Source organism: Saccostrea echinata, unplaced genomic scaffold (genome assembly GCF_033153115.1).
Source record: "Saccostrea echinata isolate AGI-Se365-2 ecotype Australia unplaced genomic scaffold, CSIRO_AGI_Sech_v1 ptg000023l, whole genome shotgun sequence".
NCBI classification, from domain to species: Eukaryota; Metazoa; Mollusca; class Bivalvia; order Ostreida; family Ostreidae; genus Saccostrea; species Saccostrea echinata.
Window position 1 is genome coordinate 12955819 of NW_026889772.1, and position 72089 is coordinate 13027907.

The following is a 72089-nucleotide window of genomic DNA, read 5'->3' on the forward strand; positions in this document are numbered from 1 at the left end:
CTAGACTCTCAAGAATATATGTACAACGTATATTATACATGTAGATAAATTGACAGGCACACAGTCTTAAACTTGTAGTATATGAACAACCCCGAATAAAAAAAAAAAACATTCTTCACAGAATACTTGTATAGATAACGTAAAAAAGGGGGATGCATATTACCAGTTGTGTGTTTAATTGTTGGATTTTTGAAAGTATGTCATTCCTCTATATAGCAATTTTTTTTGAAAGTTTAAAACAATGACATATAGGCCTAAATAAAAATAAATAAAAACATGTGATATAATACAGGAGAGTTAACAACAACAAATCAAACTCTTCTCCTCCACCACCTACTGTGTGTACTTTTGGTAATAATCAAGGATGTGCATGCGTGACCTTTTCATACAGAGATCCTTCCCTGCTGGTTCTGGAACGAAAGACACATGTACGCTAATCGATTTATAGCTACATTGTATTTGACACACCAATAATACCTTTTGATTAAAGATTATATTACTAGCAATTCATAATTTTTTTGAAGCAATGTTGCGATCATCTGGGTTGTGGAATTTGACCGAAAACTTTTTGGAAGTCAACAGTAAAGAAAATCGAGCAAATATTAATTGTGCAACTTAAATTTTAATATTGAAACGCATATCTCACTTTTTGATATATGTATGTAACAAAGTACATGTATTACATGTAGTCTTAACTTTTGTGCAACGTGTGGTGATTTCATAAAAACTCCAAGAAAATGTAGAAAAAATATACAGTCGTTTTACTTATGTAAATTAAAGTTTAATTTATGTTGTTTTTGATGTATCGGCGGTAGTCTATTTTGAATAGTTAAAATGCATATAAAGGAGTTAAGAAAATTTAAAATTATAAAATACAGGCAAGTAGTATCGTTTTTGAAAGCGGGGGAGGGGGGGGGGTCAGATTTTTTTTTTTTTTTTTTTTTTTTTTGACAACCTACCTGAAAAAACACAATATTTTCGAAACACATTATAATACCAAATTATTTTGATTTAAACTATCCTACAACAAAGGGAGGGGGCAACCAGCTTTTCAGTGGAAATTTACAACAGAAGTAGGTTATGTTTGGAAAAAAAATGGGGGGAGGGCAGACCCCTCCTGATGCTACGTGCCTGAAATATTTTCTAAGAATTTAAGGGTACATAAAATAGTCTATCGAAATCAGGATTGCAATTCAACTGAACTGTACCAAATTCAAGAAGACATACAAGATGAACTTCATTAGCTGGGACTTGGCCACACATGCACATTTATTTTCAATGTGCAGATTTTGACAATAATAAACACACGGTAATAAAACAAAGATTTCTTGAGGTCATCATATGTTTTCCTATATTTATTCGTAGTCATGCTCGAAGTAAAACAAGACCAGGTTGATGCCATTGATACACATGTACAATATTGCTATAAAGCAAACTTTTTAATTATTTGTACATGTATTCGTACAAAATACAAATTGCATAGATTAGGCTTTTTAACTCATAATCTGATTTTTCAAAAACGTTAGATATGCACATGAATAGTCTTTTAAAAAGTGAATCTTGTATCAAATATGTTCCTTGAATGTTATTGAAGATTATTTTCATTTTATAATTATACAGTCATGTTATTTTTATAATGACTATAGATTTGGGTAAAAAAGTGTTAGCCTATTACAAAAACTTAGTGTTCGGAAAATAATTAAAATTTTATGCATACGAATTCGAAATGTAAAGAGAAATTGTTGTCTTGGAAAATATTTGTCAAACCTCGAGCTCCATAAAGAACATAATTTATTTGCATTACTTAAGAGTGATACAACACATTCTTTGTTCTTTCTATTTATTATAATATCCATTCCCATTTTCTTATTTGTAACATTGTACGTAGATGTATTTAGTAATTCACATGTTTTAAAATTTCTGATGTGTCATTATGGTCCAACGATTTGAAACTTTAATAAATACATAGATTCAGATGTTGCTACTCTATCAATCCACGAACCAGATCCGCCACTGATGATATGTTTTACCGGTGCCAGGATCATTTGAGTAGAGTTTTGTTATTTCATTTGGACAAATTTTAAGTAACAAAACACAAAACCGCATGTACTAAAGCACACAGAGTATATATATTTTCCCTTTATCTGGTCCTATTTATTAAAAGTGAAAACATTTATCAAGTAATCGCCATTACGAATGTCTTGTTTTTTATTGAGTAGTTTATGACTGAAAATATGTGATATCATGGAAGGAATTCATAACAGTGCAGGCTACAGATGTCCAACCAAAATTGATATTCTCATATTTTATAAGTAAAGATACATGTATAATTAGAAAAAAAAATATTTTTTATGTTTGACTTTAAAAACATACTGTATATATCTAAGGTCAGGTAATTCCCACTTTTTAATCTATGAAAAAAAATCTGCCCAAATGAATTCATAATTAGTACAAATGAGAAGTACCAAAATGAATTCTACAATTTAATGATTATAATCAGCAATAATTCTGCCATCATTTTCATGAAGAATGCACTTATTAATTGTTTTATTACGCATGTGTTAATTTTATTTTATACATTGGCAAGTACTTTCCGTTAAAGTTGTATCTATAAGTTAGAGAATTTTAAAAGACCATAGAGCGTATTACTTTTAGTTCGGAGTCGAGTGCATCATATGCAATGGTACTTTTTTCCCCGCATTATAACACAAACATGCAATTCCTTTCTTGTCACAATTTATGTCCGGCATCATATAAAACCTCCATATTTTGGCTAGGATCTCGGTCAATATAAGAAAAGTATAATATCTCCGAACAACTTTTAAATTTTTTCACACAGTTCACAAGAAAACATTTCATTCGTTCGATTGGCATTAGCTAGAACTCGGATCGAGTTTTAGCAAAGAAATAAAGAAGCAAACAAACATGCATATCATCGTCAACGCCATTTTCTCTCGATTACACCCAGCATTCAAGAAGAGATAAAGAGTACAGAAAACCAAGAACGCAATGAATATTCTACATGCATAATAATGATATGCGCAGTAAAATTGTTTGTGTAATTTTTAGTTTCCTCTGCTCGTGCAGTTTTTGATTTTACGTTTTTGCATTTTATACCCCTAAATCGTCTAAAAAATTTCGGATTCGTGTATTTTTCGTTATGTTTGTGTTAAAATCTTTCACACTATGTGCAATTTTTACCGATACGTGCATTTTTATTTTACTCGTGTATATTTTTCATCAAGCTCGTGTATAAAATCGTGATCGTTGTGCAGAAAATAATTTTGAAGCAATCGGCGTGCCATAGTATACCGTTACGACTATCTTGCCTTTGGAAAGACGACTGGTTCCTCAGTTGTAGCTACTATATATACACGTTTCATTTGTTGAAATTATACCTTTCTACATTTAAATCAATTGTTTATTTCAAACATTGACAAACATCAAATGGAATTTTATTGTACACCTACAAAAGTCTTCATACAATTTTACTTCCAATATAACTATACCTACGCTAAACCTTTCATGAAAGTAGGATGATGCATATTTAAAATAAAACAGATTTTATTTTTTTTAATCGAATATTCGAATATATTCGAATACTTTCATTGAATATTCGAATATGAATTATTGACAAAATTGACATCCCTAATATATATATATATATATATATATATATATATATATATATATATATATATATATATATATATATATATATATATATATATATATATATATATATATATTATTATACCTCTGTGAATTTTCGCTACATAAAAGTATGACAAATAAACCTTTTATTTTTTCTAAACAGCCCCTATTATTACCTAACCTACTATATAAATTGTAATTGGGCATTTTGAACTGTTTTCTGATTCTTTTTAATGTTTTTGCAAATCATGAAACAGTCAAAACTGTTTACCCGGTCACAGAATTAACTGTTGCATGGCTGAACTGTTCCATTATGACGTCACAATTAATTCCCCGTACTTTACAGCTATAATATTGAATTATGTATTAATTGAAGCATATTCATTCAATTTGAAATTATCATCTGAAACGTAATCCTGATACCAATATAAATATATATTCAGTTTAATATCATTTCAAAGAAGAGGCCATGAACACATTTTCTGAGGGTAATTTTGGCAAAATGTAGGCCCCTTTCACTCAGTTTAGATCTTTGCTATTTATAAACGTGTAATATTCAAATCTTCAAGACATCATTATGTTGTTTACTACTTTTTTTCAATTAATTAGTGCATGATAATATCACACCCATTAATTTTTCTGAACACCAATCGGTGTGAGAATTTGATTAATATTCGTCTTGTTAGTTTGGTTTTAAAAATAATACAAACTTTTGTCGATGTATTTTAAAAGCCATTGATTATTATGTTGATATCATTACTTTGAGAAATTATACAGTAGGTTAGGTAATAAAACACTTATTTCATGACAACTCGGGAAACAGTCAGACTGTTGTCCCTCGATAATGGGGAAGACCTGGGAAACTGTTGCCCTCGGCCTTCGGCCTTGGGTAACAGTTTCCCAGGTCTTCCCCATTACCTCGGGACAACAGTTTGACTGTTCCCCTCGTAGTCATGAAATAAGTGTATACTGTGGAATAGTTTTTTGTGCTATTTGCCCATGGTGAAATAGTCATTAAACTATTCACCGGCAGCACTACATTTCCCTCATTTTTCATCTCAAAACCATCTGGTTTGTGGTATTGTGACGTATCCGGTTTATGACGTAACAAAAGTAAAGTCGGTTTCGGTATAATAAAACACCTATTTACTGGCTATGAGGACAATAGCAAGTTTACCGTCCCCCTCGACAGCAAACTATTTCCCTCGGCTGCGCCTCGGGAAATAGTTGCTGTATTGGGGGACGATAAACTTGCTATTGTCCTCATAGCCAGTAAATAGGTATATATATATATATATATATATATATATATATATATATATATATATATATATATATATATATATATATATATATATATATATATATATATATATATATATACACCAGAGTACACCCAACAGACCGGACGTATTTCATAGCTGTCCGGATTTCTTTTTTTACAACTGGTTGAAAACTTCAAATTAAACATGCAACATTGTAAAAACATAGTGTTTGGTATTGTTTAGTAGTAGTGCTAGTTTTTTTATGTTTTTTTTTTGGGTTTTTTTTTTGTTTCTATGTTTCCTTTGTTTTTACGACTTAACTTTTTTCTTTGTCCTGAGGAAGAAGCAGGGCGTCCCGAAAATTTGACAACTTCTATCGTTAAATCTTGTCGTTGGTCATTTTTAGTGCTCTCTCTCTCTCTCTCTCTCTACATGTATATATATATATATATAATGACGACTTCCTTTCGTTGACAATTCAAATGACAACGAGTCGCAATAATTTTTTTGCTAAATACCCAGCGGTAAAGAAGATTTTCAAAATTAAAAAACAAAAACAAAAAACAAAAAACAAAAAAACAAAAACAAAAAAAACAAAACATGTAATGCATTTTCATTTCATATTCAATAGACCCCACACACATAAACCCCTGACCCTGGGGCCACAAATGTTAAAATTTTGGGAAAGGCACCCATGCTCATCATAATCATACACTTAGTTTATCTGCTAAATACCCAGGATCAGAGAGGAAGATTTTCAAAGAATTAATGCAATTCCACTATATTATCAACAGAGCCCAACCATAACCCCGACCAAGGGGCCATTAAATTCACAATTTTGAAAGAGGCACCCTTGCTCATCATTACTATATACTTGGTTTATCTGCTAAATGCCTAGAAGCAGAGAAGAGATTTTCAAATGAATAATACATTTTCACTATCTATTCAATGGACCACCCCCCTCCCCTGACCCAATTTTGGAATAGGCACCCTTGATCAACATAACCATGCACTAAGTTTATCTACTAAATACCCAAGAGCAGAGAAGATTTTCAAACAATTAATGCATTTTCACTGTATAGTCAATAGAGCCCATCCCTAAAATCAAAACCCCTGACCCAGAAGCCATGAAATTCACAATATTGGAAGAGGCACTATTGCTCATCATAACTATGCATTTAGTTTATCTGCAAAATACCCAGTAGCAGAGAAGATTTTCAAAGGAATAATGCATTTTTTTTCTATACATGTATATTCATCAGAACCCAACCCCGGAACCCCTGACACAACGGCCATGAAAATTACATTTTCGGAAATGGCGCCCTTGCTCATCATAACAATGCACTTAGTGTTTTCCTAAAACCCAGAAGCAGAGAAAATTTTCATAGAAATAAATGTACTTTCGCTATATAATCAATGGAGTCCCCCCTCCGCCTTCAGTAGAGCTCCTGACCCTGGGGCCAAAAATTTCACAATTTTTGAAGAGGCACTCTTGCTATCATAATCATGCACTTTGTTTATCTGCTTAGTACCTTGGAACAGAGAAGAAGATTTTCAAATAATTCATTTTCACTATATAATGAAGAGCCCCACCCTAACACCAGAACCAATTGCACAATAGCCATTAAATTCATAATTTTGGAGGAGGCAACCTTGCTCATCATAACTGTATACTTGATTTATCTGCTATATACATGTACTTAGAAGCAGAGGAGATTTTTAGAGAAATAATTCCCTTTCTCTATATAATCAAGACCCCCCTCCTACAGAACCCCTCACTCTGGGGCCACAAATTTCATAATTTTGAAAGAGGCACCTTTGATCATCATTACCATGCACCTAATTTATCTGCTTTATATACAGTGATAAAGAATATTTTTAAAAATTTATGCATTTTCATTATATGATCATTAGAGCCCACCCTAACTCCAGAACCCCTGACCTTTGGGCCAAGAATTTTACAATTTTGGTAGTTACAATCATGCCAACAGTTTGACTGCTTGATGTTCAAGAGGAAAGAAGAAGATTTTGAAGGATAGCACTAATTTTTAGCCCCAACCTGAGACCCCCCCCCCCTCCGGGGGGGGGGGGACTAGGGCTGGGTGGCTGGATGTCGACTGGAAATTTCGTATTGCGATATTTTTACTGTATTGCGATATGTATTGCAATATTTTCAATGACAGTTAAAATGCTCTTTTTCCAATTGTATTAACCTCCATCTATAAGCAACGGTTGTAAAACTGTTATGAATACATTGTTACAAAAATATTTTTGTTGATTTCACTACAGTTTTGGAACGAAATACAACCATACACAGCAACCTTACTGTTTGGTTACCGTTTAGTACTGTGTGGCAGGACTGAAAACGTTCTGACATAAATTTCATATTTTTACCTAAGAAATTTAAAGCCCAAGCAGTTTGCCGGTACATCGGTACTTGAAAAACGTATCTCAGTACGATATTTTTTGTTAATGAATTGCAATATACCGGAATATTGATTATTGCGCAGCCCTAGCAGGGACCATGAAATTTACAATTTTTGTTCCCCAACACTCATAGATATTCTATGCCAAAATTGATTAAAATTGGTTCAGCGATTGCAGAGAAGAAGCTGCAAACGTTCGACGCACGGTGATGGATGAAAACAGATAGCAATAGGTCACCTGAGTCACTCAGGTGACCTAAAAAAAAGTCAAAGAACCAATGGGGTGGGGTCGGGGGGTTGGGTCCATCCCCAAGCACCTGTGAAGAAAACGATGAAAAATCTATTCTATTTCCATAAAAAAATATTTCTCGACGGAATTTTATGAAAAAAAAAAAAATCAAAAACAAATTTATTTTGCATTATATTCATTCAATGAATCATACAATTTGTTGAAATTCAATTTCCAGCGGATCATTATGTTTATGTCGCATTTAAAACTTTTTATTTGACTATTAAATTCTGGATTAAATTTAGTTCAGATAATTTTTTTATGCAGGTATTTTCATTTAATTCCATTTCTTTCAAATGCATGTATTTTGATCCATGACAGTAACAGCCTCTCTGGTATGCTTCAGTTTGTAAAGTTATAAAGACTTACTATAGTGATATGAATGTGCATGATGAATTCTCTATCCGAACACCCATACCAAAGACCTTCCAACTCAATAAACATTACATAAGATATTCCATTAACCATCATTTTGGTCTTTCCCCAGAGACTGATATATTTTTATTCTCCAACACCACAAGATGCTAAAAATGATCTTTTAATGCATAAAATATATTTTCATTAGGTCAGCCAAATATTTAGAAATAAACATTGTAAAGGTACACAACATGGAAAAACTAACTATTCCTTAGATGCACCATCAAAGTTAATAATCTGGTCTCAATTTATACATCACCTTGGACATTTCAAGGTCTTTAAACACTCAATGTCTAGTAGAAACATGACACATTGTACATATTTTAAATAACCACTATTTTATTTCCTTTTAAGGGCATCAGTCTGTTTTTACAATTCTTAAGAAAAAATATAAAGAAATAGGATTTCATTGTTTTATTATTGATTAAAAATGACAAGTTTGTTGACATTTCCACTATAATTAATTGCACTTGTTCATGGCAAAGAGATGATAAAAAAAGACTTAAATTATAACTGCTACAATGTGTTCATTACAGCATTCCAAATATATACAGTATTTACACTATAAATATAACATCAATGAATTTAAATGAATTCAATAATGAAAGTAAAGTACAATTACCATGGAAACCTAAGGAATGTTTCCTTCTAGTTGGTGAAACTCTGGAACTCTCACATGACCATCACAAACTTAACTGTACACAAAGAATAATCTCCCTTGAAAGTTCTATACTTTGTAGAAACTTTCTTCCATCATTCAATGAAAACATTACATATACACAGTAAATGTTGAAATAACTATTAGAAGCACATATTAAAACATAATGATGCCATTTCTTTCTTGCACAACAAAAAAATATAAAAACAAAAGCACATATTAAAATGTTTGAACAAATCAGCACTCCACAATGAGGACAGGCCAGTCACAATGAGGACTTTTAAACTCAGGCCACTTAGCACCAATCTGCCACAACTAAAACATTTAGCACAAATCTACATTTTGTGTTCAATTAACTGAGATCTACCATAATTTTGTTACATTCCTTGCTAAACGAAACAAAAAGTCTTATCACAAACAAAGTATTAGCTTGTTTGCCTCATATTCAAATAAAAATAGTTTAAAGCTTTTATTCCAGTGTAATTGCATAATTGATGAATGTTGTTTGTCCTGATACAGAATTGACCTCCTACAGAGCTGTTTCCTCTGCTCGCCTCTCTCCCTGATCCATTAGGCTGGATCGACTTCCGTGTGTGTTTTCGTAACGAGCCTGTTCTGTGCACTCATCTCTTACTCTGGTCAGCAGCCTCTGAAGCTCGCGATTATTTGGAGCTAACTTCAATGCTTCCTTTAGATCCTCCACTGCAGACGAAAACTGTCTGCAAAAAAGAGACAAATATTTCTTTCCTTTCTCCTTTTTATTATGACTAAGGAGTGTGGTTAAAGATAAACAAATGAGAATGTTGATAGTCTGGGCACTTAGCAAATATATATCAAAGAGTATAATATTAAGCAAATAGATATTCCTACCTGTCATCTCTCTTGGCTCGAGCTCGAGCATAGTATCCCTCAAAACATTTATTTTTGATCTGCAATGCCTGTGTGGCCAGTTCTATGGCTGACTGACAGTCCTGGAAAGTAAAAATTGATACAGAGTGAATAGGTAAGTACTGAATACAATCCTCTGTACACTGCTATGAGTTGTATACAAGTTACAATAAGTGAACTGTCTCTTACATTGAGTTTGCGTTTACATCTGGAGAGGTTGAGAAGGAGATTCAGCTTCAGGTCTTTGAAAGTGCGTGAGTCCTCTACTATTCTGTCCTCGGGGAATTTCTTCAGGGCGTACTGGTATCTCTGTGCTGCCTCCCTGATACGATTTTTCTGCATTCACAAATAAAAATCAAATTTAACATTAACTTACATACAGTTTTACATCATACACGCTAAATACTCAGAAACATTCGAAACTCCACAGCTTTGCTGCTAAAAATACTGATTGAAAAAAAAAAAAAAATGTTCAAGTTAAGAAACCTTTTCAGTTGTTAAATAAACAAACAATTATTTTGTATACAAAATGTTCAACATATGCATAATTTTATATTTGCAAGGTAAAATGAGTAAGAGTGATGTCCCCTACTTTATACAATACATTCCCGTCCTCCATCAGTTTATTTAACAGCAGTAAGAGAACATCAGGCTTTCCTGCTGCCACGGCCCACGTCGTCTGACCCAGCTTAGCCCCCTTCTTCAGGAAACACACCACCACTGCCGTGTTCCTCCTGTCAATAGCTCGGTCCAAAGCTCTCATTCCATTCTGGTCAGCATGCTCTATTTGCCCTCCTCTCTCTATCAGGGCTTGTACCTTAAATTTAGTTTGCACTTATTTAAATGCAATTTTTATCTTAAGAGTTTCAAAAGAGTGCAACAATTCTTCTACAGTTTATAACAATATCTGATTTTACATCTACACTCTATACATACTACTTGAGCATCCCCATGGAATGCTGCCAATTGAAGAGGAGTTCTCCCCCTTCTGTCCACATGATGGAGGTTAGCTCCCTTGTCTAGGAGGGTTTGTATAATATGATGGTGTCCCTTCAGACAGGCCCAACAGAGGGCAGTCAGTCCCTCCTTATCCACTTGGTGCAAGGAACTTCCTGAAATCAAAGAAGGAAGTTTGAATGTACCTTGAAATTCAGTGAAACAAAAATTCCTTAATATTTATTATTGATATTTAGACACCACAAACGTTTAGTTACTCATTTTCATCATAAGGCAGTTCAGGCTTGCATAACCAGAATAATAGGTAATTACTCGTACCTCTGGCTAGCAGCATCTCCAGTACACCAATATGGCCTTTGTAGGCTGCTATCATCAGAGGTGTTCTACCATGTTTGTCTGTCTGTTCCAAGGAGGATCCCATTCCTAAAAGTAGGTCAGCCACATCCCAGTGACCAGCATCCACGGCACAAAGAAGGGGGGTCAGACTTTTATTGTTAGGTTGATGCAGACTAGCTCCCTGATCTATGAGGAACAATACCACATCTTTGTGGCCATGTCCACAGGCTGCAGTCAAGGCTACAATACCAAAGATAGGTTAAAATTCATTCTGTTTTATATCTTTGTATACAGTTTTGCATCTTATCAGTAGAATTTTTCTTCAGTTTCTGAATACTTCCTCAAAGGTTTTTGGTTAAGAATTCTGATTTTTAAACTCTCCTGATTATTTGGACATATTTCATACCTGTTTCACCAAGTAAAGTATCACAGTAGTTAATTCCAAACCCATCTGCAGTAGCAGAGTAGTTATGTAACAGGAAGTCAATTATCTGCAAGATCACAATAGGTAAATTCAGTACAAAAACACAACTGTTGTACAATATCACTTCAAGAACACAGTAGATCTATATAAACTTTCTAACAATTGCTGGAGATACTGCACAAGACCCTTACATTGGCGTGTCCAGTAGCGGCTGATGCCACCATAGCTTGCTGCAGGGCTTCCACTTTAGTTAGTTGACCATCATATTCTGACCAATCACATTGCAGAAGATAGATGAGGGCATCCAAGTGACCATGCATGGCAGCATGGACGGCCGGACACTGACCGCTCTTATCCACATGAGACAGCTACAAAAATATTTAAAAAAGTTGTAAAATACATCAGCTGTGCATGTTTTGAAACACAACTAATCATTCACTGATTACAGTAGCATATTCAGGGAAAAGATATTCAAGTAATTCTCTATCAGCCAGAAAAAAATGTGTACATATATTGTATAACTTGTTATTTTAGCAACCAGTAAATTTAGCAATTTTATTTTCAAATTTGGCATTTATCATTAGTGTGATTAATTTTTAGAGATTTTTGGGATCTCTATTTGTTCTCTATGACAACAGATCAAATCTTTAGTGACATTCATATTTAGCAATGCCAAAATAAGATGGTCGCTAAAACTTTCCGTTATATGGTACAATATATAACATATCTAGCTGTCTCTTTACCCTCGCATTCCTCTGACACAGCATACGTAAGATTTCTGTATGTCCAGCGCTGGCCGCGTAACACAATGCTGACATACCACTGTCCGACACTGCATCGACACTGGCGCTGAATTCCAGGAGGAGGGACACCATGTCCGTGAATCCCTCCTTAGCTGCAACACACATGATAGGGGAGTTGTTCTGGTATGGGGTCCTTGTGTTGGGGTTAGCTCCAGACAGAAGAATCAGCCTACTCACCTACAGCACATAATAACCTCATGTTTTACAAGTTCAAATACTGCTTATAATTATAACTGTCATATAAGTTACATGTACACTGAAAATATTAATCAGTCTAGTGACCATGACTTAAACTTTTTAGTCTACATTTACAAATACTTGATTGTTTATTGATTGTTGCCAATAATAAAAGCTAACCTTGACATTTGGAGAGAAGAGGTTCCGATGTGAGGCCAGGGCAGCATTAAGACTCTCCGAACTGAGGGCCATCCAATACGCCTGCATATCACGTGAGGAGTAGCCACGCTGCTTACTGACCGTTTTGTAGATGTGGGCTTTTAAAATGTGGTGCCCTAACTCTATGGTCTTATCTGCATTGAGTGGTGCCATAATCCTAGACAACTTGAAAGATACCAGAGCATGGCCATGTCTGAAATGAAAATATACACATTAACTCATACAATTATTGCATATTATTCATAAACATGAAAGATGTGTGAAAATTATAAAGATCTCAATATTTAAGCAACTTTTAAGATTTCAAAAATTGAAAATATTTGATATTTTTCTAGTCCCAGATTCCACCTATAATGTCTACCTCTAAACCCACAATAAATTTTATTTTTGATACACAATATAAATAAACATGTACACTACTCTAAATTACAACATTTAAATCTGTTTTTGATTTGCTTTTCATCCATAGATCTGTTACTCCTTTGATAGTATTTTTTTCTCTGTTTGTGAAGCAAGCACAATAGCATTGAGGAGATCTAGTTTGCACAGATTCACACTATGAAGAAATACAACATCCTAACAGCAATGCTGTATATGATTAGGCAAAAAATCACAACGGTGACTCCAAAAAATAATGTCTCCATTATACAATGATCATCATCTTTTTTACATATATTTGTTATTTTGTGCAAAATATATACGGTAGTACATGTTGTGATTTGTTGAACTAATGTTTACGTAAATATGTACCGATATATAAAATTATAAATATATAAATGTAATTTGTGACATGATGATGACTGTGACAAAATGAAACCATTAAGCAAACAGAATCAACAAAGGGAAAAGTGCATTCTGGGTAAAATGCAGACATCTATGAATAAGGCTGGTATCATGCAGTTTAGTGGTCATTATATTCAGCAGATTTTAGCAAATAATAAATCAAAAAGACTGACTACAAAATCAATTCAAAGTACTAGTAAAAGTTTCAAATTAATCGCGTAGCCAGTTTAGTATCCATGGTAACCACAAATGAAAGGAAGAACCCAAAAACGTAGATATACATGTATATAGCTATGTGTTCACCTTGGGTCAAATTCTGCACCACTGGAGGAACCAAAAACAAAAACAGGACCAATAAGAATACAACAGCATCATATATTAGTATAAACACATGTAGTATTTCATATTACAGCATTAAGATAAATAAGAAAACAGCCATGGGTTGAATGTAAATATAATAACTGAAGCGTACATAAGGTAGGAGTAAGGTGTTTTATGTTTTACCAAATATAACAACAGCTGATGTGTGAGTGGGAGATAAATTTCGTTATTAATGTGATGAAAAAAATATCAACTTGATAAGGACACATGCTCTGTTTCTATTTTGTGTATCAGCAGAAAAAAATTTGAAAGGAAAATATGGATGGGATGAAAAACGAAAGTAAATTAAAATCTCACCGAAGATCACAGAGAAATTTAGGATTATCCACTTCGTCACGGCGAATTAGCCACTCCCTGAAGGCGGGGTGGAAGAACATGTAGGTGGAGTCTTTACGCAGAAATAAAAATCCCTGGAGCATGCTCATTCTCTGGGTGAATTCTTCCCAGGGCAGGAAGTGCTCCGTATAACCCGAGTTTATGGTGTCATAAATCTCCTCCAAGTTCATGGGGTACAGAGTGGACAAACACACAGCCAAAATGGGAGAAACTTTCTCAAAGGATCTCACACTTTGGAATTTCAAGTTGAAATGTAATAGGAACACCTCTGAGATGTTCATGGGTAAAATCCTATAGTTTGAACTTTTAAGCACTAGGTGTCCTCGCTCTATCAGGTCCAAGGTCATCTTACAGAACAGGAAGGAACCCTTACTCAGTGTCTGTAGATGATGACAGAACTTGACTTGTGTAGACTGTTCTAATTTACCATTCAAAGAAATATTGTTTACAATACTGGGGCTGGTTTCAATCCTGTGGTTCACATAATCTATAAGGTCCTTGCCTATTAGGTCATTGCTTTGGTCACGGTCAATACAAACAGTGGTAAAACAAAGGTCTTTGGTGATATCTACCAAAGAAGAATGCACAGTTAAAACTAACTTCAGCCACGGAGGGAACTGTTCTACATGCCGACATAAAAATGAGGCTATAGTATCACCATAATCAGGCTTATGAAACTCAGCCTCATTCAAAGAGTCTATCACAATCAAACAACTGTCTGATGTTATTTTGCCATCTGCTTTTAACAACTCTAAAGGATCAAGGATTCCTTTAATGAAAGCACTGGATGGGTTCTGTACACACTCCTTCAGACTCAGTACATGTTGTAGCTGTGGATCTTGTAGAAGCAGCTCATGAAAGGAGGAGAGTTGTGGTGCCTGTGTCAAACGTGCCGCCAGACTGTGGACAAACTCCGGGACCAAACATGTGATGTTGTTGTCTGCCTGACAGAAATGGAAAGCTACCACCTGGGATCCCAGACTTCTCAGACAGTCGTAGGTGAGGTCAGAGGAGGAGGCACTAAGGCCGTGGGACAGAGTGGATTTCGGACTGTAATTCGTCAAACCATTGTACACCATTTTATCTCGATTTATTTTGTGTTCATTTCCTGAAAATACAGAAAATTACCTTTGATAAAACACATCATCAGCAATAAACTTTAAATATGGTCTCATTGATAGTATAATGATGTAGAACAAATTATAAAATCCAAGGTAATTTTTTCCTTTCTTTTCAATATCTTGCCGAGTACTATATTGACCTTCTACAAGTCCACTCCTGCCATCAGTGAACACACTGCAGTCCACTAACTGTTCTATAATGGCTGTTTTTCCTGCACCTATACCCCCAGTCAGGACCACTCCTCTTACCCTGTCTATGGTGGGCTCGCTGTTCAGAGCCTGAAGTAACAACACAAACAAAGGTCACAGAAAACCCACAGTATAAATAAGACAACAATTACAACTGTTCTAGTCTTATAGCCTGTTTTTCATAAAAAGAGTAGAAAGGATATTTATTGAGATTTTTATCAAGTTTTATATCAAATTTCATACAATATTCTATGTGTAAAAAAGTTAATACCATTTCTATGTCCTTGAACAGCCATTCCCTCCCTACAAATAAGGCTTTCCCCTCATTATGGGGCACCTCAAAAGGTAAGGCTTTGAGTCTAATTTGTGGTGGTTTGATTGGTGTAATGTTGATACGACGTTCACTTGAGTGACCTATTGTAGCACGAGCAGAGGACCTGCGGAAGTTTCCTCTCTTGCCAAACAAATCCTCTATTTGTCCTGGTGTTGAGGCTGCAAAGTGAATTAATGATAAGCAATGGACTATGGTGTTTATATGAAATATATTTCCTTTTTCTTGTACCTATATCACTTACTTTTCAATAACTACAAAATCAAAACTATTTCAATCATAAATGCTTTGATCACACCAATAAGATCTGTCATTGTTTAGCTTTAGAATCTTTCTTAGGACTTCCTTACTTGTGATGGAGTGAGGCCGCTGTGTTGTGGTGTGGGGACTCATACTGTTCCCAGTACTAGTAGACATGAATGAGTGCATACTTTCTGCACTGGGGTCCCTGCTTGTAAAGAGGGACTCGGTACCCATCCTAATTCCAGCATAGTGGCCCCTCTCACTACCAGAGGAAGCTGAATTTTATAACACATTTATTAGTATTAGTAATTGTACCCATTGATAAATATAGTAATGTATAATAATCTGTACAAACTGTGAATCCATTACTAGTATCAAGTACCACGGTGTTAGATTATCAAAAGCAGTGACATATTTGGCAATAACACATTGTGACAATGTTATAAGTTACTAGTTCATGATTACCAGTGAGAGTTGACAGAGGGCTGGTGTCAGAGATCCCCCGGTCTGGGGTGGAGATTCCTCTCTCAGGGGTTGCCTCATTACTGCCTAAAGATGACACGCTGGTAAATGTTTCCTCTGTCACCTGATGTCCTTGTTTACCTTTACGAGTCAACATAGGTGACATCTGACCTGGGTCATTGGAAGTTCGACCTTTGTCTGAGAGTAACAAACCCAGTCTGACCATAAGGTCATTCTGTGCAACATCTGGAGAGGGAGGAGGGGGATCTGTAGAAAATTAACATACTCTTGATTAAAGCAGCCCATAAATTCAGTTTCCCTACTGAGAAATGTTATTTCTTTATCTGACTTCAAATTTAAACAGTATGAGTTTATCTGCAATTATTTTACATATGAATAGTTTTCACTGAACCATATGAACATGTATTGGAGAAAAAAAAAATCTAAAAAGCTCCTACCTAGATGATCATTTAAATCCAGAGCAGGTCCCTCCCTATCTAACCTTGACAACTCATCAAGGTCATCATAAGGTGTTAGACTAGGGTCTGCACTGGGATCTGATGGAGCAATGGCTGCTGAATCTGACATGTTACTCTTCTGTGATGAAGGTACAGATGGTGGTGGGTTGGGGCCAGTTGGAGACAGTGATATAGGTTTGAAGAATCTAGGTTTGGATGCAGGAACTTGTGGCTCAGGTATCTGTTTTCCACCTACAATTAATTTTTTTTATCAGGTATAGCTGAGATTAATTAGTTGTACCATAAATTTTGAGCTGCAAGTTGCTTACATCTGATTTGACTTGATTCCAAGTAATCTAACTTTATCAAGAGCGCACCAGTGTATGTTTCAAATGTGCAATTCACCATTTAAAAAAAAAAGTAGTCAAAAACCTGGCAATTAAAACATTATCATGAACAAGCATGTAATCACAGCAAAAATGGTAGGCTTTACAGATAGTTAAGCTTTGGAAAAGTTCCTGTCTAATACACATCTGGTATGAATGAGATTCTCAGTGATGAACAATTACAAAACCTACATGTCAATTCAAACTCCAACTGCGCAAATTGAACCTACATTTTGTAGCAATTACTGTATTTTTACATTAAAAACAAAGTCTAACAAAATTTTCTGGTTTCTTGGCTTCCTATCCCATTGAAAACAAGCCATGCTTTAGTTTACTATTATACCAAAGCTATATGAATGAAAAATAGAGGATCCATTAATAAAAAAGAAGCCCAAAACTTGCTCATATTACATGCCTGATTACCTTTCTCATTAGATACAGATGAAGACACCTTTGATCCCTCAGTTTCATTTTCTACACAATCCATCATGTGATTAGTTTTCTCCATTGAACAGTTTTTATCATCCAAGAGTCACTAATCTAAAGCATTAGAGTCACTGACTCCTCAAGGGTAGCAAAACACAGGCAGATTCTTAACAATACTTACACATCGTTTTTTGTGAAAAATTAACACAGGAGGCTTATCAATACACTGATGAGAAATCCACACATTTAATTAATGTTTCTACCAAGTACATGCTTGTAAAGTCTGCATGCATCTCTTGCATTTGAATCTCCTGTAACAAGTACCTGTATTGCTTATAGAACACTCCCAGAACAATCCACTGTTTGGAAAAATACAAATTTCATAAGAAAATGCTTGTCTCCAGAGAAAGACAAACTTGAAGAAATCAATGCATTTTACGTAGTGTCTGAATGTCACACTGGGTTTGTCTTTGGAGCACAGTCTGAGAACATTTGGCAATGATGTGCATTACAAGTGACAAAGGCCATCAATTCCAAAGACTACATATAGCCTCCAGCAAATCATCCACAAGCCCTCCAATTTCATTTAATTTTAGACCTCTCCACTAAATCTTGTAGCCACTTTTTTGAAGTATTGATTTTTTTTCTTTGAATAAAAAAAAAAGATTTTTTTTTTGTGTTTAGTTTGTAATCAATAACCATCTTGGCAAGCATGTGTCATGCAATTACAAAGAAGGTCTTATCAAAAACAGATGCTTTGTCATGTTTTCTCATTTCTATGGAAATGACTGCTTTTACTGTCTCTCCATACAAACTCATCTATATTACTGTCATCTAGGATCCAGGTCTGGGGGGCAAACCTAGCATTAACTGCCTAGTGGGGGGCAACCTTCACTATCAGTGACCTGATCGATCCCTTATCTCAGTCCGAAGGTCACAGTGAGTCGACAGAACCACACTCACTAAATATACATTTATTTTGGTGTCTGTTAAAATTATTTCATCAAAATATGTATTCAAAATGACAAAAATAGAAGATGAAAAAAATATTTTAAAAAATTGGTTTGATTCATGTAATACAAGGGATATATATACATGTATATACTAATGAGTAAGCAACTCATAAGTAACTATAAGTTCGTTTACTTGCCCAAAATGTTACACACAACCTTGCATGTTTTTTTCAAACTACATTTTAATCTCAGTAAAATTTTTGATTTTAGATAAATGTAATCTTTTCTTTTTGTTGATAGGGATGGATATTTAATAAATTTTGAAACATACATCGTAAGAAAAAAATTAAAATATAAGTAAACAACCACTAAAATTTGGTGAAATTTCGGAAATATGGCCGATCTAAGCTTATTGTATTGATTTTGAAATTAAAATGTAATTATACTAAGATAAGGAGAATAAAACAGTACAAACGACATATTTTTAATAATATTTGATGGATAATTAAAGGTTTTGTTCTGATATAATATTTGATAACATTACAGATATATTTAATTAAATTGACTGTATGACATATGAAATCCTGTAATTTGCTAGATATCACAAGGGTTGCCTATTCCGTTGGTATAAAGGTGCCTGGTAATACTCAAGTTCTCAAAGTCTTAAAATTGTGATCCAGTGATGTTGGTTTTTTTCTGACAAAATTGTGATCTAGTGATGTTGGTTTTCCGACAATCTCGTATATATAATAAGAAAATTGTGGAAAATGCAATAAAAATCTCAAAGGCTAACACTTATGTGTTCACACACAAAATATCTTCACAACCAAATCTAAGTAAATATAGAGACTTTTTATATGTCACTATAATATGTCAAGTGTTTGGAAATTTTCAATTTTTATGCAGAGATGAAAGGGGTGTGGCACATGTACTAAAAACAATGTTTTTTTTATGGTAGATTCCCTATTTCATTAAGATTTCAAAAATTAGTTGGTAACTTACCATGGTAGACATTTGAGAGGGACAGAGATGTGGGTGTTGATTTGGAGGGTGTGGTTTGGGTGGAAATCTCCGTTCTCATCTGAGGGGTAAAATGACCATTGGTCTTCATCCTGGGACGATTACTGTATGGAGAGATATCACTGCTTTGTCTAATGTGATGGCCTGCTCCTGTGGGATCTAAAAACATTTTACAAAATTTTCATAGTAGACAAAATTTACCATCTAAACAAGACAGCTGAAATACAATATGTGAAGTATTTACCATGTATTTTCATGATGTACATATTAAAAATCAAAATACTGTAAACCACCTATTATTTGCGTCATCTTTTATCCGCGATTCGTCAGTTTGAAATCAATCAGCGACAATTAATTTTCGCGACTGAGGAATTATTCTATACAAATACAAAGCAAAATAAATGGTTCGTGGCCATTAATATTTGCGAGTTAAAATAGATCACGAAACTTACCAATATTTCTCGCACGCGAATAGAAGTTGGTTTACAGTATTTTCTTTTTCCCTAAGAGGGTGCCTTAACTAACAATTTATTTGACAAAGCATTCCACATTTTTTTGATGAACTGAAATATGTGTGCTTCGCAAATATTTTATTTCACCATACAAGGTGCAGAAACAACACTGTTTTATATCAAGGTAGAATCTATATGACATTTCAACTAAATTAATTACTAAAGCTTGAATTTTTCTGTATACTTTTTCAAAAATTTTAAAACTGTCTGAATATTTTAATATATCTGTTGGAATTCAGAAACAGGTAAGTTACCTAGAACACCTTGATTTGCTAGTTTAGCTTTTGTACTCACTGTTTTCACAGATTCGACAGGTATCGTAGGTGAACATGCAGCTGTAACATTTGGCGTGTCCACAGGTGTCAATCAGTCGACGCTTCTTCCCTTTGTCAAAGGGCATGTGACACAGGGGACAGCAGTCCACGGCTTGTTGATCCATAGTCAGGTCACGCAAAATGTCAACGTCTGAAAATATAAAAACCACGAATATAGTGCTCTTTCTGAGTGTCCTCCTTCATTCCACGACACACCTATTACTAGTGTCCTCTTTCCTTACAGTCAAAACTTCTAGATAATATTGTATCCTAAACTTTTAAGTATGCAAGACTGAACATGATGAAAAAGATCCACACACTCAAAAAAAAAAACAAAACAATTTTTTTTCCGTATTCGTTTTCCACTGTATCACAACTAACTGAATACAAAACAGACAAGAGGACTTTTCACCCTGAGAGCACAAACTTGTCATTTGGCTCTTCAAATGTTCAAAGTCTCAATTTCAATTCTTATAATTGTTTAAGTTGTTCTTTCCTTTTCACAAACTAAAGAGAACCACTTGTTCCTAGCCTTGTGAAGAGAACAAGACACAACATAAACTTGATGTTGTTTTACAACAAATCAGAACTCTTAAATAAAGGTGGTTACAATATTGGCAAGAGTTTTTGAATAAAAACAGATGTTTGGAGTAATTAAACAAAGGATCTAATAATACAGTTAACTTTGGCATGGTTTTCTTTTTATGTTGTAATGTTTCAAATGTGTTCTTATTTATCAAAACAGACATGCAGTTAATTAGTGTATAGCAAATCTTGTTATTTTTTGACAGTTGTAAACAAAAAAACTTATTTCTGGTTGAAATTTCAGTTTACATTTATCATTTCCTAACTATTTTTTTTTTACTTAGCATATGAAGAATTACAACATAGTTTGCTTTTCAGTCATAAAAACAACTACAAGGAATAAAAGACACACAGCACCCAAAAAGCCAATTTATCGTTCAATGATGTACAAGATTTCTGCCCACTCGTCAGCTAATCAGTCTGTGCAATATTTGCTGCACATTAATCCTACGCCCAATGCTCCAATACTTCTAAAACCACAAAGTGACACAGACCAGCCCTAATCTAACTGTATCAAGCTCTGGCATCACATCAAGGAATGAATTAGCCACTGACAGAAGAATATAGAGAAAGGACGGTGTTTATCTAACAAAATTAATTAGCTGAGGAAGCAGGCAGTCTTGTGTCACTGCATTAAGCTTTACCAGATTTTCCCCCCTTTCTTTTAAACAGATTAAATCAACTTTTTTTCCAAGTTGACTTGAAATAAATTCAGCAACATTCATTATAAACTAAAGGAATTAAGTACACGCATGTCAAAATAAAAGATTTTCAATAGGGAAAAAAAATCCTAAAGAAATAATTTGATTTAGTGATTAACTGTAAATATTTCAATAAAACTTTGATTTCAGTGTTTGAAACATTTTTCAAAAAGAAATTGTGGCAGTCAGGTGTGTTCGATGGCTGGTGGCCAGAAAGTTCAGTTGGTAGAGCACCTGACTGGAGATTCTGGGGGTCCAAGTTTGAATCTCAGTCTAGTCTGTCACATTTTTCTCCTCTCCTGTTACATTTGGAAGTGACAGGTGGAAGACCTGCCAGGGAAGAGCCTGGGTTGGTGTCTTCAGGGGTGAAGACCTTTAAGGAGGGAGGAATGTGGCGGTCAGACGGGTTCGATCGCTAGTGGTCTGTAGCACAGTTAGTAGAACACCTGACTAGAGATTCAGGGGGCCTGGGTTTGAATCCCAGTCTGGTCAATTGCATTTTTCTCTACTCCTGTTACAAAATCAAATCATTTTTCCTTCAGTTCTCCAAGAAAAATGCCTAAAAGCCAAATACTATATTGCTGCAATGAACTGTCTATACATGTACATTTGTTCAGTAAATCATGTACTGCAAGTAAAAATTAGCAAGTACCTTCCACCATATGGTCAAAAAACTCTACTGATCGATACAAAGGTAATAATTCAAACAACTTCCTACCCGTTCTAGCTCTGTTCGAAGGTCTTAAGTCCTTTAGTTCTACCACTGTACATTTCGCTGTTTCAGCTGATCAGGACACAGTTAATCCTTTAACCTTATCAGGACTAATAACTTGCCATTAGTAAGGTGTGGAATATTCATTGGTGCTCAGATTAACGGAAGTCTCTCTTTAATCTTAACTAATCGCAAAAACAATGCAAGGCCAACCCTCTTCTTTTGTTTTTATTTTCAGTATTATCTTAATAAGATTTTCAGAAGAGATTAAACACAATGAACTAATACAAAAACTCCCCCAAAAAACCAAGTAGTGTGACTGACTTCTGTACAGCCATTCACAAAGAATATTTAAAGTTTATATAATGAATTTAGTCCTAGGAGTGTACTTTATGAGGAACTAGCCATGGGGAACTAATGGAGCTGGTGTCATTAATTGGTGTTTTAAATGATAGATGAAGGATGACAAAGGAAATTTGTGACAGAAACCCTCAGTTTGTATAGGATCAATACCCTCGCAGGTTTAGACCTGCCCCAAGGTCATACATGTCTGCGATTCTTATCACAATAAACATTCCAATGTCCTAATTAAAGATCTTATGAAATTAATATTAAGAAGCTTTGTCATGATTTTTCCTGAACATTTAACTTAAATTTCATTAATGTCAAAATTACACTTGCATGCCAAGTGTGTTTTACACATCATGTCAACATACCTTGAACAGGTGAAAAGGTTAGAGTCAAAAAATATCAAATCACATATTCACATACAAATGAATGCACATAAAAAGTTCATATTCACTGATTATTCCATGGTGTAAATAGTAAATAAACAGACAACTGAGTTGAGAAAACCCTCTATGACACAGCTGGTCTTTTCCAAAGATTGTAAACCTTTGGCTGGCCTCTCAACAAAACTCAATCATGAATGAACGAAGCATACATTTTTGTCAATGGGTATGATTATGTGCCATAAATTCCAGCCCACAACAAAACCATCGTCATTTTCTTTCCACAACTGCATGTAAGTTGTTCCACTACATCAAACAGATTTCAAGGTGATTGTTTTACTCAGAGTATGATGGGGTCATTCCACAGAAACACTGACTGATTATGTTAGTTTTACCTGTAAACACGTTCAATATATCCGGCTTACATTTAATATATCTGTCATTAATGCCACACAAGGATTTCTTAGAGGGCAACACGCACACAAAAGAAATCACTCCACCAAAATTTCTATGTAAAAAAAAAATTTCGTTCAAAAAATTTTCACTTCACATTATCCAGATCCCAGCAAGTCCAAGATAAGAATTTATAATTTACATAAAAATTAACATATGAACTAAGAACCTCATTTACTAGTCAGAAATATAAATATTTGCTGTATTACTTCCCGACCCTTACCTTTTTACCTCTCTTTCATTATTCAGTCCTAAAAACCAAGTTACACATTAACACTTTTGTACATACTAATCCAGACCCTGACAGAACACTCTATATGAATCATGAAAATGCATTACAGCTTCCATCAGCAATTAAAAATCCCCGATATGATAAAAACAGCACAGTCAAAATATAGACTACACATAACTCCAGCGACAGACCACTTATCATGAGAATTTTACGTTTTATCTGCTCGTACCTGGAGAGAATTCTATACTTATCCATGGCTTTCAGTTAGAAATTTACATTGTGGGAACTTTAATTTAGGCCCTCAAATCTTAAATCAACAAGGTCTAAATATTACAAATATTGTTGTTCAAGAATAAATTACTGGGCACATATACAGTATCACATGCAGGTATATATGATCATGCTGGTACAGTTCCCTTCTTAAGTTGCATCCCACCAATAGAATACCTATAAAATGTGTATTATTTAAACAGTCTTTAAAATGATAATAAATCCACTTTCAAAGAATCTTTGATCTGAAAGCTGTCATTAAATAAATGTTCAGGTTTTGATAATGAGTACCATACCTGTAGCTAGCCCCTAACTTGATTTCTGGCCTAGATTGAATAAATTTTAAATAGGAGTGAAAGACTGGAGCACAGCAAAGTTTACGAATGGCATCTACTTGGTATTTACATTTTGGCATTGTCAAACAATGCTACTTTTTACAAAGCTAATAACTAGCTCCCACTATAAAACTTCAATGATTTCTTATGTCAGACTAAAAAATTAATTACTATGCACAGGTAATATATTGATAACTTTATCTCCACTGTGCCTTTCTAGTTTATTCAGGTGGAAGTCACCCCTTCTGTACATAATCAGAATAGGCCAAAGTTTTGTAGACATTTGCTTGCATCATTCACAAAAAGTGCATGTCATTGAGAGACTAAAGGTAATTAAAGGACCACAACTCATAATTGAATATACATCTAAGAGTTTTTTCCCTTTGCTCATAGATCTCCCATTACAATGGTCTGGGTTTGTAAATTTTATGATAAAAACACTACCTGGTGGTGTAGAAACCACAGAGATAAATCTATCACACTGAATGAGTGAGTGTGTCTATTCTAAATAAAAATTCCCAAAAATATTGATAGTGATCACGCAGTGCTGCTCATGATTGAAACACAAAGTTGAAATATACTCAAAAGGATTCATTGATTGCTATTTCACTTACAGACATCCACACATGATAATTGATTGATTCCTAATCTGAATACATATACATTGTACATATACCATAGTGTAAAAAATCATTTTAAAAGAACTCATGTTATTTCATCCAGTATGCACCACCTGCCAAGAAAACATGCCAAGCAACAAATACATACACATGGTCACTCGGAAAACTAGTAATTTTGACAGTAACTAAGCATCACTGACATGAAGATCACATCTACTTGATATATTTACCTACTTCATACAAATTTAAAGTCCTGTGTTCATCTTTTAGTTTTTTATCTGTTCATCTGTGCCCCTTATCTCGGCAGACCACCTGTGACAGTATAATCAGCTGACTACTGTCACCTGTTCTTCTGTCAAATCTCGGTTTTCTAACAATCACAAGGCATGCAATGCTGAGAAAAATTAACTAAAGAAAGTTCTACAAGAACTGAAATTTTCTATCTTTGTATGAATGTCCACAGAATGTTGACAGATTTGATTACAGCTTGATTAATAATCATCAACCATGTAGGGAGTAGAAACCATTATAACCTTATACATATAAAACTTGCCTAATGTGACCCAGAATAGATGAATTTTAAATCAACTGCCCTGTATGCAACTGCATTAATGAGATAGAATACAATGTAGGCAAAAAATGGGATCCTCAAATTAATGCATTATACATGTATTTACAACTGAATTCAGACAATGAATATATCTCAGTAATTTTAAACTACCAACTTCATCAACACTGCATTATAATGCAGTACCATTGAGTATTTGTTTCTGATCAGTTTACAGGTGTTCGCTTGTCAGACTTTGTTTTTGTTCCCTGTTCATAAGAATTCAATATGAAGTCTGATAAAATCATATTTATCAATTTTCAAGTCATTCTACCTGCCAAAATAAAAGCAAAGAGCTGTTCTGCCTCAGCTAAATCTAAACAAGAGCAATTTAATCTGTTCTTTTTTTTAAATTCATTATCACATACATTTAACTTCTTGTGCTAAAGAATGTGGGAATATGCAGAATATTATTTAATCTTCTTAAATGCAACTACTTAAAAAGCCGCTAAATAATCTCTTCACTGTATGATATTACGTCAAACGTATACATTTAACTATTAAAGACACACAGTCTTATGACTTGCATTGATGCATTAACTATACAGAAAACATACAATTTGTAAACCCTGTATATCAATCAGATTAAATTTTTGATACTATAAATATAACATTGCAGAGTGACATTGAAAGTTTTAAATCAAAAACTTGACGTAAAAGTAGTAATGACTACTATTTTCTAAGTTGTAACTTAAGGACAACCAGATGTCTCTAGATAGACTATAGCTCTTCCTGATTGAATTATAAGAAAATACAGGATATGGGTGCAATGGACATAAATTATAGCTCTAACATCGATATCTCAAATATCATGCATATATCAAAATGATCTGGAAGTCTGAACCACTTTTCATCAATAGATTAAACCTAGTTATCTCAAACCCTTGAATATCTTGAATTATTGAGCTCGAGATAATGAGGTTTGACTGTATTATTTTTCCCTAAAATTACACCATTCCCACTAAATTAGACACAAAATGACAGCATGTTTGAAGCTTGAATTTTAATCCTCTGATCTGTCGGTATTTAATAACTAAAGCATTGATCTTCTCATCAATGTGCAGGATTTGTGAATGGAAGGAAATGATTTTTTGGAAGTCTTTGATCTAATCACGTTAAAGTAAATCAGCACAATGCCAAGAATGTCTGTCAACATAGCTTCAGGATCACAGCTCATGAATTTCAGACATTTAGGGAGGTGGGAACATGTTTCTGCGTTTTTTGTTCCGTTAGTTATCAAAAAATGCAGCACAACAAAAAGCAGACCCAGCAAGCGCTTGGTGTGGTGACAGCTCTCAGATTGTTCTATCACGACTTGGCTACTGAAATCTCTACACCACAATCATATATCAATGTCTATTATGTGAAGCTTTAGATATCTTCATTTAAAATGAACGCAGTTTTGCACTTCCATTTTCTTTGTTGTTTTTGCTTATATAAATATGTAATAATTTGTCAGTGACCAGACAGGTTGAATTTATAAATATAATCTAACATTTATTACTTTTTAAACATTATTTTACCTAGAACAGGTTACTTTAATAGAGAATTAACTAACCACCATTATCTTTTATATTATAAACTTAGTATTAAAGCAAAGGTAACTGTCCCTTAGATCTAATTACCTTTAGTGCAAATTCTGTTAGAAAGCACATGTACATACATATTAAGAGTATTGTGATTTGCAGTGTATTAATTAATAAGCTGGAATATATCTTTGCTTCTGTGCACACTGAGCACTACTGGTGTAGATCGCAAGTTATTAACCTTAAGTAAATAAACAATTATACTAAATGATTGCCATGTGTCTCTGGTAGATATATAACTACCAGCTCGGCTATCTAGAAGAAGTTTTCATTTCTTGCGGGTAAAATCATGAAGACTAGGAGAGAAGGACCCAAAACTATTCCAAATCCATTTCCAAAACAAACATCACTGTTTGCATCAGTGTCAACTTTGATTAATGGCTACCAATTTTACCCTCATTTTCTTTCATAAAACAGTAATAAGCTCATCAAGTTCTCCAATGAAATCCCAAAAATTATATCTGGTATACCACAAAAAGTTTTCTTGAAAGAAATAAAAGCTTATGGTGTTGAAAATAAGCATACAAAAATGTACAAACACTTTTTTTATTACTCAAGACAAGTTTTGATTTCAAGGACTTACCACAATAGCCATCATGCTTTGTTTCAAAGTATCTATATTGGTTAGGTATAACTGGGTCTAATCCCATGTCAGACAATGAGGTAACACTATAACTCCACAATCGATTCACAGGGGGCACCTGCATATGACTGGTCATAGTACTGGGGGATCTTAGACGATCCCTAGCCACACTCCAACTACTACTCCGACTACGAAATCCTTGATCCTCCATATCCAATGGAGATATGTGCACATTTGTATAATCAGGTCTTGAATTTAAAGATACACTGTGACTGCGTTCCCTTAAACCAGTGTCCTCCGAAATATCCACAATTTTCCTAGATTTCATTGTTAAGCTTTCATAAGATCCCCATAATTCCCTATTAGAGGGCAAACCTGAACTAAGAATTTTATACTCATCAATATTTGGCAGTGCTCGTTTACTTGGAGTGACTTTAGGTGGTGTCACATGAATAGAATTTTTTTCGTGTATTTTAGATGCAACATTTTCCACAGTCCTTGAATCAGTGCAATCTTTTCTTAATTCACTGCTGTTAATCAAGAGTTCTGAAAGTTCATGAATTGCAGATGATCTGTTGCTAGGTGATGCAGGACGATTACATGGATACAAAGCACTGTTACTAACTGATGAATGAGGTGATGACCTGTTGCTAGGTGACACAAAATGGTTGTCTGGAGACAAAGCAATGTTGCTATGTGATAGTGATGAGTGTGTTAAGCTACTTTTAGGTGAAGGAGATCTGTGTAATGAAGAAGCAGATTTGTTTGACCGTCTGTCAGCTAGAATAGGTATAGACTTACGATCTGGGCCTGTATGGCCAAGTTCTTCTCCATCCGTTTTCAAAGCTCGATAGACCAACATTCGTCGGGCCTGCACTACTTCCTCTGGTGACCTCTGAGTGTTTTTCTGCACCTTTGAGTCTGATGACGACATGACAGGCTGTGATACCCTGTGTTGTGGTTGAGAGGGACTTTCATTTCTCGTTAAAGCACAGTGCTTGCTGTTAAAATCACTAGTCCTTACTCTGAGATCAAAATCACCACTATATCTGTTCATATGTAGGTGCTTTGGTCTGTTCTGTCTTAGAATTATCTTCCCATACACAGGACCATTAATTTCTTCCTCATCCTCCAAACCAACATTGCCCAAGCTATGGAGAGACTGTGATTTACAGGAGAATAGACCTAGACTAGACTGAGACATGGACAAATCTCGGTTCTGGACAGCCAGTCCTCGTCGCTTTGAGATGTCTGCTAACTTATCAGCATACATGTCCCTTGAGATCTGTCTCATCTGTTTTGGACCGAGTCTCGGAGATTCACTGTCTTTGCAAGTCAGAGATCTGCGTATTGTGTCTCGACCCAAGGTATCCTTTTGTTTACTCTCATTTGGCAAGCTGGGGTCCAGAAGTGGAGGGAAATGTCTGGAGCGAGTTGGACAGGAAGTGGACAATAACTTAGAGGAGTCATTTTCTTCTTCTCGAGATCTATCGCCTGACTTAATAGAGATGCTTTTGGTAGGACTAGAACGCTGGTTGCCTCCTGAAGGAGTGTGTCCATTTGGAGTGGAAACTCCTCCATTATGAGGAGAAAACTTAAAACTTCCCCTTTTGGGCCTGGTGTCTGTGAATGAAGAACTCCGTTCTCGAGGAGGACTTTTGCTACGTTTACGAAATTTTGAGGTTATTCCAGTGAAAGACCTACTTCTCCCTCTCACTTCTCCTCCATCAAAGTCCTTTCTAGGTGATGTCGCTTTATTCCCCATTCTTCATATCTGAAAAAAAAAATATAAAGTGTCAATATAGGGAAAAAAATAATATGATCTTGTTGGAATTACAGGAGGAGTCAACACGTTCAAAAGGATAATAAAGTGGTTGACACTACATTTAACCCTCTTAAAGGGGAAAACACAGCAAATAGATTTTACAAATAAATATTTAAAAATAACAATAAATAGCCACACTTAAAGGTTCTTAAGTCAGCTAAATCCTTGGAAAAATATACTACTTTTCTCACTATTAAACTGTGTTTTTTGAGATCATTTGGGTCATGCTTAATTTCAAACTTTCCAGTCCATAAATTTCAGAACTTATAAAAGTCTTGCAATTCTCATTGGGCTTTTTAAAACTGGCATCTTTATATAACTTCTGCACATGATCAACTTGAAATACCATCAGAAACTTTAACTTTAAGCTATTTTATAAGCTTTTCCAAGACCCTGTTCACAATTGAATGCTGAATTTCTGATCATGAACATTATTTAGTGCTAAAATCCATGATCCAATCATGATATAACAGACAAAATAGAGACATTCTTCCTTCGGACTGGGTTTCCAAAACAAAGATATTAATGGTAAGAATGAACCTATTGATATGGCCAATGATATACCTACATTCACACATACCTGTATTACTCATGTAGAAATATCCAAACACCCAAAAAGAAAACCAAACACCTTAAGGAAATACAAATGTGAGCCACTCTATAGAACAAAGAGACAGCCTGTCCACAGTCAGATTCCATCAAATTAAGTCAAAATTATATCTGCGATAACATCTACACTGAAACACTCCTTCAAGTGCAACATCCTTTCTTTACCATCATCAATTCTATCATTTTCTTCTTGAATCCAATATCACTAATACATATGATATAAATCCCATTGTGAAGGGCCTCTCTCAGCACTTCCCAGCCCAATGATTCACAAATGCTGATTATAAATATTTAATAAATTTATCTCAAGGCCAGGCCTTGCACCCTGGTGATCTCTCTGGAGATTTACTGCCTACTGGTCATCTCCTAACAGACAAAGGTGAGTCTTGTCTAAATTGCTACTTGACCCCTGGGTTTTCCTGTGTGTGCTGATCAAACAGTATAGCACACTACGATCACTGCATGACCAGAATGCCCTCATAAGCCCTTACTAATATAAGGCAGGTAACTCTGCATTCACTAAGATTAACTCTGCATTTACAAAGATTAACTAATATATCCAAGAGTAAATAAAATACAAACCTACCATCTGATACAATTGAATCTGTGAAACATTTCAAAAGTAATCTCGTTTGTATTTACAATGTTAACATACAAGACTGCACCACAAGAAGCTATTTTCTTTGAACCACAGAAGTGTACAAATTGCAATTGCAAAATTAAACAATTTAGAACTTTGAAGCAGAAAACCAAACCACTTATGTTTGTTACCTTGTTGACAAGTCATACAGGTAATTCTAGTTTACCAGCATGTCACAGCTACCTGAGGGTGTATAAGTTTGTTTCCTGATGAAGAACTTTGATGTTTGATTTCTGAATTACAGATCTAATCTACTGATGCAACATCTGATAAACACATGGGACATGTGATCTCAAAAATCAATATTATTTCTAGTTGAGAATGTCAACCAAAAAAAAATATGCAATTTCAGATGAATAGATTTAATATTTCCTGTATTCCCAAATTGCTCCATGGTTCAATATTGTTTGTATTATAGTTTACAAAACATGTACATGAAACTATTACAAATTACACTAGGAAATCAGTTCTCACAAAAGTTTATCACATATGGCTCCACCCTTTTAAACCATACAACGATTACACCCTGTTCTTTCATATTTCTAGTGATGAAATGCTGTGTAATATTTGTATATAAGATTTTTTAGATTATTCACACAACTATAAATCTGGACTGTAAACAGAATTAGGGCATTACTTAAGACCGAGTCTCTAAACAGAAGAGACACTTACCCTACCCACTCCCTCTTTAGATAAAGAACAATTCAACCCACATCACTATAACCTGATTATAATGATTTTTTTCAATACAAATTTCTATACATTGAAATTCCATAGAAATTTTCATTTTATTGTTGAAAAGTATTTATATTCTCCATGGTACACCTCTATTCATGTTAAGGTTTCCTCACTCCTCAAATTAATCTAAGAAATAAAACTTGTTGTGTAGATATTGAACCTTCTTTTCATCTGTAGACCTACAGGCGATGTGAAGAATATGAATTAGATTTTTCTGCAATATGCCTCATAAAACAGTCATATAATCTGCCAATATTTATTTTCTCAACTGATAATCTTCAAATCAAAGCATCTTCAAAGACACCAGTCACCAGGGCCAAGCAAATACCTGAAAATTGTACATCATATTCCTTACGGATACAAAAATGGATGAAACACTCCCAGTCTTCTTGTCTTATCTGTTTATCTTTTCATCCACCAGCATGTTCAAATTTCAGATATAAAACAAAATTATATAGCTAAAAAACTTAGATCTTTTTTGAACCACTTAACCCTTGCTAAGAAAATCAATGATGTACAATTTCTTCTCTTGGATTCAATTAAACAGAAATGAAGAGAACATTTCCTGCACTGCAGACAAGTTTATCTGTCATCATTGAAAGCTTGACCCCCCAGCTGTAATACTGCCTGCATAATCTCAGAACATATGGGATATATTCCATCTAACTTCAGTCTTTGGTATTTTCATGGGAAAATTCTTAAACTCAAATGGTACGAACCAAATCACTCTATAAATGCATTAGAAGTCAGTATTAAAGTAACCTTTATATAAGCAGCAAGACTATGGCTGTAAGAAGATTCAAATTGCAAATTCTTAGTCAAAGAACAACACCATGATCCTCTCCTGTAATAAAAAATGTGTTGTTTTTTTTTTCAACAAATAAGTGACTTCTTACCATGACTCTTGTCCAATAACACCTGTGTAATTTGTTTCTGGACAGAAGAACAAGATCTTCTGGCACTGTCCATCAGACAAGTGTACAGTACATCAGCCACCCACAGTGGTTATCATTAGACTACTGGTGTTAACTGATTAATTACCACACACTGTTTAAATCTAACAGCTCATTATCTCAGCTAGACAACTACTGGACAATCAGAATCCAGCCTACCAATAGAACACCAAAGTCACACTGCTGACTGTCAATAAATGGGGGGAATCATTACCTCCAACTAATCTCTACTCACCCTCAGATGATAAACAGAACCAAGTCTCCCTTAAATCAGTTGTTCTGGTGATAAAGCACACTGGGAGTTCACCCCAGTTTACTGGGATTGATACAGTTTGACCCACATATAACTATCACAAATGCAGATCCATGCAATATTCAAGTCTGCACTCACTGTCACTTTGGTTATTTTTGTTCTGTCACAAATTCAGTGTACAATTGGAGTTAACCTTAAGGATGGTCTGTGAAACACCTAAGGATGGTCTGTGAAATAGTCTAAGGATACTGACAAATGAACATAGTAATCAGTAGTCCGGCCTATATTAGTTGTCAAAGTCCATAAAATCAAAAATAATACTAGGTTTGTTGAAATCTCCTGATTCTTCTTATCCAGTACTTGGCTATTGGTACCTTTTTGCTGTGGTTGAACAATATAAATGCCATCTGAAAGATTCTACAGAAAGACCTTCAACATTAAAAAATTCACATGTTTGAGTCTAGACAACCACAGAGCCATGGCACCTTGTGGCATGAGGATTTCTGAAACAGTTCTTGTTTTACGCTGTCATTCTCCATCAACTTATGCATACAATGTCTCGTTTTGCACAGCAAACACTGACCTGAATCAAACTTTATCAGAAATTACATGAGCATCCCATAAAATCTTATCAAACACTCCTTTATAATCCAAGCAGCTGTGACTGCAGTCAAACACCATTCTACATTTAAATGTTCCAAGTGTCAACAATGCGTATTTATCTTTAGGTATAAAAACCTAATTAATTTTTTAAGTACAATGCCATTTTAATTAAGTTTGTTTTCAAGAGTACAGTAAAGGAAGTGAACCAACTAATTCAATCTGTTTTTTCCTTATCATTAATCTCATCTTGGTTCCTTTTTTCTGGCAGATTTCACCCTAAAAGTTCTAACAATCCTCCTAAGTGTCAGAAATAGAACGACCCTTACTCCTATCAGAGACACAATAAATCAAGGGACCAAATCAGGCCAATAACATCTAAGAAGTGGATTTGAAAATAAAACTAACAAAAATTCTGACTGATACTGTGATGTTTCAAACCAAGACGCTCTCTTTGAATGAAGCCTGATATTTTTAAAGCATGCGTGATTGTGGAAGTGATACCGTAATAGTTCCAAGGCAGCCAGCATGAGGCTTTATTTAGGAGTGTGTTTATGTGTCCAAGATTTACCAAAAGGCTTGGGAAAATGCCCATCCTTTACATTGACTGGTTCAGAGGCTGACATTTTTTTTAATAAAGGGGAAAAAATTGCAATGAGAAACATTTAGTTATACATACCTACACCTCATTCCCTACACCCACAAGAAAATATTGCACTGACATTTTATAATTGCAGTAACATTGCTTTTATCATTGACTGAACAAATAAAACACTCACTGAACTGAACTTACCCTGAAAGTTAGCCTGAAGTCAATACCAGTGAAAAAAAGAAGGTTGTACAAAATCTGCACCTTATCATGTTAGGTCAACTTTACATTGCATCGTCCTGATAAAGGCTTCGGTGAAATGAACCCAGTTGTTTAAAAAGCCTTGACAAAGTATTAGCTACATTAGGTATTGACACTGTAGAACCGATTACTAATGTAAATATTCTGACACCTTTGCAGTATGTGGAATGCTATTTATGCACAATCGATTTAATAAAAATACCACATGCTAAAGCATTAAACATTAGTACTGTGGATGAGAAAAATCACCAAGAGATTAAATTTGTGTTTAGTATGAGATAGTCTTACACACACACACACACACACACACATTACCCATGGTTGGCTTTGGGAGGCAAGAACTTTTACACCCAATGTGTCTAAATAACACCAATGTGCTAAAAGGTCAACTCACCTCACATTTAATAATCACAATGATACAGAACTATATTAAAACTTTCAGCCAGGATGTTTTCACAATTACAAATAAAAACACTTCACTTGGATCAGTTTTCCTCATTTTCAATAAACTATACACATAAAAGATTTCTTCCAAGAGAAAAACTATTATCCTTTAGCAGAGGAACACCAGAGACAAACGACACGATTAAAATCTCCCAAGCACTCTTCAGTTTTCAATATCACACAAAGACCCCCGTCGCACTGTTTACCTGTACAGATCACATGGTATGAAACCTACGCCAGCCAGCAAAAATATTTTTATGGATGCTGATTTGATCAATACTTTTTGCGATACTTAAACAAAATGGGTTATGAATTGCAAAACAAATAATTATATATGCCAAAATGGAGTACCCTTGTGCTTTTTTTTCTCTGACCTGCTTACAATATTCATGTGTTTATAGGTATAATGAAGATACACAAATGGACCATGTAAGCCATTTAAACTAATCTGGACAGACAAGATAAATATATACATGTTATCAATGAAAATATCATCATACTGATACATATTTACAAACACAGATTAAATCTCTTTGACATCTATGCAGAATAAGCCAACTTAAAGCATGGATAAATAAAAACCAATACTTTGAAAATTTGCAGGACTCAACCATATCAGAATCGATACACCTCACCATGTTTATGTGGCAAACAAATTAAAACTTTTAATGAACATGAAACAGTTCTAAAATCTCAATAAACTAAAGCTATATTGTTGCAGAGGAAAAGTAGCCTAGCTATTTTATGTAGCTTTATCCATGGATACATAATATTGCTTTAGAAAACAATTTCTGAAATTGAAAAAAGCAGCTCTATTTCAAATGGAAAGGAAAACCTTGTAGAATTTTCCACAATCTATAAGCTATGTATATCCCAACTAGTATTGATCTTTAACTACTACAAATATCGGCCACAAGTAAATCATTTTTATTTCTTCTCTGCTCAATAAAGCAAGCAGATACGAAGAAAAAAACAGTGTTGTTGATTACAAAGGGACATTTTCTCCAAACCAAAAAAGAAAAAAAATATCCACAATATAAAATTCATAACATCAATATAACACTGACTTCACTTTTTGTACAAGCACCCAGCAAGATTGATTCAAAAATCATTTTATTGAAGATATGATTTTAATTCAAGAATATGAAAATTGATTTATTTTTCAACAGCAAAAGATAATTTCTTTTTTTTTTTTTTTTACACAAAATAAAAAAAAACTAGATGCTGTCATGAGACAGTAATACCCGCACTAAGGTGTTTGCCTCTAAATGCACACTCCTTCATATTGGGCTTACCAAGGAAAAAGTCCAAATAATTCTATAATTTACACAGTACATGTATTCGTCAAATCGAGCATAAAATGCTCAGGTGACCATGTGACCCATGAACCTCTTATACGCATTTCATATACTTAATTCATTACCAGTCTGAAATATCAGAATTTAATTAATGTTGTAAATTAGGTTTTAATAAAAAGGGGGGGGATAAAAATTTTTGGCCCATAATTGGAACTTTTTAAATTTATCTTCTCAACAACAAATAATATTATTTTAGTACAAAGCGTTTTTGATGAATTTATCAAAATGTGCAAACTTTTTTTAGTATTTGATTAGGCAAAAACCTCCTTGAAAAGCCATACCCAATCAATTTATATGTGCCCCCCCCCCCCCCCCCAATACACACACACACAATTTGCCTGTTTTTGGAAATAGGCCTAGATGGCAAAGTTATGTTAAAACATCGTTTGTTATGATAATTTAAAATTTGTACTGTACATGTATGTGAACACCTTTTTGAAAATTTCTACATCACATTGGGCTTGCGTCACCCTACCAGTACTAGTACTAGTTTTACCATTATCATTTTTAGATTGCACATGCCATGTGACATGGTGCAGTGTTACATGTATATCAGTGGAAATTAATTCATTTTGTGTTTTAATTGGATTATATTTCATGAAGTTGACAGGACCTATGACAGTCGGTAAGTACAAGTTTAAGTATAGATTGGGGTAAAATAAACCGAAATGCAAATGGTTAGGTTAAAGTTTAAAAAGGATCAAAGATCATCGGCAATCTCCTATGCAGAGTTGTCGTTCGTTTCTCTCTCAGACACTGAATGTATGAGCCGATTGTAGAGAGTGGATCATCGATGCCACAATAGACGAATTTCACATTCTGAAGAGTTATCTCCCGTTGTCGACATTACATTCAGTTACAGGCATAGATCCGGGAATTTTTTTTCCGGGGGGGAGGGGGGGTCCACACCTCGGTCCAAAAAAATTCCAGCCCAGAATTTCCTGAGGAGCAAAAAACAAACAAACAAACAAACAAACAAAATAAAAACAATGATGGTGGGGTCCATGTTTTTAAAGGGGGAGGGCATCCAAAGTCATTTTTTATTTGCTTCTGTAAATCAGTATATAGTCCTATTTAAATAACTCTGCAAATTCCAAGGGGGGGGGGGGTTCCAATCTCCCTAGCCGCTCCCTGTCCCTGAAATGACAAATGATCATGCGACTCCTAAATAGTAGAAAATTTTTCCATTTGACTAGACATAATTTTGTTTCTTGTGTTATTATGTTATGTACATCTAATGGTTTAAGGTTATGAACCCTTGAGGTCATCCCCACTCTCTTGTTCATAATATGACTACATCAAATTAAATAGAAGTGCATCAATGATAAGATTACTTGACATTTAATTCATTCATGAATTTGGGTCAACCTAGAATTAGGAATGAAAATCATTCAAAGAGATGGACCATTAAACTATTTGTATGTATTCACATTTTTTTTATGTCAAACCAAAGTATTAGACTAGTTTGCATACATGAACAAACTGGGAAGGGGAAGGGGCAAGGGGAAGGAGTTATCTCTTTACGTCTTAATTAATTGTTGAAAATTCCTAAAATGAATGTTAACCTTAAATCCGACTTGTACGTCTTCATTATTTTTAAGTGGTGGTGTCTCCGTATGAGTGAAAAATTCCCAAGAGGGACATTTAACAACAAACAAACATTAATGACTTAAAAAACACAATATACATGTACATGTTTATTAGTCAATGGATATACTTCTGATCATATCTCTAGTTCTCCCTTGAATCAGAAATGATGATATAAATATTTTAAGAATGATTAAGAGTTGAAAAGGTTGTGCATTTTAAAATTCACTAAGCTCTGTGGTTGAATTAGCTATACCAGTTTAGCTTATTTTGCTACTCAAAGCACCTTGATTAACTATTTTAAATCATACTGTTTTCTGAAATGTGAAGTTTTTTCAACATGGATACAAGTCATACCTTTTCAGCTTCTGAAAACAATTAATGCATGAAAAAAAAACTGCTTTTCAAATACTGTAACTCTTTCCAAGTACTTGTGATCATCAGTTTTTAGCTCACTTGAGTTTTTCTGGTTTTCTGATCACATTTTGTTTGTCATTCATCTGTCCGCCTGTAAACTTTTCACATTTTTGTCTTCTTCACTAGAACCGCCGGGCCAATTTCAACCAACCCAGCCACAAAGCATCTTTGGGTAAAGGGGATTCAAGTTTGTTCAAGTGAAGGGTCACACCCTCTTTCAAGGGGGGATAATCAAGAATTAGTGAAAATTTGGTGGTATCATTTTAAAAAAGTCTTATCAAGAACCACTGACTGGGCCCAAAAAGTTGAAACTTTCTTTACATAGACAGTGTAGCTTCAAATTTGTTAAAATTATGACCCACTGGGGTAGGATGGGGCCACATATGGGGATCCAATGATTTACATAGAAAAATGCAGGGGATTTTTTCCATCATAAATCTTCTTCTCATGAATAGCAAGGGCATTATTGTCGTCCGTTTTCACAAAAGGGACCTAGGGGACATTAAATCTCATTTGTCTGTCAGTCTGTCCGTCTGTCACAATAAATTTAACCTTGGTCATAACTTCTGAATAATAAGAGATAGGGATTTCATATTTCACATGTACATTACCTACAAGAACTTTCTAAACATACCATGATTTTTGAACCCATGACCTTGACCTTGAAGTTTGACCTACTTTTCAAAAAATTTAACATTATTTCAAATGATCATTTTGAAAGAGAAAAGATAGGGCGTTCATATTATACATGTATATTACCTGTGACAAGACCTTTCTAAATATATCATGACTTTTGACTCTGTGACATTGACCTTGAAGTTTAACCTACTTTTCAAAAATGTTTTATTTCCTTATAACTTTTGATTGAGAAGAGATAGGACTTTTATATTTGACATGTACATTACCTGTAACAAGATGTTTCCAAGCATGCTATGATTTTTTACCCCTTGACCTTGATGTTTTACCTAATTTTCAAAAATTTTAACTTTGGTGATTACTTTTGAATGACATATGATAGGGCGTGCATATTTGAAACAATATGTCATAAATAATGGCATCCCATCCACTAGGACAAGGAAAGCAGGGGACCACAATTCTTTGAATTTGCTTGTTAGTCATTTTGATATGGAAACATCCTCATATAGTGTAGATTCAAGTTTTTTATGCCCTGCTATGAATATGACCGAGGCATATAGTGTTTGTCATGTCCGACTTCAATAAAACGTCATATGCTGATACATACTGATGTAAGCTTTTCAACTGCATCAAAATTTTTGACCTTGAATTTTCCTTTGACCTTGACCTTACTTTTCTTAAATTAGTGTCTAGATCAGTTTTGAATAAACAATTCAAGATATATTTATCAAACTTCATATGCTGATATAATTATACTGCTGAGAGATATCAATTGCATCAACTTTTTTGACCTTGACTTTTCCTTTGACCTTGACCTCACTTTTTTAAATTAGTGTTTAGGCCAAACAAAAAAACATGTGTGGTTCCGGTTACACTTCCAAAAAAATTAGGGTAGGTAGGTAGGGATTTTTATTTTTTTTTTTATTTTTTTTTATTTTTTTTTTTAACAAAATGATTTTCTTAATTTTTTTTTCTAAATAATACCTATCACTGCTTTGCAAATGGCATTTAGATGTGGTGTGATAATATACTAGTCAATATTGGTAGGGGACACCTACATGCTAGCTTGCTTTGGATTTAACACTATTAAACACTTGCACTATGTTTTGCAAGGAGGCCGTCATTGCTGAAACTAAAACTTAAACTGGAGCCATTGATGGAAATTGGGGGAAATTCCGGAAAAATATGAAAATTGCCAAAAAAAAGTTTAGGGTCGGGGGTATAAAATAGGGAAGGTCGGGTAACCCGAACCACACATATTTTTTTTATTTGGCCTTATCTACATTTTAAATAAACCATTTCTGATATTTTTGTTGAACTTCTATGCTAATAGTAAATACATACTGATATAAGTTTTTCAACTGCATCAACATTTTGACCTCAACCTTTCCATTGACCTTGACCTCTCTTTTCTCAAATAAGTGTTAAGCTCAGTTTTAAATAAATCATTCAAGATATTTTTATCAAACCTATTATGCTGATATGTATTAGTGAGAGCTCTTCCACTGCATCAAAAACTTGAAAATGAAAATTCCAAAACCTTACTGCACATCAACATGACACCACCAACCATCTCCCAAAAGACGATTAGGCTACTGTGTAAAATGTAAGAGGAGTTCTGGGAACCAGGGGTTTTTTGCATAAAAAACATCATATTTCGACTCTCATTTGACCCCCAGGGTGAAAATGAAAATTCCAAAACCTTACTGCACATCTATAGGACACCACCAACCACCTCCCAGAAGACGATTAGGCTACTGTGTAAAATGTAAGAGGAGTTCTGGGAACCAGGGGCTTTTTGCTTAAAAAACGTCATTTTTTGACCCCCATTTGACCCCCAGGGTGAAAATGAAAATTCCAAAACCTTACTGCACATCTGCAGGACACCACTAACCATCCCCCAAAAGATGATTAGGCTACTGTGTAAAATGTAAGAGGAGTTCAGGGAACCAGGGGCTTTTTGCATAAAAAACGTCATTTTTCGACCCCCATTTGACCCCCAGGGTGAAAATGAAAATTCCGAAACCTTACTGCACATCTACAGGACACCACCAACCATCTCCCAAAAGACGATTAGGCTACTGTGTAAAATGTAAGAGGAGTTCAGGGAACCAGGGGCTTTTTGCATAAAAAACGTCATTTTTCGACCCCCATTTGACCCCCAGGGTGAAAATGAAAATTCCGAAACCTTACTGCACATCTACAGGACACCACCAACCATCTCCCAAAAGATGATTAGGCTACTGTGTAAAATGTAAGAGGAGTTCAGGGAACCAGGGGCTTTTTGCATAAAAAACGTCATTTTTTGACCCCCATTTGACCCCCAGGGTGAAAATGAAAATTCCGAAACCTTACTGCACATCTGCAGGACACCACCAACCATCTCCCAAAAGACGATTAGGCTACTGTGTAAAATGTAAGAGGAGTTCAGGGAACCAGGGGCTTTTTGCATAAAAAACGTCATTTTTCGACCCCCATTTGACCCCCAGGGTGAACATGAAAATTCCGAAACTTTACTGCACATCTACAGGACACCACCAAACACCTCCCAAAAGATGATTAGGCTACTGTGTAAAATGTAAGAGGAGTTTGAGAAATAAGAGTGTGACAGACGGACGGACGGACGGACGGACGGACGGACGGACAGACATGAGTAACAACAATATACCCGAACTTTCTTTAGAAAGTGCGGGTATAAACATACAGTCATACAAACTCCAAACCACATTTAGCCTGAATAATAACTCTGATACAGTATGTATAGAATAAATAATAACTTAACTTATATTGAATTAAATAAATTTAGGAGCTGAGATCATGCTCTTTTTCTAACAGTGTTTCCATTAGAAGCAAACTAAAGCAGGAAGCAAATTAATAAAATTAAGGTAACGAGACATTTCCGTCATCAATCATATCATAGTAATCATGACAGGTCTGATCGTAGACTGAGAAACATTAACCGCACTAAACACCGATTTTGCTGAGGCAATTCAGGTAAAGACAAGGTGATTCAGTAATTAGCCATTTATAAGCATATCTCTGTAATTAAAATGATTAGAAGTCATAAGAAATATCAACAGAAGAGATGATGTGTGATTATGTACAGGATGATGGGTTGCTTTTTATTGTTATAAACATACGACCCAGCTGTTTGTGGAGTGTTTGGTACCTAGATACAACAACACATGGTGTCCTTAAGGTTAAATGCCTGTCACACGTGTTGCTTCCACTGAAGCCTAAGAGGGCAGCTTTTCTTTATGATGGATAGAGGTTACCTTTATGGGAGTGTCACCTGACTTCACTATAATCTAGCAGCACAGTATCTGCTCTGCTTCAATCCAGAAGGTTTCAATAAAGAATGCCTTAAAAAAATCCAAGGGTCTTGGTCATGCACTGACCCAAACAATACACCAGACCACAAAAAAAAATTTCTGTCATGCCAAAACATGCAATCTCCCCATCCCTATCATAAACCTGACAACTGTTTCCTTTCCTCATGGCCCTGCATAATTACTTGAGAAGACGCTTTTTGAAAAAAAAAAAAAAAACTGCACATACCCTGAAGGCTTAAATGATGCACATCCCTTACTTTATCTTCTGTCTATCCAAGAGGTAAATCCATTTGTGCAGAAAAGATTGAAGAGCACAGACTGTTCCTGACTAATTACTATTTCCCTTTTAACAGCTTCACGTCAATTTTCAATTTTTAGAAAAAAAATGAAATGTCCTTACACACTCCTTCAAAGCAATAGCATTGACAATTTTATGGATAACAAGCCATCAATAAAAAATCAAACTCTAGCGGGTCTTTGTCCAAACTTCCGCTCGGAAGATTGTTATCTGGTAGATTTAAGTTGACTCAGACAGGTAAAACTGAATGATCTCTTCAGACTCACATACAAAGGCAGGCATTATCAACATTTAATATAAACATAACTGCATAAAACTAAAGAATTTATTGTCTATTTTTGGATGAATATCTATATCTTATTACCACACACTTCAAAAGATAAAAGAGATTACTGGAGATGATTGTATCAGAACAAAAGTCTAGTACATGTAAACCAATTCACATAGTGACAGCATGTAAAGATCCATGGCTAAATCTTTTTACACTACCTTATTTATTTATCGTTCTAACAGGAGTGAATTATTAATCAAAAACCACTAATCTACCTGGGTATAGTCATTTGATATGATTATGAAATCGGATAATCTCTTCCTCAATATTAACAAGACTGTGGTTAGGAATGATTCACACTAGTGTGTTTATTTAAAAAAGAGCATTTACTTTTCTGCCTCATTCCACTGAAGATCCAAGAAGAAAGATATTATAATCAGGCAAGGAAGTATTAATTGTACAATCAATATGTCTATACACTCATTAAAAAGAAGAAATGATGGACATTTCTGACACTAATGGTTTACAAAGTGGAGTGATTTTTGTTTCTATAAATCCATAAATCACCTCTATAGAGGCACCAGGGGACATCACTCTGGAGATCGTAGGACATCCTGTTGGATCACCTCGCTAATTACTATCATTAATAAGACAAACTGCTTTCACACAATCTCTACATCCTAAACATGTATTGAGATGTCTCTGAAGTCTTGTAAAAATTTGCTACATCAGGGCAATAAAATCAATAAGTTTGAAGAAAATGTGAAATTTGACTACTTAGTATGAAAAACATGGTTCATATAGTTGCAGAAATAATTTAAACATTGATGGGAGAGAAAATCTAAGTATAATCAAACTGCGTTATCTCAAACTCAATGGGACCGAGAAAAAACTTCAACATATCCGACGGTTTGAGATATCGAGACAGGGTAAAATATTGCTTAAGAAATACATGGTAAGGACTTCCCAATCACTTCAACATTCGAGATACTGAAGTTCAAATGCACAATTTCACAAATAGTTACAAAATATTTGTTCAAATTCTTGATATACTGTTATCTTTCCATCATTTACCAATTTTTAGGAAAAAATAAATTCATTTGCAAGATTTTTTTTCCTTTAGCAATTCCCTGGATCTATATTTGTCTCATATTTGTTCCCATTTAATTCATGGAGTTAATATATGTTCAAGACAATCTTATTTTTGATTTGTTAGGAATCTTTTCTTCCAGCTATATTATGTCAGTCTCCTTCAGATGGAATCCTGTGCCTTCCAAGGTGGTCATTACTTCATAATAAATCAACTTACACACAAATAACAGGATAATGCTCAATGTTCACAGTTTATTCAATATTTAAACATAGGTGTAATTTGGACCACAGTCGTTAAACTTCCACTAGAAAAGAAAAACTTCCCTACCCTTATTGACAAAGCTTTCATCTTGGCCAGGTTTTAGTTGATGTGCTTTGATTACGAATGTGCCCAGGTCTATTGAAAATGAAGTTGTTATTGTAAAACTGTGTACATCTAATTTGTTATCCTGTCATAAGCAATCAATAAATGTTAAATAAACTTCTTTTTAATCTCTGATATCCTTTTGAACTTAGTCCTAAAAAAAAATCAGGAAGATTTCAGTTGCTTCCCCTTTCATAATTACAGAACTCTCAATTCAACACTTTCTGGACTAAATTAATATAGAAACTTTACCTTTTGTAAACTGTTGTCAGTAATTAAGTATGAAGGATCAAATCAGTCAAATCAATTCTAAAATTAATGATTGATTATCATATACTTTACCTGTAGGTAATTATTACACTTTGTTCTTTAAATCATATACAAATTGTGTACTTGAAAATTTTGCTCTGAAAAACAATATTTTTCACATTTCATATGTTGTTTGACTTAATTAGCCCTGCAGTTTCAAATTCCTGAGGATCCGAGTAAAAGGACATAAATAAAATGAAGACAAAATTTCCTACTAAATATGCTGCATAGCACAATTATCAACAAACCACACTGAAAGTCACTTTTAAAAATATACTGCCAGAAATTCAATCAATAATGAATAACACTGTCAAAGTTATAATGATTAGTATATATCTTGATGCCATCTTTCAGTGGATTTATAGACAGGTAACATCTTCTTTCTACTGTTACATAACAATTTTCCAAACTGTAGCTCTGTAATTTTTGTTAGAGACACTTCTCAAAAGCATTCATTTTATGTCATTATGTTCTTGCCATAAAACATATGAACGATCTCCTAATACAATTTCCTTACCAACCCAGAAACCCCGATCTGTTTTTAGATCAATCTCCTACTTTCTCAAATTACAGAAGAAGCTAAGAATATCAAAATATTTTGTAGAGATTAAGAGCTAAAATTTCAAATACAGGTTATCGCTGATCTTTATTAAAGAAGAGAAAGAGATAATAATGCCACACATCTACGAGGGTCATGGGCCACAATGCTCACCACATCAGAAGAAGGGGGGGGGGGTCTTCTATTTTGTTGATAAAAAAACATGTGGATCATTTATAGGCTAAGTCTGCATGGATAAAATATACACAGTCACTTGATATTACAGGAAATGATTTTTTTCCCCAAGGTTTTCCTAAGATTTCACCTTAAAGCCTAACATTAATACAAGCATATTTTTTATACAAGAGGCCAAACTAAATGACAGTGTTTTTTTTATGTAATGAAAGGTTTTCCCTATTACCACAGAATTTTGTGCTGCAGTTCATTCCTTATCATGTAAATTATATCACATCCAAAAAAAAAAAAAACAAAAAAAAACCCTGCATCTTTCCAACATCAAAAACTCAAGGCACCTTGACCCAAAAGCAATGTTACTCATGGCTAAAACATTATAAAGTAATAACACGAAGTCCACAATAATATAATGATCCATTAAACACCACAAATTTGCAAGAAACTGATCTTTTAAACAATTTGTTTTACAATTATGCAATCCACTCACCAATATAATTACAAGTAATTCACCATGCATACTCCGTAGGGCAATTGTTTGCAATAAATACTGCATCACTCTTTATATTACATTCATAAAATGCTCAAAAATAACACCTGTATTGAAATGCTATTGCACAAAAGTCCAGGTACAAAACACCTCTGACAATTCACACCTGGTGAGTCTAATGCAGGCATGTACCCCATATTATTCAATCTATACAGCTCTGTCAGCAGACATCTTAATACCCTATTCTGAATCCACACCTTTAATCTTCTCCTTAAAAAAGCAGCAAGAACTGTATCATTATCTGAAATAGATATCCTCTAAAAACAAAGTCCAGGCCAAATAATGTATGTCTCCTTGTCAAAGTGTGAACCCGACACCTGTATCAGTGATGTTGTCTATATCCAGAGGAAATAATTTATCTGCTGTCAGCATGAAAAAAGAAAGTTGGACTCCTAGGGCTATATCTATCACACCTTTGCATTTATTATATATATAAAGCACTGATACATTTGTGTGCTGATAAATACTAGATTTTATAATGCAAAAAATAGAGAGAGAAGATTGAAGTTTTCAAATGTATACATACCTCACAATCGATCAAAATCTACTACAGGAAGAAAGCTTAAAAGTGACATTTTAAAAGGATTTTTAAATGCCAATCCATGTTCAATAAATTAAATTAATGTTTCCTGATTCAAGGTTCACATAGCTTATCATAGGGACATCATATTCTTTATTTACAACTAAATTCCCTATCGCATGTGTTCCTCCTATATTATTAATGTATTTCACATTTATGGGTGAAAATTGAGAATGTGTCAAAGTTCTAGAAATAAAAACTGTATTGATGAGACTTACCACTATAAGTGTATTATCACCACTTAAAGGAAAAAGTTTAAAGTGACCAACACAAGCGTGTTAATCCATCGGTACATATAAATGTACAAACTACAAATCAATAAAGATTTTCACATATACACAAAAACATTCCATTAAAAGGCCATGCTGGATACACCTCAAGTTAATATGTCACGGTGTTGTGAACAAATTCACTCCCACTCTCTGAAAAATTGTCCAATCATTGAAAAGATGGATTCGGCCTCATGTACGCTGATCTATATTACCGAATGTTTTTTTGTCAAGATATTCAAAGTAAATTCTGCCTAATCTTCTATGAGTAAACGATTACAACACTTATTGATGTTTCATATCAAACTTCAGTACAGCTAGAACTCACTGTGTGACCTCAGTTCATTTTCTCATTCACCAAAACTGTGTTGTTTTCACATGAATTATTTATATTCCATATGTCATGAAATATATACATGTATAAAGATTGTAAATTGTAGTAATAAAGATAACATTCCTAATAGTGCAGGTCCCAAAGTTGACCTTTCAAAATAAACTCACACAGTAACTAAAACACACCAACTCACCAATAAACTGCACATTCCAGCAATTTTCTGATAATGGAAGTACAGTATAGCCACTTTATCAGCTGTTTTAATTCTCAATAGAGATAAGCTACCATAAAAATCACCTGAACTAGAATTACCTACAAAAACTCCCCTATAGTGATTAGCTTTCAGAAGTGGGGGAGCCTGACCATGTGTCTTGTATCTGGGACTGCCCTGAAAATGTACTGATGTAGATAGGTTGGTAGGTTGCCTTCCCTAAGGAGGAATTCCAAATGGGGGAAGGGGGTATGGGATGGGGGTGACTAGTTCCTTCCCTTAATACAGCCATTTTCCTATTTCCTGACCTAACTATTAGCATGCTGAAAGATTTGGGTAATAAAAGGTATACAGTAATACTTTGTTATATAGAAGTCCTGGGGACCTGTGAATTTACTTCACTATATCCATAATTTGTAATATCTGTATAGCCCATTCATTAAAGTATATCCAGCAAATTCAAAACTTACTGAAAATTCACTTAATTTCATGTCAAATTTTCATGGTTTAAGGAAAAAATATTGGTTCATGGGGATTTGATTTTATGGTTGGAGAAGTGTAGCACTGTCTCAATTACAACACTTTTTGGAGGACATGACTTTGTGGGTCTCTTTAAACCTCGAAAATAACAAAAAATAAACTCCATAAAAATAAGTGATTTCACAGTACAGTTTTCCTTTAGTATGACTACTGAAAATGTTCAGGGAAGTATTAAATACAAAACTTACATTGGAGAACTAGTTTTCTGGTGAATTTATAAATTTCAAATATAAATAGTTGTACAAATAATGTCAGTTCAATAGTTTTTATTTTGACAGCTTTAAAAATTTGTTATAAAAGATGTAAGTTTCATTGTTTTTTTTTTTTTTTTACCTCTGTGGGACAAATAATCAATTCACTATACATGTATCTGAAAATTTGTAATCATAGAATTTGTTATAATCCTAAAAATTTCAAGGAATTGTTAAGAATTTTGCTGGGGCTATCCAAAAACTTTGCTATATCAGTAAATTTGCTATATCTGTATTCACGCTAAATGAATTTTACTGTATTTAACACATTTACATGACTCCTGTAATCATCTATAACCATTAACTGAGAAACATGCAGTACCTTTTTAAAAAGAACTCTGTTTTATCACAAGAAAATTTATGATCATTGAGACAATAAATACCCCAATTACAGTTACACATGTTTAAAGAATGAAACACTTCAACTTGGAGCAGAATTGCCAGGGCTTAACCAATTGATATCATAAGCATATATATAAAAAAAAAAACAATTTAAATGCTTGCTATAAAAATGACTAATTATAAATAAAAGTAATCAGAATTGAACAAATGGAATTCCAACAAAACTTTCATATTCGTCTAAATTTAAAAAAGAATACCTACATGTCTTCATTTAATATGTATCAACCTGCACAAAGCTTTGGGATTTCCAAAATGACAATAATCAGTCAAGAACATGATATGCCAATCAAGCCCTGTGTACAACAAGCAGATACATTCAACCTGTGGCCAAGGCATTCCAAGAATGTTTGATAAATTTAGCTATGAGCCAATACTGGTAATGAAAAAAATGTCAAAATCCATGTCAGATAATTGTAAATCAACACTTAAGCTCAATGACATTAATTCGCAATGACTCAACTTCCAAGAAAAAAAAACTTTGATATGTACAAAATTTTTACTGCATTCAGTCATACAAATCAGAGAAATCGAAACAAAAAGTAAGAATTTTGAATAAGCATAGAAGAACGTACTTTCCATTGATTTTTTTTTTTTTTTGGAACCAATCGTTGCAATGTGGGAAAGCATATAGAAAAGTTCAAAATAAAAAAGTACCTGAATACCTTTATACCATTGAAATTCTCATGCACCACAGGACAATTTAAAAGAGACAAAGAACCTGAATGTGATTGTAAAGAACCTGTACATAACTGTCTGATCAAAAGAAAAAAGGACTCCCAACAGCTGAATATTACATAAAATTCCTCCCTTATGTCGACTCAACCATTTCTGTAAGATGTTAACATGTTGCTTTCAATGAACATGCATTTTTTTCTGCGAAATACACAAACTGATCAAAACCTGAACATTATACAACATGCTTTCTTTTTTTTTATGTTAACACAAACATATCATACCTGAGGATTTTCTTCACTTCTCTGATCTTCTTTCTTGCAAAATGTTCACGACGTGTTGTTGATCAAACTTTGTTATAATGAGTACAAATCTTAAAGATATAGCATATTGCATACACATTCATCACAAAATATATACATGTATATCATGAAAAGGCAATTATATTACTCATATCAAACATTGTAAACGTACTTTTTTCCACCGAGTCAAAATTCTGCGGTCTGAATAACATTTCTGTACAATTCGCGAGTAGAAAATTACGCAGATATCTTAATTGCACTTTTAGTACACTGTGATTTATTTCTATGGAAAATTTGTGAAAGCGTACATAGCATAAATAATTAATCTCAAGCAGAGAAAAGTACATATACAGTATCTAAAGCGACACAAAAACTGCAGAAAATTGTGCTGTATTATTGCCATATTATATCCATAACCCTTTATGCTGGAGGTAATGAGATCATTTGTTTAAATGTAATGGTTACAGTGCACAGCATTGTTCACGTACTTGTGCAAAATCTAACATACAACAAATATAGTTTTATTTAACATACAATTATTTCTTCAGTTTATATGATATTTACAGAATTTCACACACAGAAGGAATCAAACTTACCATGTAGATGCCATCATGGTGTGGAACTTCAATTCAGCACACAATGATCTATAAAAGTAATGGCAATGAGTCAGATATACCAACTATATTTGGTTCTAAACTGAATGATGTCAAAATTACCTAGCCTGCATGTAGACATAATAAAAATAATCTACTTTGGTACATTACAATTTTAGTCAAAACAATTCAGCTATTGCTTCCTCATTTGAATTCAAAAATAATCATAAAAAAGAATAGTCTGAAAATACAAGTATCTGAATTCATGAATTGAAAGTCAGTAATTTGGTAGGTTTCTGTGAAAGGCTATGACTATTTACATGTGTGTTCTAGAGTGGTGACTTTAGTTTGGACAGAGATCAAAAATTAAATGGAAGTAATTTTCACTAAGTGCAATAGTACATCAAAATCACTGCCATATTTTTCATTTCAGAATGACTGATCTAAAATATGCTCTGTGACAATCCCTGATTTTAATGTTGACTTCTATTCTTGGGTATTGATACAGTAGGCAAGGTTATTTTGCCCTATGTTGTTTTCACCCCTCCACACTTCAGGCCCGTAGGAAGCAATTTCACTTTGAGGGGGCACAACCTTACATTTTCAGTTGGGGGGGGGGCATTATTGACAAGCAAAAAAAAAAAAAAAAAGCAATCAGACCTTATTATTAATGGGGCACAAGCATATAGTAGCTATGTTTTCTATAGTATTCTATATATCGGCAAATATATATTTGTGCCCTCCCCCCACCCGGTTCCTATGGCCATGCACTTGCAAACAATTTTGCTCCATTTTAAATTTGCCCAGACATAGTCGTGTTTGAGATATAATGTTGTCTTCCAAAACTCACCCCATTTTAAATTCACCCTCTTGGGGATGAGGGTGAAAGGGGCAAAAATTTCCCTGTATACAGTATGTGCTCCAGTTGTAGATTTTCAGGAATGAAAAGCTTTAAATTTCTTTCTATATATCAAACATTTTTACAGAGAATTAAAACTCATACTAGAAACTTTGTATGAGTACAAATGTTATATATATACCATAAACTGAGACTGGTTCATCTCAGATACAAATTGAGGAAGTTTCCCTAAAAAATGTGGCTATTTTTCTCCCCAAATTAAGTATTTTTTCCCAATTATTTTTAAGATTTCAATTTAATGTTATTCGGAATGTAAGGCTGCTTTTAAAATATTGGTAAAAACACTGCCTGTATACATGTGAAACAGAACTGTGACCAATCATGCAATGCTGTCTATTTTTTTTGTGTCCTCTGAAGTACAAGTCAGCCATTTATTTACACACTCTTGATAAACACAACATATTGATATTCATTTCCTGTGTCACTAGTTTGCATTTCTAAGGATTTTTGTGATAGGCTATCAGCTGAGATGTTTACTTTGGAGTTCAATTATTGTAAGAAATTCTCTGGGTCAATATTTGCATATGAACTTCACATAAATTTATTCATAAGAGCTGGCCAATGAGCACTGTTCATCACTCAGTAATAAATATTCGAAGGATTTTTTAATCATGCTTCTGTGAATTAACTGATCGATTAAATATTTAAAAATACTCTGGACATTTCCTCTCATTCGCAATGAAGCAAGATGATTAACTCTTACTTAGTTCTTGTTTTCTGTGAAAGAGTTAAGTTTCTTGCATTCTTGAAGACATTTATAGTTGGTCTTGGCTATACGTACATTATTTTTTTCAAATGTCATGAGACTGAAACATACCAGAGGCTGTTCAACAGTGCAAACATCCCAGAGCACTTGCAAACATTTCTGTTGGAGGGATAAGGAATTTTAGTGAGCTTTTGCGAATGTTAGCGCTGATGAACAGACCTCAGTACACTCTGTAAAAGATGCAGACACAGGAACTATACTGAATAAGGATTGATTAAATGTAATGTAATTGCATTAAAAGTTGTCATTATCAGAAAAATTAAGTTGCCAAATGTATGAGCTCTGAGTATGCCTTAGTTCTTCTGGTTGGGAATCTGCCTGGGCACTGCTGTGCATTTTCGATTCAGATGAGCTCAGCTAAAACTTTGAAGATTTTCAGAAAAAATAAATATATCTTTGTAGATTTTGTCTTCTTGCACTGCAAACAATACAATTTTAATTAAGGTCTCTTTACTTAAATCAATGTTGACTATGCATTATAATTTGTCAATCATTATGTTAGTTTTATATATACATGTATATATATAAAAAACATCACTGGATATTTTTCTTTTTTGTGTGTTTCCTTTCCAATTAATGACTTATTCTTGAAACAGATTTGTAAATCTTTAGATTTATAGTTACAGAACTGTAAATCTTTATATTTACATTTCCAAATGTTTTTCCTTAAGATTCTTTGCAAATTAGAAAAAGTTCATGTTCTCATGAACTACCGTGGGATGACTATGAATATTTCCATTGTGATGTGATTGAAGTTAAAAAATAGTGCAAACTTTTTTCCCCCAAAAATTATCGTTGAATGACAAAACAAGAAGTCTGTGAGCCAATGCTTACTAATAATACCCCCACTCTGATGTGAATACACATGTTCATTTTTGGACAGACACAGGGATAAACAAGAAGTTGACATCAGATTCATACAAAAATGAATCCCACCATATGACATGCCTAAACAATGAATGTGCTAAACTTTCAAGCATCTGCAAAAAGTAATTGCTGAGAAATCTGCAACTAAAATTTGTAATGTATGGTACGGACAGACGCACGGATAAACAGGAAGTTGACGTCGGATTCTCACAAAAATGAATCCCACCATATGGCATGCCTGAACAAAGAGTGTGCTAAAATTTGAAGCATCTACAATGAATAGTTGCTGAGAAAACTGTGACCAAAATTTGTTATGTATGGTACGGACAGATGCATGGATAAACAGGAAGTTGATGTCGAATTCTCACAAAAATGAATCTCACCATATGGCATGCCTAAACAAAGAGTGTGCTAAAATTTCAAGCATCAGCGATAAGTAATTGCTGAGAAAACTGCGACAAAAATTTGTTACGGACAGACAGATGGACACACACACAGACGGACAGACAGACAGACACACACACAAGGGTAAAACAGTATACCCCCTTCTCCTTCGGAGCGGGGGTATAAATATGTGACAAGTCATCAGAAAAATAATGTAAATATAAGAAATGAATTTAATTTTTGAGAATTCATGAGGTACATGAACTACAACGCTTCATGCCTGCATATTTATCAGGAAGCGCTAACGCACTTCATGAAATATGCAGACGTGAAGCATCGTAGTTCATGTCCTCATGAATTCTTTCAATTAAATTCATCTCTTAAAGGTGCATACACACAGATTTGAGGTTTATATTTTCTCAAATTTTCTGTATATCACAGCTTATATGTTGCTATAGCATTTCACACGAAAATAAAATTAAAAACTTATTTAATCTGGAAATTATTGAAACTACGTATTTTGGGAGGCATTTGATTAACACATCCTTGCACTTTCACAATTTTTAACTTTATCCTTAATACTTAAGAAAAGTAGCAATTTTGTTGTGTATTAATGAATAATATTACATCTATAATCCAGAAAGCGAAAGCAAAACCCACTCACTTAAGTATTGTCAGCGCGTGCTCAGTGTTGTGTAGTTGTGTACAGAGTTTAACATATTGAATACACCTGTGAAACGTAAACTGTTTTTGTAAACAGGGCACGAGCTCTGTTGTTGTTAATGTTTACGTTTCACCGGGTGTGTTCAATTGTTAAACTCTGCACACACCACTGAGCACGGACTAACCATACTGGTGAAAGGATTTTGCTTTCTACATTTCTACTCTGAAATTTCTGCATTATAGTTTTAGTAATTTTCATTAATAAACAACAAAATTGCTACTTTTCTAAAGTAATAAGGATAAAGTTAAAATTTGTGAAAGTGCAAGGATGTGCCTATCAAACGCGTCCAGAAAATCGAAGTTTCAATAACTTCCAGATAAAATAAGATTTTTATCAAATTTTCGTATGAAATGCTATAGTAACATATAAGTCATGAAATTATACAGAAAATTTGAGTAAATATTAACTTCAAATCTGTGTCTAAGCACCTTTAAATGAAGTCTTTCAAGAAAGACCACTCCTGCTTCATATAGATTGCAAACTTTCACAAGTTATTGCTCATGTCTACAATTTTCTCCTTAGTTTCTGCAGTCAGCTAAAATCAACCTCTCAATAATCAAAAGTAAAGTCTTGTCAGTGAATTTGTAACTCTCTTGACCAAGCTTAGAAAATAAACCTTCTTTAAATATCTATTTGTTAATCAAAAACAAGTTAATGAATACAAACTTCATCATATACTTGTAAAATACATTGCACACATCTAGTTTTGGTGAAGAGGGACACTTATGTGGGGTAAATATACGCTGTCCCAATGGAATATACATAATACCACTCAAATAATGGCACATTTGAGATACTGCACTAAATATTGAAACATCCACAAATGCAACAGATTATTTGTAAACCACTAGCAATAATCTCAGAATTACCTCTGTCCTTAAAGTCACTTAAATATGAAATCTAAGTCAGATGTAGGAGTGAAACGATACACCTACTTCACAATACGACATGTATCAAATAATTTTGTTATGGTACGGTTATTTTCGATATGATCCATTTTGATAGAAGGAGACAAATTCAGTTATTTTATGTTTTGTTTCATTTACACCAGTTACTTAATCTACATGCTAATTGACTAGAAGAAATTGATAAGAATGAATTGCCTGTTAATGATTATTCTACAAACTATTAGTCCTCAAAAATCATTTTTTAAAAATTTAATCATGCTGTGTAGCATGTTTTTTACGAATGCCAAACTTTAATGAATAACAATCCCAACGGAAAAATCAACCGAGCTGAAAATAAAAATTTTGTGCCACATATCAAACCAACAAAAAATACCGTGATGAATTGATACTGCTACGAAACATTTCACTCCTAGTCAGCTGCCGGATCCCTTGTAAGGCATTAATCCATAAATGCATCATAAGGACAAGTTTGGTTTAGATATCTCTTGTGATAAACTTAAATGATCTCAACTCTTGTTTGTATCCAGTGATACTGCAGCAATACTCAGAGGCATACAGTAGACTAAGCATCTCTAGATGTGTTGTTTGGTTTAAGTTGCCACCTATAATACAAATGAGAACAGGTCTATAAGCTAGCTGCCCTAAGCTTTTTGTCTGGAGACATACATACATACAGACAGACAGACAGACAGACAGGGTGATTGCAGTAGAACCCCAGAAAACAATGTGGAGGGCTGGTGTACAGTTTGCTCACAACTGCTCAATATTTATTATTCTATATGTCCTCTAAATCTGCAATATATCGTCATCTACTGTTACATGCATATGTACAGGCACTGAATCAAGTCAAAGGTGCTAGCAAAAAGTTGACTTCATGGATCAAGAAAACAAAACCAGAAAACAAACAAAACAAATCATACTGAGTGTCAGTTGCACAAAATAATTAAGATATGGAAGAATTAATTCTTGTTTTAAAGTACTTTTATTCCATCAATAACAACACAAAATGTTTTCTTCTGCAGACACACAGTTGTTTGGAATGCTTTATCTTCCACATCAAGTAAGAAAGATCTGAAAGAAAGACAAAAATCAGTCAAGATGAAGCACAACTGAAGATGACATATTTTCAAATGTTCTTAATCAGAAACATATTCTCAAGTTCATTGAAGCTGAGAAATATGCAAAACTAGAAATATGTCCATAGTTTCATGGGTTCATTACTGATGCAACACAAAAATCTGTATTAGTGTAGGAGATTTGATAAAAATATCTTGAATTTTTTCTTTCAAACTGAGTTTAATACACAATAAATAGAAAAGTCAAAGGTCATTGGGAAGTTCAAGGTAAAAAAATGGACAAAGTTGATAAATTCTCACCAAATAATGTATAAGTTCATAAGCTTACATAAACAAATATATGGAATAGTTTCTTTGAGCAAAGAAACAAATGTGAGAAAAGTGAAGTCAAGATTAAAGGAAAAGTCAAGGTAAAAAATGTTGATGAAGTTGAATAGCTAACCTTATTATATATCAGCATATGAATTTTGATAAAAATATTTTTATTTATTTGTTTGAAACTGTACTTAACATAAATTTGAAGTCAAGATCAAAGAAAAGGTCAAGGTCAAAAATGTTGATGCAATTGAAAAGCTCTCATCAATATGTTTATGCATTTAAAGTTTGATAAAAATATCTTGATTTGTTTCTTTGAAATTATGCTAAACACAAATTTGAAGTCATGGTCAAAGAAAAGGCCAAGGTCAAAATATTGATGAAATTGAATAGCTCTCTTCAATATGTAAAGCATATAAAGTTTGATAAAAATATCTTAAATACTTTCTTTGAAATTTAGCTAAACACAAATTTGAAGTCAATGTCAAAGGAAAAGTCAAGGTAAAAAATCTTGATGCAGTTGAATAGTTCTCACTAATATGCATCAGCAAATAGGTTTGATTAAAAAAATTTGAAAAAGTTTCTTTGAAACGAAGCTTAATACCATTTTAAGACGAGTAAGGTCAAGGTCAAATGAAAGGCCACGGTAAAAAAATGTTGATGCAGGTTTACAGCTCTCATCAATATACATAAGCAGATAAGACTTAACAATATCTTAAGTTTCTTTGAAATTGAGATAATCACTAATTTAAGAAAGTGAGGTCAAGGTCAAAGGAAAGGTCAAGGTCAAAAATGTTGATGGAGCTGAATAGTTCTCATCAGTATGTATCAGTATATGAAATTTGATAATAATACCATGAATAGTTTCTTTGAATCATAGCTAAACACAAATCTAAGAAAAGTGAAGTCAAGGTCAAAGGAAAGGTCAAGGTAAAAAAAAAATACGATGTTGAATACTTCTTAACAGTATGTATCAGGATATAAGGTTTGATAAAAATATCTTTAACACTAAATTCTCTGAAATTGAGCTAATTAAATGCAAATTTAAGAAAAGTAAGGTCAAGGTCAAAGGAAAGGTCAAGGTAAGAAAATGTTGATGCACTTGAATAGCTCTCATCAGTATGTATCAGCATATCAAGTTTGATAAACAAAGTGTGATAGAAGGGGATAGAAGACAGACTTGACAACTCTATATGCACTGGCAATATTCATGGCGGGGCATGAAAAGGCTGTAAAAATCAATACATTATAGGACAATAGGAATATAAAACCTGACCACTTCTTGATGAACTAAATCTAAGTCACAGGCCATAATTATAACTTACATATTCATGTTACAAATTATAGTCTTGCTTGCTTTCTTAAGAAAAGTTCATATTTTCCCTTTGTGTCTCCACTTTAATCCTAGGGATCATGAATTGTCCTAGTTTGATGTCCACTATAAAAGATGGTGATATATTCTTAAAAATTGGCTATTCACAGATTTTGATTGCTTAAAAAATTCTTATATTTTAGTACATGTATATAGAAAATAACCTCATTCTATTCTAAAGGTATCACGAATCTGCACTATATGGAGAAACATGTATTTTTTATTTTTTACAAAATGTTGGACACGATGAACAGGAATGGGAGAAAATTTCACCCTCCTATTTATACAGGTCAGGGTATGCTCATTGGTTTCTAGTCTATAGGATTATTAAGTCAGAATTAACTGAGATCATAGTGTTTGTATGTACAAACAGGTGATTGATGAATGTCATTAATAACCTACAGTAAGGACTATTTATTATGCAAAGTTACATTTAGCAGCATACAGGATGAGTAGACATTTGGAGTCCAAACATTCTTATTTAAGCAATTAATCATGTTACAATATTATAATCTCACTCTTTATGAGGAACAAGATGAGAGGGGAAAATAAAAAAAAAAGAGGTTTATGTCATTCAAACCTCAAGTAGATCACATGATCAAGTATTTAAAAAAACATACTGACTAGGTGTCTCTATTTTAAGGACTCTTCTATACACTAATGAAGTTTTTTGGACACTTGAGTAAATCACATGGTATAAAGGGTAAATATTGAGTTTTCCATTTTTGAAAGTAGGGTGCATTAAGCCATTTTACCCCACCCCATTAAGAGGAAGTGCATAATGGCACTATGTAACTAATAAAGATTCTGTGAGAGTCTCATTAAACAGGTCGAGGAATCTACCTTAAATGGATATTGTTGTCATTGCACACAGCGGTGCTTACAGCAAATTGTCCAATCCAATGAATGAGCTGAAAAGCATGATGGTCTACTATATGTTTATATGTGGGTCAGGCAAATTTAGGACACGATTTCAAAAGACTGCGGGAAAGTCAACTAATAATTATTTTTAATGTTTTTGTGAAAAATATGAAGAATAAGTACTAATTAAGATTTCCCATGCTCACATTAACAAACAAAGCCAATTTTCCATGTTAAATAGTAGGTTGAAATACCGCTCATTAAAAGTCTTTACAAATAAATAATAATCCAGTTTTTATAACTTGCTATTCGTAAATTTGCCATGCTACTGGTGTTATTTGTTGTTGCTTTGTTATTCGTTTACTAGAAATTAAAAGTAAATGCATTTATAAAAAGAACGTTAAGTTTATTGCTGCACAGCATTTATTTTACACAGTAATTCTCATGTATTACACATTAATTCTCATGTACATTGATCATAGAACGTGTATTGAGTAGCAGATATGCCGTAGGAAACAATAACAATATGTGAGTACACCTCAGAGTCGATTGTTTTGGACCAGGGAATAGTCACGTGAAATTCATATGCACGGGAAAAGCTGCCAGGCAATTGTCAACAAACGGACTTGTACAATGGAGTGTAGAAAACCCAAATTTTACTGTAAAACATTTGTATGTAAATGTGAGCATAGAATTCGTAGATAATGATGTACATATTGTATTAAGTGTGTAAAATGTTTGGATAAATGCAACATGTCTTTCCGACTTTTGAATACATACATGTATTTTTTGTAGTAACCCATAATGCAACTCATTTAGCCGATTGGTGGGTTGTCAGTCACATTTGTGCCTCATTTAGCATGTTAATTTATTCTGACGTCACAGAAAATAGTTTCCTCGACCTGTTAAATTTTATTCAGTGGTGTAGGAGGAGTTGATGGGGATAACTGGATAAGAGGTGGGTTACCCCCAATATTTTAAAAGAATGGCAGTGTCCCTGTTTTATTATGGAATAAAGTGTCCCGCCACAGCATGATATGCCCGTCAAACATTGTTCAATTATCATAAACAGTTTAAAGTGCAAGAAAATCGTGTTAACCTTGATACAAAGATTTCAATGATTTATCCATTCCTTATAATGTGTTGTGCATACATCTCCTGTGGTGTAGGTATTAATTATAACATTAATAATACATCATATATTTCTCCACTGGTTTTTGTTAGAGCTTAAATGCTCATCTGCAGCTTTGTTTATTGTATATTTTATGACTGATTAACAATGCTACAGCCTAATAAAACATCAAAACAAATTAAGTTAAACTTTATTCTTTAGACAATAAATTTGTCATCTTAGTGAGACATGACACTCTGCAATTTGTTGTAAAGATGTAAAAAATTGAAATAAAAAAAAATATTATACAATATCAAATTAGTTTTAATTATATTATACAATATCAAATTAGTTTTAATTATATTATACATATCAAATTAGTTTTAATTATTTTCCATCAAATTTATCTTGAAAGTTTGACTAGCCAACAAAACTATTCAATTAAGAGGCTGATTCCTTTGCCCAATTTCCAAGAGATATTAGGTAACACCTGCTTGATCAGAGATGCTCTACCAGTTATCTCCTTACACTATACTCATTAATTTCTCTCTAATTTGACATGCTATTTTTTAGGTCTTTCCACCTTTCTGTGGAAAGACCTCTTGAAATGCTTATGTTTATTATTAGGTCTTTCCACCTTTCTGTGGAAAGACCTCTTGAAATACTTATGTTTATTATTAGGTCTTTCCACCTTTCTGTGGAAAGACCTCTTGAAATGCTTATGTTTATTATTATTTTATTTCTCACCAGGACTTTTGAAACCGCAAGACTTATCGAAAAACTTTATAGTTCATGATACTGGATATTAAAAGTTATTTCGAAAAACGACCCCCCGTGTTTGACCCATGACCTCTTACGAAGTTATTGCCCCTTTCGCAAGAATAGCCTGTTATCGCTACTCCTTTGAAACCGTAAACCGTAGAGATACATAACCTTCACCAATGTGTTCGAGTACTTGAGAGGACTTTTCAATCTTTTCATTGCGAAACGATTTGTCGAGCCCTTTGATAAATTACTGCCCCTGAGAGTTTTTAATGTTTACGAATAATGACAAAATTCTCTAAACGATAAGTCGTAAAGACATGGGACCAACTGCATTAGATTTTGTGACCTCTGACCTTGAATTTTTTGTGAAGGTCAAAGGTCAAGGTCATTCAAAATATGAGAAAATTAGCTTTTTTAATATCTCTTTTGTCTTTCAACATATACTGAATATCTTTGCATCTATAATATGTCCTTCTAAAACTATTTCAAAGATTTCATTCTTGTCCCCCGAGCTTGACCCATTCAAAAGTTGTCACCCCTTTTGCAACAAAACCTTGTTATCGCTACTCCTCCGAAACCGTAAACCGTAGAGATTCCAAACCTTCATTAGTGTCTTTGACTCATTTAGTACTCTCTTCATTCTATCACTGCAAAAGCATTCTTTGGTCCCTTGTATGAGTTACTGCCCCTGAAAGTTTACGCTACTTACATTTAATGAACTTATTTTTAAAACGGTGTATCCTAGAGACATGGGACCAACTGCATCGGCATATTTGACCTTTGACCTTGAAATATAGGTCAAGGTCAAAGGTCAAGGTCATTTAAAAACATAAAAAAATCCCTTATATATGTGTAAAATATAGCAATTCACCAAATGACCTTGAACTTTGACCTTGACCTTTGACCTTGACATTGGGTCAAATAGAAAAGTTAGGACATGCATCCAGCTCCAGTATCAGGTAAAAATACAGAAAGTAAAGATTTCTTCTTCTTTTTTTTTTTCTTTTTTTTTTGAATGACCTTGATCTTTGACCTTGACCTTTGACCTTGACTCAAAGGTCACAATAAGGCTTAAGGATGTGGAAGTAGTTACAATTCGTAGTTTAAAAGAGGCATAAAATAAATAATTCACACCCCCCCCCTTCTTAAAAAAAAAAAATCACATCAACAACAATGTAGAATATTACTCTAGAATTCAAACCAGACCTCGGATCAACACCAAATTTGGTACAAATGTAGTAGAGACCTCAGAGAAACTTTCTGTAGAGTTTTACGGTGAGTCTCATAAGTTTATAGAAGTCATGAAGTTTCACGTCAAAAACTACAAGTTCTGTTGTGTTTGAAATTTAAGTGCAGGTGAACGAAGAAATGATCTAGACCTTTTATCGGCACTTTCTTCAGATGTCGTTAGTAGCATTTAATTCTCCTGATATGATACGACATTTTAATACCAAGCATTCTCTCTTTCTTTTACATTTGGAATTTATTTGATTTTTATTTAGAATTAATCAGTTTCCAGAAATAGCAATTTTCGGTATATTAAAAACAATTCTCGCTTTCATTGCCGTGTTTCCCTTCTAAAAATGCATGTTGGGAATTTAATTTGGGCTACACATATTTAATTTAACCCAAAGAAATGCTTATTTAAATGTTTCATATTTATTTCAGGATATTCAGTCAGAAATGTTAAAATCCGAACCCGATCTTTTAAGCTTACAACGAAGCTATTTACAAAAAATTCAGCATGCTCACAATATCGATGAATCGGGCTTACAGTCCATTAATACATTTTCATTAGGGAACAGTGTTAACGTTTTCTCACGCATCCCGTCCCTTGTTATTTCATATACTGCTTCCAAGTTCAGGAACTATTTCCTTTTACGGAACTTCTTTCTTCCCCTACCGATTCTAAAAATACGCTTGCATTTCTTCTATAGTCTTAAACAATTAACTTATGTATGTTATCGGAATGCGTGACCGAATGGTTAGCGCACCTGCCTTTCAATCCAAGGGTTTTGAGTTCGAGCCCAGCTGGAGGAGCATTTTTTTTTCTTCATTTTTCTTCTTTTTTTTCAGCCCAGATGACACGGAAACACTTAAAAAGGTGGAAAGGCCTCTAATTGTTCTCTGAACAATTAGTCTTCTAGTTATTAGGTCTTTCCACCTTTCTGTGGAAAGACCTATTGATTTTCTTCTGTTTATTAGGTCTTTCCACCTTTCTGTGGAAAGACCTATTGATTTTCTTCTGTTTATTATTATTATTATTAGGTCTTTCCACCTTTCTGTGGAAAGACCTATTGGTTTTCTTCTGTTTCTTATTATTCTTCTTATTTTTCCGCTGCAAGATTTTGAATTTCAAGATTTATCGAGAAGATTTATAGTTCATGAGAATGTACTCCGTAAAAGATTTTTGCAGTTGACCCTGTGTATATGAACCTTGACCCCTCGAGGAGTTACATCCCCTTTCGCAATAGAAGCTTGTTATCACTACTCCTTTGAAACTGTAAACCGTAGAGATACGAAACCTTCACCAATGTCCTCGACTAATTTAGGGGACTCTTCAATCTATTCATTGCGAAAGTATTCGTCGACCCCTTCAAGGAGTTATTGCCCCTCCAAGTTTTTGATTTTTAGAAATAATTAAAAATTTTTAAAACGATAAGTCGTAGAGATATGGGACCAACTGCATAAGATTCATTGACCTTTGACCTTAAAATATATGCAGAGGTCAAAGGTCAAGGTCATTCAAAATATGAGAAATAAAGCTCTTTATATATCTCTTTTGTCTTTCAACATATACTAAATATCTTTGCATCATTAATATGTCCTCTCAAAACTATTTCAAAGATTTCATACTTGTCCCCTAAGATTTACCCCTTTAAAAGTTATTGCCCCTTTTACTGAAAACCTTGTTATCGCTACTCCTCCGAAACTGTAAACCGTAGAGACACGAAACTTTCACTAATGTCTTCAGGGTCTTTAAACACAACTTCAATCTATTCAGTGCGAAAGTATCCGATGACCCCTTATATGAGTTATCACCCCTTAACGTCTTTGTGATAACTATTAAACCTTATAACTTGAAAACTAAAAGTCGTAGAAGCATGGGATCAAGTGCAGTGTGACCCTTGACCTTTGACCTTGAATATTTGGTCAAGGTCAAAGGTCAAGGTCATTTCAAAATTTCAAAATTTTCATTTTTTCTATCTTTCAAGCCATTTATGGATTCTTATTGTATAAAAATTAACTTTATAGAGTAAAATATGAAAAATATGTGAAATTCAAAGAAGGTGGAAAGACCTCTAATTGTTCGAGAACAATTAGTCTACTAGTTATTATTATTCTTCTTCTTCCGCTGATTTTTTGTTTCGATGTTTATCGAAAAGATTATTCATTGACCGTAAAGGTCATAAAAAGTTAGGAACAAATTTGACCCAACGCGTATAACCTATGACCTCTTTCGCAGTTATTGCCCCTTTCGCTAGAAACCTTGTTATCGCTACTCCTCTGAAACCGTAAACCGTAGAGGTACGAAACCTTCACCAATGTCTTCGACTAATTGAGGAGACTCTTCAATCTATTCATTACGAAAGGATTCGTTGAGCCCTTTTATGAGTTATCGCCCCTGAAAGTTTTTGAAGTTTACAATTAATGAAAAATTTTCAAAACGATAAGTCGTAGAGACATGAAACTAACTGCATTAGATTCCTTAACCCTAGACCTTGAAGTTTATGTCAAGGTCAAAGGTCAAGGTCATTCCAAAAAAGAGAAATAAAGCTCTTTTTATAGCTCTTTTGTCTTTCAACATATACAGTATATCTTAACATCTTTAATATGTACTTTTAAAACTATTTCAAAGATTTCAATCTTGTCCCCTAAGCTTAACCCTTTTAAAAGTTATTGCCCCTTGTGCGAAAAACCTTGTTATCGCTACTCCTCTGAAACCGTAAACCGCAGAGACACGAAATCTTCACTTATGTATTCAGGGTCTTTAGACACAACTTCAATCTATTCAGTGCGAAAGTATCCGGTGACCCCTTATATGAGTTATCACCCTTTAACGTCTTTGCGCTTACTAGTAAACCTTATAACTTTAAAACTAAAAGTCGTAGAAGCATGGGGTTAATTGCAATGTGACCCTTGACCTTTGACCTTGAATATTTGTTCAAGGTCAAAGGTCAAGGTCATTTCGAAATTTTTAAAATTTTCATTTTTTCCATCTCTCAAGCCATTTCTGGTTTCTTTTGTATAAAAATAAGCAGTAGAGAGTTAAATGTGAAGAATACATGAAATTTAAAGAAGGTGGAAAGACCTCTAATTGTTCGAGAACAATTAGTCTACTAGTTATTATTATTATTATTATTTTTCTTCCCGGACTTTTGAAACCACAAGACTTATCGAAAAACTTTATAGTTCATGACACTGGATATTAAAAGTTATTCCGAAAAACGACCCCCCGTGTTTGACCTATGACCTCTTACAAAGTTATTGCCCCTTTCGCAAGAACAGCTTGTTATCGCTACTCCTTCGAAACCGTAAACCGTAGAGATACAGAACCTTCACCAATGTCTTCGACTACTTGAGAGGACCTTTCAATCTGTTCATTGCGAAATGATTTGTCGAGCTCTTCAATGAGTTATTGCCCCTGAAAGTTTATGAAGTTTACGTATAATGAAAATTTTTCAAAACGATAAGTCGTAGAGACATGGAACCAACTGCACTAGATTCTTTGACCTCAGACCTCAAAATTTTTGTCAGGGTCAAAGGTCAAGGTCATTCAAAATATGAGAAATTAAGCTCTTTTTATATCTCTTTTGTCTTTCAACCTATATTATATATCTTTACATCTTTGATATGTCCTCTTAAAACTATTTCACAGATTTTATACATGTCCCCTAAGATTAACCCCTTTAAAAGTTATTGCCCCTTTCACTAAAAACCTTGTTATCGCTACTCCTTCGAAACCGTAAACTGTACAGACACCAAACCTTCACTAATGTCTTAAGGGTCTTTAGACACAACTTCAATCTATTCAGTGTGAAAGGATCTGATGATCATTTATATGAGTTATCGCCTTTTAACGTCTTTTCGCTTACTATTAAACCTTATAACTTTAAAACTAAAAGTCATAGAAGCATGGGGTCAAGTGCAATGTGACCCTTGACCTTGAATATTTGTTCAAGGTCAAAGGTCAAGGTCATTTCAAAATTTTTAAAATTTTCATTTTTTCCATCTTTCAAGCCATTTATGGATTCTTTTTGTATAAAAATTAGCTTAGAGAGTAAAATGTAAAAAAAAATCAAGAAATTTAAAGAAGGTGGAAAGACCTCTAATTGTTCGAGAACAATTAGTCTACTAGTTGTTATCAAAATTCTTCTTGACCAGTGCTTGATAATTACACCCATGGGAGAGGTGGAATTTCTCTTATAACATTACATTTGTTACAGATTGCTGTAAAGTATATAATGAAAAAAAATAAGTATTTTCTTGATTTAACATTTTTTTAAATAAGGATACTGCAATACTCTTACATCTTTTGGGATTTTGTAATTTAAAAAGTTAAAAGACATAGTTCTGTTTAAATTTCACTTAAATTAAAGGTCACAGTGACCTTGAAATAGGTCGCGACACACCTTCTACCTCAGATGCACATATTGGCTGAGTTTGATGATTCTAGGTCTAATAGTTTTCTAGTTATGAGCCGGACAGGATTTTTCCATATTTGGCCATAGCATCTTAATTAAAGGTCACAGCGACCTACATTTAATGCGTGACACACCTTCTATCCAAGATGTATCAGCTGACAAAGTTTGATAATTCTAGGTCTAATAGTATTAAAGTTATGAGCCGGACACGAAAAAGCTAACAGACAGATGGACGGACATGAACGCTGTAACATAATATGTCCCGTCTTAAGACGAGCGTATAAAAACCCATATGTAATAAAGATTCAGTGAAAGTCTCATCAAATTTTATTCATGGTATAGGAGGAGTTGGGGATAAGAGATGGTTACCCCCTATATTATAGAAAGAAATTAGCAGTGTCCATGTTTTGTTATGGAAAACCCCCACTATCTGTCCAATCAGGCCCAGTGGTTTTTGAGAAGTTTTTTTAATTGTGTTATTAAATTTCTTGAATTTTCGCTAATTCTTAATTACCCCCCCCCCCCCTCCCTTGAAAGAGGCCATGGCCCCATTTGAATCATCCCTTCAATCAAAAGATACTTTTGTGTCAAGTTTGGTTGAAATTGGCCCAGAAGAAGAAGAAAAAGATGAAAACAAAGAACAAATTTTGATCAGAAATGCTCATTTGAGCCTTTAGCTCAAATGAGCTAAAAAGAAATTAATAATAAAATTGATAATAATAAAACTACTACTGTTCAATGGAAACTTCTAAATCAATAACTTACACATCGAGTTTGGTGGAAAAATGTAAATCACACACCAAAGAAAGCTTACCTTTCAGTGAGTTAAGTTTAACTGGTTGGTGAAAAGTATAAATCACACACCATGAAAAAGTTACCTTTGAGTTAGCCAATTTAACCAACTGGTGCAAAAAGTGTAAATCCCACTCCATAATATGGAATCCAGATAAGACCATGTAGTTCACTATCACACCATTGCTCATTGACTATTGGGTTGATGGAGCAATGACATAATGCAATGACATGATACAGCGATTATGATGATGTGATGGTGCAATAACGATGATAATGATGCAATGGCATGACAATGCATGATGATGGAACAAAATGCGATATAGTGATGGTAAACAAGGCTTCATTGTCAAGGCACAATGGCATCATAGTATCATCATGTTGTACCACAATTGCTCCTTCATCCCATATCACCATTGTCATTGCATAATAATGTGCCATCTCTTTACTGTATATTGCACCATGGCACTGTCATCACACTATAGGATCATCTTCATTGCATTTTTGTGTCATCACACCATCAGCCAAAACCATGAAGATGAGATGGTGTGATATAGAACTATCCTATGGCCCTATCTGGGATTCCATACCATGGAAAACTTATGTTTTCGTGAGCTGAATTTAACTTGGTGGAATGTAAATCACACACCACTGACACCTTACCTTTCAGTAATGCTGAGTGAAGGGCTTAGTAAAATATTGTTAGTTAACCGTTGTATAGCTTACCTTTAAGTGAAGCAGAGTTTAACCAATAATAGGTGCAATAGGACTGGTGGGTGGGCTACCCAGAGAGTTGGAGGTTCCCAGGAAGTAGTAAAACAGCGCAAGGGAAACTGTGTACAGAAAAAGTTGATATATACATCAGATCATCACTTTTTTACATGTATAAAGGTTACATCAATATTAATTACATGAAAATTTTCATGTATAGCAAAGCTTAGTATATGTGCTATTTGACCCATCAGAAAATTTTCATTCAACTTTTAATGCCAATTTTGATTTCCTGCAATATGATTGGTTGTTGACTTCTCCAACATTGGAGAGTCCAAAAATATATACCCCAGGGTATAAAATGTGCCATCAAATTCTCAGAAATTATATTTTATATCAGTATAATAAAACGTTTATCCACTGGCTGTGAATGGGATAGCTCTTTCATCAAACCCTTGACAGGAACTATCTCCTTAGGGCAGGCCCTCAGAGAATATAGTTCCTGATGCAGGTTTAATAAAAGAACTATCCCACTCAAAGCCATATGACTGTCATGGTAGCTCAGTCAGTAGAGCGCTTGCTTCATGATCGGAAGGTGGTGAGTTCCAATCTTGGCCGCGACAGACCCAAGTCCATAAAAAAAGGTAGCAACTGTTCCTTCGCCAAGCACTCGGCACGTTGAAGTGAAAGTTGCGGGTCCTTTGGATGAGACCTTAAAAACCATGGCCCGTATCATGGCAGGCATTGGCATGATAAAGATCCCTCACTGCTCAATGGCCCCGAGTGCCAAGTAAAGGTCTAAATTTGAAACCCTTCACCGGTATATGGTGACGTCTCTATATGAGTGAAAAATTCTCGGATGGGACGTAAAACAACAATCAATCAAAGCCATATGCAGTGGATAGGTGTATACTATAACCTTCCAAAATATGCACCAATTTCCCTTTTTCCTATAAAATGATGTTAGAAATGGCCTAACAAATAAATTTATACTGAACCTGAATAACTAATGTGTATGTTATCATTAAGTATGTAAAAATTATAATAAAACATACCCTTTTCATTAGTGTCTCAGGCTGATACAGAGTGTAATATGGAAAAGGGTATGTATTATTTTCTGTATATTCAATATTATTCATTCTGAATGGAATCAACTCTTGTCTCTTATTATTTTCATTCTTTATCTCATGAACTTTGCTCATTTTGATTAATTATAATGATCTTTGTGTGTTCCTATATTTAGGATACTACTACATTTGTGTTTCTCTCTTTCAAAGTTTAAATTATTCAGTCATCTTTTTCATTTAAAAGAGATTTTAAAATAATTTTTAAAAAATTACTGTAAAATACTTACTGAGGCCAATGATCACAGTCTGTTTCAAATCTGTGATGGAATTAGAAAGGCCATACAATTGTTCATTTGCAGCGTAACTGTTGTATAGAAGAGGATCATATCCAGCACCGCCAGCAACTCCACCAGGATAGATTGGCAAGGTCAGACTATTGCCTCCTCCAATCAGTGACTGACCACTGACCAAAGTGGACAAAATGGCAAACAGGCCAATGGTAATTCCCACGATCACCTCTGATTTCTTCATTGTACCCTCTTTTGACAGCTAAGACTGACTGTAGAGGGATATTATATTTAGGTCTGGTTATATATCACCTGTTATGTACTTCTCATGACCAGGTTCCTGAGGGCTTTAGGGTCCACCAGAGCTTCATATACAAGGTTATTACAGAGGGAGACATAACTAAACATGAAAGTACAGCCATTAAGTGACACCCCTTTCATGGTCAAAGTTGTGGAAAGTCTGTTCAGAAATTATTATTTTTGCTGTTTGAAAAAGTTAAAATATTCATGGACATTATTTTTTTTTTAAACAAGATCTGAAACTTTGTAAGAGCCCTCTATACACTGCACACTAAACAGTTCTGATTTTGTGGTATCTAAATTATATGCAGATAGAGTAATCTGCCCTTTGATCTAAATAAATTAAATTGAAATGTACAGTTTATTACTTAATTTGTGATCAAGCATTTATAAGATTGTAACAGGCCAAGATGAATAGATTGAACATTTCATTTTCATGTATTTTTTTGGCCCACTTTAGTAAACAACAGTGATTTCTTCATTGTCTTTGAACATTTTTCCTGGGGGTAAATGCAAGGTATCCTATGTTGAAAATGTAAGGCCAGATAAAATTAAACTTAAGATTCTCATCCCAGCCCACCCCTCTCGAAGTGCCCCGCCCCATTGTTTTTCATTTTGGTTTTTGGGTATCAAAAGTATTTACATGTATTTTTACTCAGAAAGAATAGCGATCAAAATTTAAGAGTTATCTCTCGTCTGTATTAAAAGTCGTGTGGCACTATTTACACCTTCATACAATATACTTTTCTCAATGTTCAAAACATCATTTCTTTTAGTGTATATATGTTCCTTAAAAGATTTTTTTTTTCAGAATCAAAATGATTCTATGCCAGGAGAGATAACTTTACTATTTCTCATTCATATATAATTTTCATCTTCAACAAAGATTCATCTCCCATTTTTCTGACCCTGGGATAACTTAATTAATTACCATGAATTTCATCTCCACTTTCTATTAGAAATTAGTCATTTTATTTCCAGAAAAATTCCAAGAGGTTTGCCCCCCCCCCCCTCCCCAGGAAACTTTAATTAACATTTTAAGTTTGCACAAAGCATGGAACCATTCTCTCCAATACTCTCCTGAGGTAACATTCAAACAAAAGACAATTCCATATACAAAATATACCTGAATTCTTAAGAAATAACATGTAAATCATAAATCTGACAAAAGAATTTTTGAATGTTAAAAAATCTAAACAGAGAACATATATTTTCATTTTATACTCTATATTATTGCAAGACTTTTATTTATAAATATTGGTCTCAATGTAAAATGAAGTAACCATTGATTAGTACATGTTACATTGCTTGTTTGAAACCTTCCCTCTGGCTTCCTAGTCTCAGACTAAAACAGGAAGTTACGAGACTCCAATGTAAGTCACACAGGAAAACAGTTAGGATAGTCAGATACCAAAGCTTATATTGACTACTAAAAATCAAACTCTATGCAATCTAGCTCACTACAAATTTTTAGATAGGTATTAGTTTGCAGATAGTCTAGTATAGTTTTAATAGCACAATTTTTTTTTTTTTTTTTTTTTTTTATAGAATTTTCATTTTGGTTTCACAAAGCATGAAGGTTCAAATTAAGCTTTGCAACGTACAGTTTTCCTGTTATACTGACGGGACTCAAAAGCTTACATCACCTAATTATGTCTAATGATGATTTCTTGATTTTTCCCCAGTATTTGCCATATTTCCTCCAGTTAAGATTTTTGGAAAATGTTTACACATATTTTTTAGTTACTATTTTTCCATTCCTTAAAATATTAAATGAATGTAAAAAAATGAAATAATGAAGAAAGTTTTTACTTTTAACATGTCTCTATAGTTGTCTTTGATCAACAGCACATTATTATTTTAAAATTGCAACAAGTACAAAAGGAAAATACTAGAGCAAAAGTTGTATTACTTTATGAAACACATTTTCTCTGAGACTAAATTATTATCAAATTTATGAACATTCAGCACCCACTGTCCTTCAAAATAAAGCAATAGAAACAGAAAAATGACATACCATCAACAGGCAATATCTTCACATGTGTATATGTGCTTCAACTTCCTCACCCTATGATTGCTTTCCAGCACCTAATCAAGCTTAATCAAAACTGCACATATGCCAAAAGCATGCTGTACTCAGAATAGAAACTGGAAATTGCCAATTTCCAATAAATAATCTTCCCATTGGTGAATATCCCTTTCAAATACTGCCTCTGCACTGAAGCAGTTTACAGAGTGTCCTCACCCCCTGCTTCAGATTCCCACTGGCTATCTTATGGCCTTGGGGGTTTTATGGCTTGGTCACTTGTAGCTTTATTATCAGGTGTCAAATTGGCGATTTATCACAGCAGGTAGCAATTAAATCGAATATTTTCGGACAGTTTTCAATATAATACTAGAGTTGCGGAGATTCTCAAACGCTGGGTCAGAATTGGGAAAATTAATGTATCATCTGATATCAGGGAGTTATATGACTTTCATTATATGTTGGTTTATTATGCCATTCTTATTTATACAGAAGAAGATTTAGGAAATCAAGTTAATTAACTAGTAACAATTTAAGTCAATTTCATTTGTTAATCATAAAGTTGTTTATATATTTCCTACAGAAATTCTAGCAAAAATGATACATGTAAATGTAACAAAAGAATTTTTTCTTGTTAAAATTAATGAATATATGCATACAACTGTTTAAAATCTATGCTACTTTAAGAATAGCTGAAAGATAACAGAGAGGTGTTTGCCATGCAAACCACTCCAACACTGACAACGGTACTTATGTACAACACTGACAATGGTACTTACAGTATGTACATTCTTTAAATTCAAAACTTTGACATTGTGGAAATTAAACCATAAAGAAATTTGTAATTAAATTATAAAATTGATTTAAAATACCATCTTTTACTAGGGCCCATAATTCTATACCTCTTGCAAGTGATTTTCAGACCATACCCTTTAATTTTTTTTTCCCCAGTATGACTAATGGTACTTCTCCACAAAAGTTTTCCATTTTGACTATGACAAACACTCCTAGGTAGATCTACCTGCCTGCATATGCACACCCCATTACTACAGATATATGCTATTAATCAAGTTTGCCGTCGAGAACTGATAACATACCGACAGTTTATTCACCTCCATGTCCCAAGGTGCAGCTCCTTCAGGTAACTTTCATTCAGAAATTTGAGTCACACTCCCACAACAGAGACAGAGTAAACTTCCCTGAAAGTTTTCGTAGTCAATTGATCTTTTTTTTAAGTTCTGAGTTTTCTGTCCACCCTTTGCATGGGGTTATTGTATCTCATAACACTTTTCTTTTTAATGTACACTACTTATTCTTTAAATCAATATGAATCCAGCACA

The 72089-nt window shown here is 34.0% G+C and overlaps 1 protein-coding gene across 4 annotated transcripts; it reads right to left on the reverse strand.

The window, feature by feature from the left end:
• Nucleotides 1–8478: 8478 nt before the first annotated feature.
• Nucleotides 8479–48631, reverse strand: LOC133191217 (protein TANC2-like). Of its 4 annotated transcripts, XM_061326955.1 has the most exons (21): nucleotides 48484–48631; nucleotides 28645–29617; nucleotides 20409–20579; nucleotides 19585–19761; nucleotides 16818–17069; nucleotides 16363–16626; nucleotides 16005–16172; nucleotides 15595–15815; nucleotides 15275–15413; nucleotides 13975–15121; nucleotides 13600–13620; nucleotides 12475–12706; nucleotides 12058–12294; nucleotides 11506–11682; nucleotides 11297–11381; nucleotides 10873–11130; nucleotides 10534–10709; nucleotides 10190–10414; nucleotides 9787–9933; nucleotides 9580–9680; nucleotides 8479–9428 (listed from the first exon to the last, which is right to left on the reverse strand). In XM_061326955.1, the coding sequence occupies exons 2-21, from the start codon at nucleotides 29606–29608 to the stop codon at nucleotides 9239–9241; spliced, it is 5352 nt and encodes a 1783-aa protein (XP_061182939.1). In that variant the 5' UTR covers nucleotides 29609–29617; nucleotides 48484–48631; the 3' UTR covers nucleotides 8479–9238. The 4 variants fall into 4 exon arrangements, with proteins under 4 accessions (XP_061182939.1, XP_061182940.1, XP_061182941.1 ...); XM_061326956.1 differs by lacking the exon at nucleotides 13600–13620 and having other exon boundaries at nucleotides 48484–48630; XM_061326957.1 differs by lacking the exons at nucleotides 28645–29617; nucleotides 48484–48631 and adding an exon at nucleotides 27844–28638.
• Nucleotides 48632–72089: the final 23458 nt, after the last annotated feature.

Bases quoted from the DNA above. Each gene is read 5' to 3' on its own strand.
- LOC133191217 (XM_061326955.1), bottom strand. From the start codon at position 29,608: ATGGGGAATAAAGCGACATCACCTAGAAAGGACTTTGATGGAGGAGAA. The intron at 16,627-16,817 runs GTAGGAGCTTTT...AATTTTCTACAG, and splicing joins GGATTTAAATGATCATCTAG to ATCCCCCTCCTCCCTCTCCA. The intron at 11,683-12,057 runs GTAAAGAGACAG...ATATTTTTGTAG, and splicing joins TGTGTCAGAGGAATGCGAGG to CTGTCTCATGTGGATAAGAG.